At 36.9% G+C, this 72,089-nt stretch overlaps 2 protein-coding genes and 1 pseudogene across 6 annotated transcripts; all 3 read left to right on the top strand.

Moving 5' to 3' along the window:
• Positions 1-33,326: 33,326 nt before the first annotated feature.
• LOC149177792 (LEAF RUST 10 DISEASE-RESISTANCE LOCUS RECEPTOR-LIKE PROTEIN KINASE-like 1.1 pseudogene) lies at positions 33,327-36,055 on the top strand (annotated as a pseudogene).
• Positions 35,850-39,791, top strand: LOC149177791 (uncharacterized). The gene is given in 3 exon segments (XM_089420205.1): positions 35,850-38,192; positions 38,194-38,811; positions 39,028-39,791. Coding segments are annotated over 2 exon segments (2,958 nt in total). The 3' UTR covers positions 38,809-38,811; positions 39,028-39,791.
• On the top strand, positions 38,830-48,626 carry LOC149177790 (uncharacterized). 5 transcript variants are annotated; one of them, XM_089420210.1, is made up of 11 exons: positions 39,068-39,400; positions 40,451-40,624; positions 41,462-41,630; positions 41,992-42,053; positions 42,210-42,337; positions 45,398-45,587; positions 46,425-46,593; positions 46,955-47,016; positions 47,173-47,300; positions 47,959-48,029; positions 48,190-48,303. In XM_089420210.1, the coding sequence occupies exons 1-10, from the start codon at positions 39,374-39,376 to the stop codon at positions 47,960-47,962; spliced, it is 1,113 nt and encodes a 370-aa protein (XP_089276336.1). In that variant the 5' UTR covers positions 39,068-39,373; the 3' UTR covers positions 47,963-48,029; positions 48,190-48,303. The 5 variants fall into 5 exon arrangements, with proteins under 5 accessions (XP_089276334.1, XP_089276336.1, XP_089276335.1 ...); XM_089420208.1 differs by lacking the exon at positions 47,959-48,029 and having other exon boundaries at positions 38,830-39,146; XM_089420209.1 differs by lacking the exons at positions 47,959-48,029; positions 48,190-48,303 and adding an exon at positions 48,478-48,626.
• The last annotated feature ends 23,463 nt before the right edge of the window (positions 48,627-72,089 follow it).

Below are 72,089 nucleotides of genomic sequence, written 5' to 3'. Positions count from 1 at the left end.
CAACTCAAATTATGAAGCAAGTGCCTCACCTTCAGATCCTTCCCGAGATCCCTTCTTGGATTTCTTCTTTGGGCAATTAATAGCATAATGACCCAACTCATGACAACGAAAGCATCTCACCTTCGACTTGTCAACCTTCTTCCCATCATTAGAAGAACTGGATTCGGAAAGAGAACCCTTCTCCTTCCCCTTCTTCGCCTTACTCACCAAGGCACAGTTCTCCTCATCATGCATGCATGAAGAACTGTCTCTGGTGCACCGTCTAATCTCCTCTTGCACAAGATCTGACCAAAGTCTCTCCCATCCTGGAAATTTCTCCCTTCCATTCACCGAGTCCTGGTAGCTATGCCAACTCTTAGGAAGGCCAAGGAGTGCCAGACTCACCATATCCTCATCCTCAACAATTACCCCCACACTTCCCAGCTCATCCCGGCATTGGGTGAACTTCGTGAGATACTGGGGCATACTGTGTCCATTCTCACACCTAATGTCTCTGAGTTTATCCTTGAACGCCAACTTCCTCTGGTCGCTCTTTCTTTGGAATAATTATGTCAACATTTTCCACATCAAATATGGAGAAGCCTTTCCATGGAGGCTAGACACAATGTGATCCCTCACGCCCTCCAACAGAATCCTTCGACAGGTTGTTGTCTTCTTTTGCCAATCCCTGACTTGAGCAGCATCTGTAGGTTTTGGGACAACCACATCTATGAACTCCTTCAACCGATTATCATCTAACACCGCTTCCATCCTATCCTTCCATGCAATATAGTTCGAGCTGCCCTCAAGGGCCTACTCCAATCACAATCCGTTGAAAGACATTTCAACTTTGACACCAAGAAAACACTGCTGCAAATTCAAATTCCACCAGCTCAAAAAACTCAACCGTTTCTGATCTAACATTCTTGAGAACAAAGTATTTCTTGTACAGAGATTGACTGTATGGGCTTTTACCGGATATCTCACCTTCCAAAAGAAGGATGAATCTAGAGGCTACCTGGCCCGATTACAGACTCTGCCTGGAGAAATAGAATGTAAACACTTCCTGAATAGTAGATCTGATGATCACCAGCTCTGATACCATGTAGAAATTTTGAATAATAAACACATATTCAACAAAGATTATCTCGATTATACACTATTGCGGAATACATGCATAATACATAACCTCCTCTATGTTGATCATCAATTTAGCAACATCAAAAACAATGAAACATCAATCGCATGCACACATTAACACAGTATGTAACCTAGGGAAAGCTTACAGCTGAAAACCCCACACTATCTGTATATTAATGATTGAGAACATGTAACATTACATCGCACAATACTCCTCACAAGTATCCAGCACTATCTCCACCTATTACATACAATACAGCTCAGATCTGATCTCCAAATCTCCTCCGCTGCTTCGCGTGCCTCCACTGCACAATCCTGCAAGAAAATGAATGAGAATAACTTATCCAAAATCATTTTTTACCTTGTGAAAGTCACCCACACTGGGAATCACGTGAGCACAGGCTATATTTCACTTGGTATTGGCCCACACTACGTAGAGATCATTGGCATAACTCAATTCCATTCATGTGAAAAATCTCATGCACAACTATAGTCACAACTGATAGCAATCTCAACCTCTAACACCTGTCTCCACTGAACTGTACATGCACTGAGTTAACTGATGTATTCTTTAGTTGCATTTATGAGTTAATAATTAGTGAATTAATTAATAACTAATTCATACAACTGATCACTTAGTCTATTGATCAGTTAGACTAAATACAACTAGTTCAACTAAGTCAAACTGAACACAACTCCATTAACTGCTCATCCAACTCCACAGAACTCAACCACATGAGTTCTAACTGATGTCCTGCATGCAATAGCTCAACTAACTCATAAGAAAACATATTTCCTTCTATCAGCTGCATGTACCACATCTGTAGCTCAAACTGAAGTGCTCCAAGAGGATAAGATAAAGTTTATAGTCTAAATATTATTATGAGACAATAATATTTGACTTTTCTATTTTTGACTAGCAGTCTAAAAATAGACTCTGATCACTTCTGCTATGATCCAAAAATAGAAGTCCATCTATTCTTCCCAACATGACCAATCATCCATAAACAACAAACTGCAACTCATAGACCATGATCCATATGTCTAAACATAGACATAGTCTAAAAATAGACTTTGCGCCAAAACTTGCCGGTGGGACCACTTAGTGAAGGCGACTCCTTTCCACTAAGCTCCATCATCTTGTTGCATTCTCAACAAGCATTTCTTGTTGCACACTTTTCAACAGTAATGATTACAGAAAAACTCAAACGCACTTTTATTTGCAGTGAAATTACTTTCGTTAGAAGACTACTGTCCAAGTGAGACATTCTCACTATAGATTAGTTTATATTTACTGTTGAAAAATTCAGTTTTGGCAGTCTATAGATGCTGGAAGAATGGCAGATATGCTAATTGTAAAGAAAATAATTTTACAGTTCTATTAACAGCAGGAATAAAAAATAAGACTACGAAGGGAAAAACACGAATTAGGCCCACCTGGGCTAAAATTTACAAGTTCAGAGGAAATGTAGACTGTTATAATAATATAAGAAAATATAGAACTCTGTACAGACTTTTAACACCAAGACAAAAACGTAGAAGTTTTTCATGCATAACCATATAAAGAACTAACAGTAAACATCTTGATTATATGTAACCTAAAAATCATTTGCAGAAGAATTAAGTTCTGGAGTAGTCGCCAAGCCCAGAGTATGCACATAGTAGGGGTCGCTCAGGCCAGGATTCAAGGATATGAACCCTAGATGAACCCAGTCAATCCCTGAGTTCGGCTATCAACAACAAAACCCTCCTAGCTGTTAGAGAACCGTCGAGGGGTAAAACCCTTTCGGTAATGATTTCTAGAGCCAGTAAACATTAAAACGAATATACACAAGAATTTGGAATCCAGAGGAAAAACAAAATTACATTAAACCTTGCATGAGTAAGACTCTGTAATTTACAAATTAGGATCGTGCAACAACATGTGTAATGGCAGAAACCCCAAATGCGGATTTCCGAAATACTCTGTTTTCTGACACCCGAAAATTTACATCTTAAGAACAGATTAACATGCTGGTCCGAGGGGCCACATTCCAAGCAATGAAACCATAAATCCAACGTAAATGCTTCACGAAAATTGCATAGACTCTACATAGTATTCATACAAGAATATTGAATGACCAAACAAAGACGATATATATATATATATATATATATAGATATATATATATATATATATATATACGAGAAAAAGGAATTCGATTTATGAAGGCATTGTTCCAGCTATGAACCCAGGATAATCGTAATGAAATTAAGAAAATACCATACAGTTTTGTAAACCTTGAACTCCTATATATTTCTGAATAAACCAACAAGATCTTTAGACAGTCCAGTGCTGTAGAAAGTTCAGAACCCGTAGCAGGAGAAAAGCCCTCTATGTTCGAGACATATACATATGAAAATTCCAAAACCCCAAAGGGGAAACTCGCTTTACAAACTTACAGGAAACCCCATAAAACCCTAACTATACTATGACTGTAATGCTATCATCCAGAGGGAAAAGCTATAAAATTTGCAGAGAGCCGAGACCTAGACAACAGCTTAGGCAGTAAATCCCCAATTAGTGAGCACCAATCCGGGATGGATTCTTACCCGGAAGCCTTTGAAGACAGAAGCTGGAGAAGAGCCTCCCCACCGGGTATAACCGAGAGCCCCAAGGCTGGAATCAGGCTCCCTGCAAGGTAAATCAACCAAAAGAAAATCGATTAATGCGACTGGTACCATATTTTATGCAACAACTGAGACAAATAAAGGAATATGGTAAGAATTAGTCTGGAAATACTAAAAACTCACTCAATGAAGACTCACCCACTGCCAGGCCATGAAACTGAGACTGCAAAGCCTTCCGCATCGTGGTTTTGGGTGTCAAGCCGAGCAAAACTGCTAAAGGAAGAGCGGCATCAGAGCAGGCTCCAAGGAAAAGTTTCCTAACAAATGAACCCACCACCAACGCTAACCGGAGAAGAGTAAAACCCCAGGAGCAGCTCCACCATAGGATCGCGAGGAGGACTCTACACCGTCGATGAGGACAGGAGTTCCAAGAGGTGCAGCCGAGGCAGGACGGCCTGCCCGAGCCACGTACAGGATGGAGCAAAAGGATTAATGTCAACAACAACAAACGAGGCAAGCCATGTGATGGCAGTGAGCACGAAAAACCAATAGAAACTGGCTGGAAGCCGCGTGGCTCACTTGTCAATTAATAAATCCATTTCATTATTTACACAGTCAACTAAATAAGTATGGTATCAAACCTTTCAAACAGGAAATCGAAATCATGGGTATGGTGGTACCGAAAGCATTAAAAGTCAGGAGCAGAGCTTATCATCTCGAGATAGGAACAAATAATATGCTATGTATTAAATATTTTTTTTTTAATTTTGCTATTATTGTAAGTGTGATGTGGCAGAGACGTTACAAAGTACATGAATTGTTTAGGATACCACAATTTAGTCTTGGCAATTATTTTGTGTCTGAATTTAGTGTTTTTGTTTTTGGTCATTGGGTTAGTCTACCCAATGACCAAAATTTTTAGCCTTAAGGGTTAGCTCAAGCCAGACATTTTAATTATTAATTAATACTCTACCATTTCTACAGCATAGTAAGAATAAAGAGTGCACTCAAATCTACCTATTCTAAAAGGAAACATAGTACATAGTGTACTATGTTGATTCACTAAACATAGTACATAGTGTACTACACTGACTCACTAATGTATTTTGTATATAATAAAATTTACTCCCCATTTCTTAACACTGGTAATAAAATTTGCTTTTTCTTTTTTCAATTTTTAATATTGCCCATGTATAAATATTAAAAACAAAAAAATAAAAATAAAAATATTTAAAGATTAGAAAGGAAAATATATGATTAATCAAATTAATTATAATTTATTAATGAGAAGAAAATTATATAGATGATAAAATTTATGTAATCATAATTTTGTTTAATTATTATTTTTCAATGTTTAGTTATTTTTTTTTCCATTCGGTAAGAAATCTAGTTGACAACATAGTACATAGTGTACAATATTGATTCACTAAACACTATGTTGTTTCACTAAACATAGTATATAGTGTACTATATTAATTCATTAATGTATTTTTGTATATAATAAAATTTATTCCCTCTTTCTTAAAGCTGTAATAAAATTTGTTAGGGATAAATATTAAAAATAGAAAAAATAAAAATATTTGAAGATTATAAAGGAAAATACATGATTAATCAAATTAATTATCTAGTTGGAATTTTTGAGAAGAATAAGTTTGAACTTTGTAACCTACACCATTCAAATACGTGAAGAAAATTAAAAATACCTGAGTTGTTTAGGGAGACCAATACGTGAAGAAAATTAAAAATACCTGAGTTGTTTAGGGAGACCACAATTTCGTGTTGGGAATTATTTTGTGTCCGAATTTAGTGTTTTTGTTTTCCAAAAATTTGTCGGTGAGGGTGAGAGTGTTTGAATTGTTTTGCTTTTAATGTAGAATCAAGACCATAAAAAAAACCGCTGAGACATTCAAAATCCATCCTAAAAACTCAAATTACCAAAATCTTCCCAAAATTTAACCAATTGCATGTGCGTCCACTTCGAATTCCAATGGATGAATGGTATCGACTTAATAAATGTTTCGGGATCTGCCTTTTACGGTTACCGGCTTTTCCCTCTCTTCCCGTGGAATCGAACCCTTGGAGCTATAAATCCGCTTCAACCCCTCCACATTCTATGCGCTCATATCTCTGGCTTGTTGCTGCGGCTGCTTTGTTTTTCTATTTGCCATCCATTTCTGAGATGGAGAATCGCGGGAGCTCTGCGGGAGGCGGGTGGCGGGTGGTGGCTCTATTTCCTCTTTAGAAATGGTTGCAGTCGTTTCTCGTTAGACTCTGACGATGTTTGTGGGTGGCGTTAGTGGCATGTTTATATTGCACTGCTTATTGCTGCTGTATCTGCTGTTTTGGCCTCTTGGTTGATCCCGGGAGGCTGTGTGTGGGCGCGGAGACGCAGGAGGTCGGGCGGCGTACCCATTCCTGGTCCCAAAGGATGGCCATCATCGGACATGTCTAGCATCAGTCTTGCTCACCGCAAGATCGAATATCTGACTCATGGCGCCAATAAGCTTGTGGCCTTCAGCTTAGGCTCCACGCCCGCCGTTATTACATCGGATCCTGAAGTGGCCCGGGAGCTGCTCAACTCTCCTCATTTCGCCAACAGACCCCTCAAACAATGTGCGCAGCAGTTGTTCTTTGCGCGCGCCATTGGCTTTGCACCCAATGGAGACTACTGGAGGCTGCTCAGGAGAATTTCTTTTGCGCATCTTTCCGCTCCGCGCAGAATCGCTGCTCACTAGCCTGGTCGCCAGGTCGATGCTCTCCGAATGCTTCTTGATGTTCAGAAGGAATGTCAAGTCCAGCGGTGTTGGTAGGGTTCAACGACACCTGCAAGGAGCTGCGCTGAACAATATCATGGGCAGCGTCTTTGGAAGGAGGTTCGATATGTCATGTACTTGTACTTGTGAAGAAGCTGCGGGAGATGGTGGATGAGGGGTCCTTGCAGGGAGAAGATAAGGTGGATGAGGAGGATATGATCGCTGTTCTCTGGGTCCGTATTTTCACACTACTTTGATATCTGTATTTTACTTTACTTAACATGCAATCTGATCTCTGTATTGTATTTTACCTAACATGGAATCTCTGAAATTAATATTTATATGAATAATGAGGTGAGTTTGCCTTTGGGGAGGGGCATTAACTAAGTTTGGGTCTAATTTAATCTATGTTATGTATGCATGCAAGAGATGATTTTTCGTGGCACAGACACGAAGGCTCTGCTGACGGCCATGGCAGAACTGGTGCTGAATCCAGATGCCCAGAAGAAAGTTCTGTTAACCTCTGGGTGGCCAAGTTGCTCCATCATTTTGAATGGCTTCCTCATGGTGAACATCCGGTTGATCTGTCCGAGGTCCCGAAGCTGTCACGCGAAATGGCTCATCCTCTTCATTCTGTTCCCGTCATGCCGGTGCCTTCCGCTTTCATTAAATCCTCTGTCCCTGTCTCTGTCTAGTCAATTACACCTCACCTCACCTCATGTTCTGTTTGTCAGTATTACTAGGCTCTGTATTTCGATTGCAAGTGGTACACTCTCTGACCCATGCTTCGTCATAAGAAGAAGAGATTGAGATTGTGTGTTTTTGTGATGGATAGAACAACGATGGTGATTTTGATTTCGAATTATTGTAAGCTGTGTGTGTGTATGCTGCACATTAAGGTTAGGTTATCCGACGTGTGAGCATATTTCGACAATAAAGATGATGAGTTACCACCCATATCAATCTTGTCTTGCCGCTATTACTATGTTAAATAATTTCATACCTTTGTCCGATCCATGCAGAATTCTGTTAGCTTATTATTTTCTTTTCGTTTCGTTGGGTGAAAAGGTCCATCCAGATTGCAAAATCTAAGACGAGATCTATAAAATCTAAAACTACAATATAAGCATTGTAGCTACCCGGTTTCAGATGAAAATTATGCTTTAAAACCATGGAAAATACATACGCTTTGAATACCTTTTCCCAAGAATCATGCAGCTTCTTATAGCAGCACGCATTTCATTTTGAGTCGTTTTTCTTTGCCATATTTAGTTTCGGTGATTGCCCTTGTCCTTTCGGAGGATCTGTTGCAGTTCTTCGTCAATGAAAAAATAAGCAATAAACGAACGAACAGGTGGCGAAGCGTTTCTCGGGACCTTAAATATGAGCGGTATCAACACGTCTGCCAAGATCGATATGGCGGCGTCCACGGCTTCTTCTTTGACCCACATTCTCAACCGTATGAACAGACAGATACGGGCATGGGTCGGCCCGCTGCTAAAATATTGCTTCAGCCTGTTGAATCCCGAAGCAGCTAAAACCAAAGCGGCGCACCATGGTTTGTTGTTTCTCTATATTTTTGCTTCCACTACGCAAAGTTTAATTGTGGAGACTTACTGTGAGAAACTTGGTTCGTTTTCTCACCAGGGTCGGAGCGTTTTGCATAACATTCCTTGTTGAAGAGCCATTTTGTGCGAAGAATCTGTGTTGCCATTTTGTGTTTGACGAGGAGGAGTTTTTGCACATTTGCTAGTTCTGTATTCTGCATGAAGGAGAGACGTTGTGCCGCGTTGAAGTGGACCTGCGCAAGATGCAAAATTGTTGGACTTGCTTGAGGAGACATTTTTTATGCAGAGTAGAGCCTTTTCTATTTGGATGTAGAGTTGTTTTGCGTTGTCAAGGCCTGTTCTCTCCCCAACGAATGTAAGGAGAATAACAAATCTGTCTCTTTCCTGGTAAGTTGTTTCAAACTCATTCCATTGTGTGGCATCACATGAGCTCCATCCTAAAATAGGAAAGAGCACCTACGTTTACACCAAGAATAGCTCTAATTACCCTCGTGTCTCGATTGACACAAAACCCTCTTTCCATCATGATTGACTAGGCTTTCAGATAAAGTTGTTTGAATTTACTGCCGCTAGGTTCATTTTTGTGTGCTTCGTCATCTGTACAAGCTTATGATGTAAATCACTATAAATTTTGTCTAATGCACTAGTTTTTTTGTCTAATACAATAGATGCATCGCCATCAGTACCATGAAAAACCAGTGCGCCTTTGGCACTCCTACTGGACCTAGTTTATAAACCCCTCTTCCACTTTGGCCCATTTGATTCAGTGGTATCTGCGGCACTCGGTTCATTCTTCAGAGTTGCGTGGAGAACACAAATTTTCGTTTCAAATATTTTTATTCAAATAATTTTAAGGCTTCAAATGTCAATATAGATTTTATTACGATGAATTTTTGAATCTTGTTGTTTCTAGCTATGCATGGGAACCATATACAACTCTAAATTAATAAAATGACGTGAAGATGCTGAATTTCAACGGAGCAAATCAATGCTGGCACTCTAGTGCAGTTAGCTGTTTTTTTTTTTTTGGGGGTCTTATGTTGTTATTTTTATAGGAGTTGGGTACAGAGTCAGAGGAGAAAAAGTTCATAGCTTGAAAATGGTTGACATAAAGACTGTGTGACTATTGGCATTGTAGAATGGTGCTTATGTGCATAAACGAGCAGAGTATGAAGGTTGGTTGGATTCCATTATGATGGTCAAAACTCATATCACGGACGCAAGGCTTGTAGGTTTTCTCTTGGAGTGGTAAGAGAGATTTTTTTTCTCTGATAATAAAGTTGAATACTGAATGTCGTGTGTGTATAGTATGATGAAAATGAAAATTTTTGTTGTTAGTTATGCCGAGAATGTTAATTTTATTTTCATATTTACATGAAGAAGAGGACTTCTAAAGAATGCCCCAATGCTTGTAAAAGATGATTAAAGTGGTTTTCTATTAAAATATATAAAAGAGGTTGTTTTGGTTGGAAAATTTAACCATATAAATTTAATGGTTGAGAAAGTTAATTGGATATTACTTCTATAAACAACATTTTTGTCTAGAACTTTGGGAGGACAATTGATTGAAAGGATGAAGGTGTTACAAAGGTGTCTATGATTTTTCTTTTGGGATAATGGCATTTAATGGAGAAAAGGTATGTATCTGTCATAGGAAATGTTGTAGTATTTTGAAGGCTTGAATGCTAGTCATGTCTGTTGGAGGTTTCTGATTTTCTATATTTTTTTTCTCATATTTGACTACAAATTTTTAACATTGAGGTGCCATCTATATCATCTATATTTTATTTGCTAAATTGTATTGCAAGAGCGTGCACTTTCGGTTGAACCCGACACCCTTGATTTTTTTATTGTAAAATGGCCAAAATTGAGGGAGTATTAGAGTTACTAAATACTCTAATCTCCATTATTCATAACACATTCATGATACACCCTCTCTAGCATATGAACCTATTTACAAACTTTTCAAGACAAGATTGTGTTTTTGGAGCTTCAATCATAACTACAATGAAATGAACTACAAATTATGAACTGGTTCTTGTTTAGGTCAAATCCATGTTTGAGCCTGACTCCCATCAACAATCGAAGATTGATTAAAATAATGGAGTCATTTCAGGAGCAGATTTGCAAGTAGATGTAAAGGTTTAACTTGTACTTCCCAAGACCTTCATCACACCTTGGGAAGAAGTTGTGAACAACAAGAATAGAACTGGTCTCGGATATAAAAAGGATGGTCTTTTCATATTCCAGAATATTCCAAGCTCATCCAATTTTGCAGTGCTAGATTCCTTCAGGATGATCCATCTTCACATGCTCCTGTTGCACAACAACCACAGATTGTCAAATGCCAACATTGTGATCGAGTTGGCCATGTGAAAGATCAATGTTTTGATCTTCATCCTTGTGAGCATTGTGGTAAGCACACTCATCATTCAGACAGATGTTCTTGGCAAAAAAATCCTGCAAGAACAAAGATTCACCTTGGATGAATCACTTCTTGGTAATGGTGTTCAACGATCAAGAAGATATACCAATCATACCATAGAATTTTTTCTCAATTATTGACTAGTTTTGCAGCAATGGATTCATCGTCTTCTCAAAGGTATCTGACAAGGGGGAAATTGATGTTAAGTTGTCATCTTCAAAGGTTGATCATTCAAAGATTTATCAAGTGAGTCTGAGCCACAACCTGAACCATTTATCTCAGTGTACAACCACAGATAATCATAGCCATATTTAGAGTTGTATCCAGAGACACAACAATGCCCCATGAGCATTTTTTTTATTGATGGCATTCCTTAAACCATTACCTGTAGAAGATTTTGATTTATGCTACAGTTTTTGTTAGGGATCACTTCCACTAGCAGAAGACTTCGTCTTCTATCTAGATTAGGAATTGTTTTAGGAACTGTTTTGATAGTTCTAGAGTTTATGTATATCCTTTAACCACCATTGGTTGATACCTCGAGTTCTCTTACCTTTGGGTTTGTTTGTGGTTTTCTCTTAGATTCCACCATTTCAGAGAGCTTATTCAGCCATTTGTTGTCATGCATTTTTTCATTTTAGCTCTTTTTTTGTAACTCTCATACACACCCCTTCACATTAAGCGGGGGAAATGTTAGCCACCTAATACGCCACGATTCTAGTGGAAATTTAATGCATGTCCAAGAAACCTAGAAATTGAATCCAATAGTTTAATTATTGTATATATACGTACAATTTACAGCATTCTTAATACAGTTGAATTAATTTTCCAATATTGTGATTACAAAAAATTGAGACACCAAAAGAGGAGGACATCATCAACCCATAATTTAATTTTAAAATGGTACACTAGCTCATATGTAAAAGCAACAACCTTAAATAAGTCCAAGAGAACCAATCATATGCCTTGGAAAGATCAATTTTGAGGATTTCCTTTTGTTTTGATCATGTGGATACCTTGTTGAGCATATCCAATTGCTTCATGAATTAACCTACCTTAGAAAACCAAATTGTTGTAGTAAAATCACCCTCGAGAGTAATGGTTTTGGTCTCGGAATGATCACCTTCACCTTGGTAATAATTTTGTAGAAAAGGTTACAAAAGGAGATTAGCCAAAAATCATTAAAATTGTTGGGATAATTTACCTTTGAGGTGAGGAAGATGAATTCAGAGTTAAAAATGCTAAGCATATGCCCAAGCTCCCAAATATGCTCCATGACTTGAAGTTTATCCTCCGTGACCACAAAAAAATTAGAAAAAAAAATTGCGGCCTAGTGGTCCCGTCTAGGATTTTCATTCTTTACAGAATGGATAACCCCAATAAGTTCATTTCTTTTCATATATTGAAATAAATCACTACTCTCCTCATAATCAAGTAGATTTCATAACAGGGCTAGAATCCAGACCATATCTCTAATATTTTCATGTTTTAGTTCCTCGAATAATTTTCCAAAATGGTAGACTTTATTCAAAATGGTTGACTCTAGTATCCCATGAAGAAATATAGAGTTAAAAATCACCATAATGTATAAGAGTCAATGACCATGGAAAATATAGTAAATACAGGTAAGATTCCTTCAATATTGGGCAAAATTTAATACATGAAGAAAGATATGTAGATTTAGAGATTTTAGGGGATGTTTTAGAGACATCAGCTAAGTCTATCTTTAAGACCTAGGAAAGGTAGAGAGCATATAAAGAATTAAATAAAGTGGGCAGAGAATGAGAAGCGTCATTCAAAACCTAAATGGCCACCTGAAACTAAAAAAAATAGCTATATAAAAATATATTAGATTACACCTTAAACTAAAAAAATAATTTATAAAAAAATATTATATGAAATATATAATAGTATTTATAAATGAATTAATGCGTGAAATGTTTTTGAAAAGTTACTAAAAGGTTTAAACATATTTAGCGTTTTTTTACTTATAATTAATTTATCTCTTTTTAAAGTTGATATGAAATTATATTGTGTCATATGCACAATAAAATATTTTATTTATTTGATGCAGGCCTATACTTTCAAAAAATTTAAATATGGCGGGCTAGGCCCAAAATGCCCCTTTAATGCCCGAGAGCCAGGCTAGAACCACTGCAGTCGAGCCTTTATCAATATGTAACATCCCTCATCAAAAATCCATGTAATAAAGTTAATAAAGGAAAAATAATAACCAAGGTCATGGGACATGTAATCCAAGCTGACTGTTGAGCAAAACATCATAGTGTGGGTGTTCATTTGGTTTATTATGTCTAGGGAAATTGGCGAAGGCAATGGCAAAGAATTTGGAAAGGAAAAGTAGCATTAATTTTCATTTTATTTAATAAAATAAGGGAAATTAGGAGAAAAGGAAAGTGAGAGGTCAAAATTTGCATGTGAGGAGGAAAATGAAGCAAAATAATGGAAAATGAAAAAAATAGATGTCTCATTGATAAAAAAGCTTCAGAGGATCAATTCACAACCTTTAATTAGTTTAGTATCTGAGATATATCTCTATTCTCTCTACTCTCTCATACTCTTGGATGTTGAAAATAGTAACAATAAATGCTAAAAATAACATTCAGTATATTCCAATTTTAGTTTGTCCTTGAATTAAAATTCAAACTTAGTCTCACCAGCTACATGGAAAATAATCAATTAATTCATCTTGAGTTAATTAGTTGGAAAAATTAAAGCTAGAAGTCTTTGTGAAGTCACGCAACAGTTATCCCTTCGATTGAGGAGATTATCCCTTAATTAAGGAGATAAGGATGAGTTGTATTTGAGTTGTAATTAGTTAGCTCCATTAATTGAGTTAAGTCCAGTTAGATTAATTCCAAATAGTTTGAGGAACTAATTGTGAGTTCAGTCAGTTAATGCATGCATGCATGCAACTAGTGTACTCCAGATAACTGAAGATTCTCTCATAAATAACTCATGCATGTCTATTCAGAGAAAGACCCAGTTGAGATTAAAGACAGGGACAATGTACTATCAGTTGGAGGAATTTTCCTATAAAGGAAACTCATCCATGTAGAAGGAATAAGGTTCCTTGAGGATTGCACAGTTTTACAGGGTGTGAGATAAGTGTGAGTGATCAATGTTACACTTGGTAATAGTAGGATCACCCAGGAGAAACTGCGCAAGGAAGTAGGAGGATTGGAGGGCTAAGGAGAAGGTTTACAAGAAGCCTTGTTAGCCTGTGAGCATTTAGGAGGATTGTATTGAGAGCTGGCTAGCTATGAGAGCTAAATCTTTGTGTGATCTTGATGTATTTCCACCATGTATGATAATACAGATAGTGAGGTTTTTAGTTGAGGCTTTCCCCTGAGTATTTTCTGGGTTTCATGTGTATTGATTCTTCTTCTCTATTATATGTGTTCAACTTTATCTTGCTCAAATCTATTAAGCTTCTGCAAGTTTGATTGTAGAAGTAGATTAAGTATTTTTCTTTAGTTATATTGCATTATCAGGTTAATCTACATTCAGAATTTCTACATGGTATCAGAGCAAAGGTTATCAAAGCATAAATCTGTATACAGAGAAGGGAAATTCGAAGTTTGAAGTTCGAGGTTGCAGGTACAAATTGAATTCATCTCATACTTCAGGTTGGTCAATGGCATTCTATGGCTTGAGACTCGAGTATGCCTTGGATGGCAGCTTGAATTACATATCATGGAAAGATCACATGGAGGCTGTACTAGAAGACAACGGCTTGAAAGATTTCATTGATCAAGAATCCCAACACCAGCTTCAACTAATGCACAAGAGTTGGCTGAATGGAAGAAGTGTGTGGCAAGGGCGAGACAGATCATCCTTGAGGGAGTTCGAGACCATATTGTCTCGAATCTCCATGGGAAGGATACTCCTTATTCAATGTGGAAGACATTGAAGGACCTCTACTAGAACAATAGTGACTAGAGGAATTTGGCACTCAAGGATAAGCTTCAGAGAATCAAGATGGAGAACGGCGATACTATTTCCACATATCTAAAAAAGCTCACCTCCTGTAGATATGAGCTTGGAAGTGTGGGAATAACTATTGCTGATGAAGATATGGTGAGCCTCTCTCTCCTAAACCTTCCAAAGAGCTGGAATAGCTACTAGGACTCTGTGAATGGAAGGGAGAAACTGTCGGATTTGGAACAACTGTGGTCAGATCTCGTGCAGGAGGAGATCAGGAGGGGCACACGAGATGGCTCTTCATCCAAGGATGATGAAGAAAATATGGCCTTAGCAAGTAAGGCAAGGAAAGGGAAGGGGAAGGCATCCCATTCTGAATCGAATTCTTCTCATGGAGGGAAGAAGGTTGAAAATTCTAAAGTGAGATGCTTTAATTGTCACAATATGGATCATTATGCAACTAATTTCCCATCGAAGAAGTTCAAGAAGGGATCCTTGGAAGGATATAAAGGTGAGGCATTGGCCTCTCAGTTCAAACTGGATTTTACCCTCATTGCATGCGTGGTTTCATCAATGATGGATAGTGGTTGGTTTCTTGAGAGTGGAGCCTCATTCCACATGACTGATGATAAAATTTTATTTAGTACCTTATAGGAGAAAGACCTCAAGTTGTGCATAGAGATGGGTGACGACGAAAGGTTTAGTGTTTTAGGAGTGGGCACAATTGCGTTTCAGAGGGAGCATTGAGCTTCTATCACCTTGACAGATGTGAAGTATGTGCCTGGACTAAAGAAGAACTTGGTATCGATCCCAATGTTGGAGGACAAAGGCTACGAGACTGCCTTTAGTAAGGGCAAGGTTTTCCTTAGACACATCACCATGGGACAGGTGAAGAAGATTGGTTCACGAGTCAAGAACTTGTATACTCTTGAGGTTCAAGATGCATGCAAAGCCTTTAGGAGCAAGGCAAATGTTAGAGACTTGGTGGTTGAGAGGGAGAGTAAATTACCTCTCAACATACAGCCCTAGAAGAAGTTTCAGACAATTGTGGAGGAGTCTGAATTGGAGATGCTGAGAGGAGACCAATGGAGGCATCCACTCATGTAGAGACCTCCAGTAAGGGAAATTTTGAGCCATGTGGGAAGATGGATCACATGCAGTCATACCTCCAGGTGTGAGGTGGGGCGATGTGAAGTGAGGAACTAATTGTGAGTTCAGTCAGTTAATGCATGCATGCATGCAACTAGTGTACTCCAGATAACTGAATATTCTCTCATAAATAACTCATGCATGTCTATTCAGAGAAAAACCCAGTTGAGATTAAAGATAGGGACAATGTACTATCAGTTGGAGGAATTTTCCTATAAAGGAAACTCATCCATGTAGAAGGAATAAGGTTCCTTGAGGATTGCACAGTTTTACAGGGTGTGAGATAAGTGTGAGTGATCAATGTTACACTTGGTAATAGTAGGATCACCCAGGAGAAACTGCACAAGGAAGTAGGAGGATTGGAGGCCTAAGGAGAAGGTTTACGAGAAGCCTTGTTAGACTATGAGTGTCCAGGAGGATTGTACTTAGAGCTGGCTAGCTATGAGAGCTAAATCTTTGTGTGATCTTGATGTATTTCCACCTTGTATTATAATACAAATAGTGGGGTTTTTAGCTGAGGCTTTCCCCTGAGTATTTTCTGGGTTTCATGTGTATTAATTCTTCTTCTCTTTTATATGTGTTCAGCTTGATCTTGCTCAAATCTATTAATCTTCTGCAAGTTTGATTACAAAAGTAGATTAAGTATTTTTCTTTAGTTATATTGCATTACCAGGTTAATCTACTGTTGGAATTTCTGCATGTTATCAGAGCAAAGGTTATCAAAGCAGTAATTTGTATACAGAGAAGGGAAATTTGAAGTTTGAAGTTCGGGGTTGCAGGTAGAAATTGAATTCATCTCATACTTCAGGTTGGTCAATGGCATTCTATGGCTTGAGACTCGAGTATGCCTTGGATGGTGGCTTGAATTACATATTATGGAAAGATCATATGGAGGCTGTATTAGAAGACAACGGCTTGAATGATTTGATTGATCAAGAAATCCCAACGCCAGCTTCAACTAATGCACAAGAGTTGGTTGAATGGAAGAAGTGTGTGGCAAGGGCGAGATGGATCATCCTTGAGGGAGTTCGAGACCATATTGTCTCGAATCTCCATGGGAAGGATACTCCATATTCAACGTGGAAGACATTGAAGGACCTCTACTAGAACAATAGCGACCAGAGGAAATTGGCACTCCAGGATAAGCTTCAGAGAATCAAGATGGAGAACGGAAATACTATTTCCACATATGTAAACAAGCTCACCTCTTGTAGATATGAGCTTGGAAGTGTGGGAATAACTATTGCTGATGAAGATATGGTGAGCCTCACTCTCCTAAACCTTACAAAGAGCTGGAATAGCTACCAGGACTTTGTGAATGGAAGGGAGAAACTATCGGATTTGGAATGACTATGGTCAGATCTCATGCAGGAGGAGATCAGGAGGAGCACACGAGATGGCTTTTTATCCAAGGATGATGAAGAAAATCTGGCCTTAGCAAGTAAGGCAAGGAAATGGAAGGGGAAGGCATCCCATTCCGAATCGAATTCTTCTTATGGAGGGAGGAAGGTTGACAATTCTAAAGTGAGATGCTTTAATTGTCACGAGATGGATCATTATGCAACTAATTTCCCATCGAAGAAGTTCAAGAAGGGATCCTTGTAAGGATCTAAAGGTGAGGCATTGGCCTCTCAGTTCGAATTGGCTTTGACCTTCATCGCATGCGTGGTTTCATCGATGATGGGTAATGGTTGGTTTCTTGACAGTGGAGCCTCACTCCACATGACCGACGATAAACGTTTATTTAGTATCTTAGAGGAGAAAGGCCTCAAGTTGTGCATAGAGATGGGTGACGACATAAGGTTTAGTGTTTTAGGAGTGGGCACAGTTGCGTTTCAGAGGGAGCATTGAGCTTCTATCACCTTGACAGATGTGAAGTATGTGCCTGGACTAAAGAAGAACTTGGTATCAATCCCGATGTTGGAGGAAAAAGACTATGACACTGAGTTTAGTAAGGGAAAGGTTTTCCTTAGACACATCACCACAGGATAGGTGAAGCAGATTGGTTCACAAGTCAAGAACTTGTATACTCTTGAGGTTCAAGATGCATGCAAAGCCTTTAGGAGCAAGGCAAATGTTAGAGACTTGGTGGTTGAGAGGGAGAGTAAATTACCTCTCAACATACAACCCCAGAAGAAGTTTCAGACAATTGTGGAGGAGCCACAATTGGAGATGCTAAGAGGAGACCAATGGAGGCATCCACTCATGCAGAGACCTCCAGTAGGGGAAATTTTGAGCCAAGTGGGCAGAGGGATCACATGCAGCCATACCTCTAGGTGTGAGGTGGGGTGATGTGAAGTGAGGAACTAATTGTGAGTTCAGTCAGTTAATGCATGCATGCATGCAACTAGTGTACTCCATATAATTGAATATTCTCTCATAAATAAATCATGCATGTCTATTCAGAGAAAGACCCAGTTGAGATTAAAGACAGGGACAATGTACTATCAGTTGGAGGAATTTTCCTATAAAGGAAACTCATCCATGTAGAAGGAATAAGGTTCCTTGAGGATTGGACAGTTTTACAGGGTGTGAGATAAGTGTGAGTGATAAATATTACACTTGGTAATAGTAGGATCACCTAGGATAAACTGCGCAAGGAAATAGGAAGATTGGAGGGCTAAGGAGAAGGTTTACAAGAAGCCTTGTTAGCTTGTGAGAATCCAGGAGGATTGTACTAAGAGCTGGCTAGCTATGAGAGCTAAATCTTTGTGTGATCTTGATGTATTTCCACCTTGTATGATAATACAGATAGTGGGGTTTTTAGCTGAGGCTTTCCCCTGAGTATTTTCTGGGTTTCATGTGTATTGATTCTTCTTCTTTGTATTATGTGTTCAGCTTGATCTTGCTCAAATCTATTAACCTTCTGCAAGTTTGATTGTAGAAGTAGATTAAGTATTTTGCTTTAGTTATATTGCATTATGAGGTTAATCCACAGCCGGAATTTCTACATTGGACACTTAGAACATTCTTGGAGCACTCTAGCATTGGAGGAAGGAAGGCAAAGGGAAGATAAAGAAGAAAAGGGAAGCAAAGATCAAGCAAGGAAGAGCGAGATTATTTGCAGGTATCGAGTCCCATGTATTGTTTTGTTGCTAGTTTTCACATGCATGGTACATGCATGTGTATTTTGGTTCTCTTTCTATATTTGGCATGGGTTTTTCCAGGTGCGATAGTGGTTTTCAACATTGCCTTTCCATTTTTGGATAGCAATGGTGTGATGGGGTTCTCTTGTTTTGGTTGAGCTGGATTACCCAATGGTTTTTGAAATATAGTGGGGTGGTCTTGAGGGAGAAACGCAAGGCCTAGGAATCCCAAGACCAGTGAAGGTGGGGTTATGGTAAAGCCTGATTGTGTATGACCCCGTTAGGCCTAGGAATCCTTGACTGGTGAATGGCGGGATATATGATAAATCCTATAGGGTGGAACCTCATTGGGCCTAAGAATCCTTGATTGATGAATGGCGAGAAATATGGTAAATCCTAGTGGTGGAGACAGATAAATTCTTAATGGTTTAGGTGGAGAGATCAGGAGGCATCCATGCTTGTTTATGGCCTAGTGATCCGGTGGGATTACGTTAAAGCCTAGTTGTATTGATGATGGTTTTGGGCCTAGGAATCCCTTGGTGGATATATGGTCAAGCTCGAGGAAGCCTTGATTGGTTATGTTGTCAGTCCCACATTCATGCTTGGAATATTTCATGGGGTGATCAGTTGAAAGAAATGTTTGGTTCATCCCAATCTATGGTGAGGTGTTCTTGGAAGTTCCTGACTTGGTTGGATTATGCATACATTAATAAGAACTCATTTTCCTTTGGTATTTCATGTGTAAATGTACTTGTTAATATGTGGTTTTAATAATTATTGTATCATTGCTATTTTTATGGTTATAGGCATGATTTTATGACAGATCTTAGTCATGACTTTCATTGTGTTTTGATTAGTAAATGAATGGATAATGAATGTATGACCTAAAAGATGATAATGCAGCTATTGAGATAAGGCATAAATTCTTCTTGACGATTCTTAGATAAGTATGAGACCCATATGCTCAGATCTGTGGTTATGACCCATAGATTACATGTTTGTGATATGTTTGACGAAATGTTTTTCATGGCTAGTAGGGGTTAGGTCAAGTCCTTGTACCAATGTTTGCATTAGTAACTTTAATTAATTATTATGTATAATTTTTTGAAGTTTCATGAAGTTCTAAGCAGAGGCTTGAGACTTGACCATGAAAAAGTGGCACAAAATCTAGGGTCGTTGGCTCAGAATTTCCTGAAGAAGGTCACAGTTACATGCATACCTTATTGTGCAAATGACTAGAGGCTTTCAGTTGCATGCATGGGTTGTCATGGGAGAGACAAGGGGTCTAGCTCAACAAAATGACAAGTTGTCTTAGGGGTTGGGCACCTAGAAGGGTTGGTTGTATCCTTAATATTTTGTAGCTTCTGAGAAAGGTCAGATTGCTTTTGTTTTGTCGGTTCCACTTCCTTAAATGTACATGGGGAGTTGAATCACATCATAGTAACTCTTTGACACATGTTTACCCCAGTGGACCAGTTAGCTTGGGTAAATGTGGGAGGAGGGTGTTACAGAGTGGTATCAGAGCCAGGTTCACCCCTTGGATTGGATGGGCAGAATTTGTTGGTCATGCATACATGTCAGTTGCATATGTGTTCTTTATTCTTGTGGTTTATGTACTTGTTGTGTAGGAATGGTTGCAGTTGTGTCGCCATGTGAAAGTATATGGTGTTGTTGTTAGATGTATTTTTTGTGAGTTCTTGTCAATTATGCACTTGTTATGCATGTCAGTGTCTATACGTCATTATGCATACATTGACATGGTTATAGTTTTCGTGCATGAGGTCATGGCATGTGGTTGGTATAGTCATGCATGGTAATTGGATGATGGTTGAGATGATCTTTATATAATTCTATGATTATATTTATACATGCATTGTCCTAATCTAGTTGATCTTGTAGATCAGATATCCTCCCCTGAACTATACTGAGGTATGTTGATTATGTTATGTTTTGGTTTAAGATGACATGGTATACTTGAAGGAAGAAAATCAAAGAGTACTAGAAAGATGGTAGACTATAATTCACGAGACTCTCCCTATGTATCATATGAGTAGCATGGTGGTGGGGATCCTTCTAACCTAGCAAACACATTAAGAATTTTGAAAGCAAAAATAAAAATTTGCAAATAAAACAATGACAGAATCATTCATGCACGTCCCTCAAAACATTTCATACTTGTAGAGACACGGACCACTTAGGATCATTCATGGATATGGGGACATGATTAATGGAGCCTATGGTAGCAGGCCTCATGTTGGGCACATCTCAGACAGAGATGACACGGTGAGAGATGTCAGGTTCTTGGATACACCTGATAGGAAATGCAGTGGAAATAGGCTTTACTCTAGTTCGGGTTCAGACAAGTATCATAGTCATCATCACTATCATCCTTACAGGAGGGGTGATAAGGGATATTTACATGATGATTTCAAGAAAGAAAAGCAACCTACCTTTAATGGGGATTTGAAGAAGCCGGAGGATGCAAAGGCATGGCTACTTAGGATGAAGAAGTTCTTTGAGTTGCATGATTACAAGGAGAACGTGAAGGCCATAATAGCTATATTTAGCCTCAAAGGGAAACCAAACATGTGGTGGGAAGATGTGAAAAGGGTTAGAGACATCAGGACAAAAGAGTTGAGTTGACATGAGTTCAAGAGACTTTTCGGGAAGAAATACTTGTCACGAGAGGTACTATGACAAAAAATCCAAGGAATTAGGTGAGCTAAAGATGGGATCAATGACAAATGAGGAGTATACGACTAAGTTCCCAGAGTTATTGAGGTATGTATCGTATCTTAAAGATGAAAAAGCCAAAGTTCAAAGATTTGTTAGTGGATTGCCATTAGCGTTTAAAGATCCGATTGAGTATGATGAGCCTTAGTCACTTGGAGAAGTCATTGGGAAACTGAAGCACTGTTATGAGCAATAAAAGCGCAAGAAAGAGTCTCATCAAGGTTGGAAAGGGAAAGAGAAAGCTAAAGGTAAATGGAAGCCAAAGAAAACAAGACCTTGAGATGCAAGAGAGAAAGAAAATGTTGCACATTAGAGGAAGTTTAATGGACCTCAGCCTAGAGAACATCAGAATAAATGTGATGGTAAGAGAAGGTTGCAGTGTTGGACATGTGGTAAGGATCATCTCAAGAGAGATTATCCATAGAATCAGGGTGGTAGGCCTCGTATTCATAGTGAACAAGATGCACAGACAGTAGGTAGAGCATTTCACGGATTTATGCAGTGATGTATAACAGGTAGGTGAATCACCATTTATCTGTTATTGAGATGGACGGTAGGCTCTGTGATCAAGTTGTTTCTATTTTTATTGACGCTGGATCTACTTATAGTTATGTAAGTCCCAAACTGGTGGATAATCAAGGTTTGAATAAAGAAATGCATGCAAAATCTTTGTTAGTGCAGTTGGATGCAATTACAAAGAAGAGACTTCATCATTTGGTAAGAGCTTGTACATTCGAGTTGAATGGTATGCCTACCTCAACACCTTTGAATGTACTATTGTTGGGATCATATAGTATTATTTTGGGTATGGACTCGTTGTATCTTCATAGGACTAAGGTGGAATGCTATGATAAAAGCTATTGAATTCTTGAAGGATAATGAAGAAGAAAGAATCTTGTAGGGTAGGAAGAAAGCTACATTAGTTAGAATGGTGACAGTTATCACTACAACAAAACCAGCGATTAACGTCCCTTTTTACTTCTTTTTTTGCATCTAGAGCCCATTTTTGGTGCTATTTGCATCCATTTATCAAATATGGTGCAAAACTTGACCCAAAATTTGCATCAAGTTTTGCACCAAATCTTACACCAAGTTTAGCACCAGGTATTGCAATAGGTTTTGCACCACGTTTTGCACCAAATTTTATGCCAAGTTTTGTGTCATCCTTTACACCAGGTTTTGTTCCAGGTTTTGCATCAAGTTTGGCACCTAATTTTGTTTGACATACTTTTGCATCCTCATTTGCATTCACTTTTTGCACCTACACTTGCATCAACTTTTGCATCGACTTTTGCATCCTTTTTTGCATCCTTTTTTAAATCATTTTTTGCATCCATTTTTTCATCCATTTGTGCATCCCTTTTGCGCCAAGTTTTACATCGAGTTTTGTGTCTAGTTTTGCATAAAATTTTGCATCTACTTTTGTTGCATCCACTTTTCCCTCTTGTTTGGCATCCATATTTACATCCTCTTTTGCATCTATTATTGTACCCACTATTGCATCTAATATTTTTGTGCCACAATTAGCGCCTAGTTTGGCACCTCCTTTTGCACCCACTTTTGATTATAATTTTGCATCCACGTTTGCATCCTCATTTGCGTCTAGGTTTTCATCAACTACTACATCTATTTTTGCATCCCTTTTTGTATCCAATTTTGGACCGGGATTTGCATCGGGTTTTGTATCTCGTTTTGCATCTACTTTTGCATCGACTTCTATTGCATCCACTTTTGCACACAATTTTACATCCACTGTTGCACCCATTTTAAATTTCACTTTTTGCATCCCTTTTTACATCTTCATTTGCATCATACTTTGATTCTTTTTTTGCATCTATCATTACATCCACTTTTGTTATGCCACAATTTGCACCATGTTTTGCACTCACTGTTGTATCCACGTTTGCTTCCAATTTTGCATCCATGTTCACATCCTCTTTTGCATCAAATATTGCATCTATTTTTGCATCCACTTTTATATCAGGTTTATGCATTGGGTTTTGCATCTCATTTTGTATCTACTTTTGCATCTACTTACATTATATCCATTTTTTGCATCCAATTTTGTTTTGCCTGTTGCATCAATGTCTGCTTCCACTTTTACATCCATTTTTGCATCTTATTTTGCATATTTTTTGTCTATTGTTACATCCACTTTTGTTTCACCATATCTTACGCCTACCATTGCAACCACATTTGCTTCCACGTTTGCATCCACTTTTGTTTCATCCATTTTTGCATATACTTTTGTTTCCGTTGTTGCATCCACATTTGTTTCACCACAATTTGTGCCAAGTTTTACACCTACCATTGGACCCATGTTCACTTCCACTTTTGCCTTCATGGTTGCATCCAAGTTTGCATTGACAACTGCATCTACTTTTGCATCCACTTTTGTGTCAGGTTTTTCATGTTGTTGTGCATCTACTTATGTTGTATCCACTTTTCATCCAATTTTACTTCTATTGTTGCCCCCATTTCTATGTTCGCTTTTGCATCCCTTTTCCAACACTCATCATATTTTCTGCATTGATGATATTCCTTATGGCATTGACAATTATGAACAATTGATGACAATGTCAATAATATTGACAATGATGAAAATGAAGATGATGGCGATGACATGAATTGTGATTATGATGATAAAGACGATAGTGGTTACAATGACAATGATGATGATGGCAATGATTATGATGATGACGATGCTAATGACGTTGGCGAATCTTCCCAATTTTAGATGTTGTCATTGTCATAATCATAAGCATTATCTTTGGTGCATGATCATCATTTTCATCTAGGTCATCATCAAAAACAATAATGGCATGAATGATGATGATGCATGATTACAACAATGTCGATAGAAATTACATTAATGATGATGATGGGGATGATAAAAATGACAATGACGATGATAATGGTGGTGATGATGATCATCATCGATCATCTGTCAAAAATAGAGTTGTTATTTCTCTTACGTATATCAATGTGTCCTAAACAACCCTTTTCTAGCACTGATCACATTTTTTGGGTTGATGATATTTCTTACAACATCTACAATTATGAACAATTGCAAACAATGTCCATAATGATGATGATGATGGCATGAATGGTGATTATGATGATAATGTAATGATGGCAATAACAATGACAAGGATGATGGTGATGATGATGACAATGATTATGATAATGAGAATGACCTTACAATCTTATGGATTCGAGAACAATTACTAGTTTGAATACCATCTTCTGGATACGTATTACTATCATTCTTCATGCATTACACTTCCATCGACATCTCTACTCTGAGTAGTGGATGGCATGTCATCAATGTATGCTAATTTCATCAATTCCTCAAATTTTTCACGTGGTAGTGCTCTCTTCAATGCTTCTCTTCTTCTCCTAGTATGGTTTAAAGGATGAATTGGATCATCTCGTTGAATTCTTAATGGTCTAGTTGGATCTTGATCATTAATAGGTGTATCATCAACATCGTTTACCTATAATTAAATGCAACCATTATTTAATGTTAGATAGCAATTACTGTATAGAACATGGATCCATTTCAAAGATATACACAATAAATTACTCAACAAAACAACATTATACATGTATACAATAAATTAAAAATATTATTTTTGAACACATTATTTAAAAAACAAGCCACATTAATTTCATATTCTTAGATTTTCTACCTTAGGAACATCCAAAAACAACAATTGTCTCAAATTATTCATCTATGCATGTAGTATCATCATGACAAACCTCTTGTTCATTGTGTTGATTTTCTATTTCATTTACAAACTCCATTGTCATATCCTCTTCCAACCATTTCTTTTTGCGTGATTTAATTGTACGGCATAGGCCACGTCCATATGCAGGTATTTGTATTGGTCTATCAAAATGATTAAACTCCTCATTTGTTCTGATTCCATTGCCAACCTAAAATAATTGATACATGCATTATTTTTTCCAAGGTTAGAGATTAGACTATATGATGTACTTATATCGTCCATTAATTTATAACTGAACTTATTTATAACACCCACAAAGTATAACAATTGTATCAAAGTATTCATTCCATGTATTATCATCATGACTAACCTCTTGTTCATTCCCAACTTTGGTTGAAGATTAAGATGTCATCTAAATACACCACCACAAATGCATTCGTGAAGGGTCACAAGATGTCATCCATCAACTTCATGAAGGTTGCAGTAACATTCGTCAACTTGAAAGGCATGACCAACCATTCGAAAAGTCCCTCCTTGGATTTGAAGGCAGTCTTCCACACATCAGAATTAACCAAACTTCAATTTAATATTGCTGGAATATTTGGCCCCCTTGAGCTGGTCCAGAAGGTCATCAATCCATGGGATTGGGTACCTATTATAGACAATGATTTTGTTTGGCACCCGATAGTCAATATAGAGTCTCCAGGTCCCATCCTTCTTATGTACCAATACAATCAGACTCCCACAGGGTGATGAGCTTTTCCTAATGTGCCCTTTCTGCAACAACTCCTGAATTTGCCTCTTGATCTCATTCTTCTCCAGAACACAACGTCGATATATTGATCCATTGGGAATGACGCGCTTGGGGTCAGATCGATGGAGTGCTTGACCTGACAATGGAGAGGTACCCCCGCAGGTGAGGTGAAAATGTCCTTGTACTCCTCCATGACCTTGTCCATCTGCTACTACTGTGCGGAGGAGCCATGTTTGGAATTTGTGGCCACAATCTTCTTCTTGTCCTGAGGGTGAATCATAAGGAAAACAAATTTCCTAGTCTGTGAAATGATCTTACTACATTTCTTTGCAGAGATCAAATAGATGGTGGTAGGCGGGGCTACTCGAGCTAAAGGAGTTGGAGACTTTTGGCTAGTCTAGAGAATATCACAAAACAACTCCTAAACTTCAATGCACTCGCTTTCCAACACATACTAAGAAAGGGCAACAAGTTGGTAAACATGCTTGCCAATGAAGGGCTCAACTTCACTTTAGAGGTCATGGAATCTCTATGGGAACAAATTTTTGTTGCTCAATGGAAGCATGAATGTCAGGACATTGTTGAACAAGACAAAGTTCCCTAAGGTGGGTGCACAACATTAATTTTCCTGATTGACCATGATCTGTAGTAATCATATGAGAGGGAGGCAAGATGCCCACACCTAGCGACCTGCATGGCATATCTGCCACCACCATCACAATTCTCAGTAGAGGATGATATTTATGGTATTAGAGGCATTTGTACGAAAGGAGGTGGGCTACTATCATTTCGTAGATCTCACACTCTTCGAATCGAGCACACATTCATGGTTTTGTGTAGGTGAGTACACCACTGTCATTTAAAGAAGCAAAGCATATCATGTTGGATCATTAAGAGAAAAATACAGCCAATTCTCGAAGCCTTTAAAATAGGGCATATGGTCATGGGGTCCTGCAACACTCTATCAATGACTCTAGCTTGCAAGCGCCATGTAATCCCCGACGTTTGCACTTGCAATCAACCCCTTAGGATCTCCACTTTCGGTTATCATCCATGCCTCTACTTTACAAGGATCTCTATCAATCAAGTTTGGTCTTCTCCTTTACTCCCCTTGCAACTCACTTCAAGATTGGTTCTTTTCCACAACCTCTCTTCTTGCTCCGATTTGGAATTTCGGATCTTGTCTCTCTGTCCCCATGCTTGGCTTTATTTTTGTTGCAGGTTTCCTCACCTGAGCCTCCTCACAATTTTAACCCCCCCCCACTTTCAGTTAGAAAGGTTAACCTCTATCTAGTTTATTTTTACCCACCATCGACTTGTTCCTCCTTTCAATCGACTTTCTGCCGCCCCTACCTCTCACTCAGTCATGGTTCGATGTTGCACCACCATCTCCACAGAGGCAGAACATAGGGGCAGATCGAGTCAACTCCCCTCTCCTACTCCTCCCTCCCTGCATGCCTCCCATGCTCAGGATTCCACCGGAGCCATCGTGGACCATTATCAACGTCTCGTTCTTGAGGTCATGTAGTGAGCTATCGCTTACATCAAAGGGCAAGTTCGCTAGGCTAGAAGATACGTGCCAAATCATCACGTGGAGCGAGAAACACAAGATTATATTCATGATAACAGAAACTCCACCAGGGCGAGGGCCTCTGCTTAAGAATATTAACCTGTAATGGCATACTGAGACACTCATGGGCCGGGTACTTACTGACAGGGTTGACACCTAACAAGAGCTCCTTATTTGATGTTAGAACTCCTGGACATAATGAACAACATGGAGAACATGCTGAATGACATGGATGACAACCTCAACCAAATTCTATCTACTACCCAGCCTCCATCAACCACAGGAGATGACTCTCACCCTCGAGCTCATACTTAACACCCTGTAGAATGACAACTCAAGTGCAACTCTAGGAAAAATGATAACTCTCTCTATACCGTCTCTATTCTTCTACTTGTTTCAGAATGTATTTTGGTCTCTTAGTTTATGTAATTTTGTCTATGTATATCCTTGTTTTTGGTTTAAATTCCCAGACTCTCAGGTCAGAAAGAATGCGAGCAATATGAAAATTTTGTTTATGTGCTATTGCTTTGACCTCCCTAACGATAGACCAAACCAATCCATCTATGTTATAATCACGTTTTTTCTCGCAGTAATATAATCTAAATCCTCTAATCTTACAGAAATATGTCATTATTAGCTCAAGGCTGAACTCTTATGGGATTAATACCCTTACTTACCGGATTTTATTTTAAAATACTCGTTTATCTAACTTACTTGCTACATTAACCCAACTACCTTGTTATTTACTGCGCTAAGCGCATGAAATAACTCCATTCTTTCAAACAATTCTATCTCTTTATTTATCCTGTAAACTATTTATAACAACATTCTTTAACCCTACCTTATACCTTTATAAAAAGATTTAATTATCATTATAAATCTCCATCAACAATTATATTTTTATAATATCTTTCCTCAATGATCTTATTACCTTGAAATAAAAATTAAAAACTATCCTAATCCCTAAATATAAACCTTTCCCTTTCCCTAGAATGGAAAATGGTCCTTCGCACTCTTATAACCCCTAAAAACATATTCTTTTAAAATATATAGCTATCTCAATTATCACTCCCTTTTAAAAAACACCCTAACATCATATTCACCACTTTTAAAGATTCTCTGCAAAGATTCACCACTTTCGAGGATTCCTTGGGATTGGACTATTCGACATACATAACAAACAACTAAAATGGTCCAATATCAATCAAAATATCCACAATATGACATATTCCATAAATAACTAACACCCCTGAAAAAAAAAAAAAAACACTTTCCTTTTAAACACACCGAGATTTGCAATGTTTAAATACATTGTAAACTAGTCTGACCCCTAACCAGAGTTTGATAAAAATCTCCTAATATTATTAAATTTATTTAAAAAAATAAAATAAAAAATATCTCTATTTTATAATAACTTAATTAACATTTGACCAACTGAAAATTTCGATCACATGATGTTCCATTCCCGAACCTCGTCCCCCCAAAAGAGGGATTTCTATCACGAGCTGTCTGATTGTCAATAACTAGCATTTGCACCACATGTTGCAAAGGAAACGCCGTAAGGCAATGGCATAATAAATAATTGCGTAGAAGAAAAAGTCAAAATTTTATGCAATTTTGTTTCTTTATTAGTTTTTATTTTTATGTTATGTTTTAAGGGGACCTGGGATTTAAGGTTTGATTCATGAGCCTATTTAATGTAGAACTTCATTTCTCTGTATGTATGTATATATGTATATGCTAATACTCTTCTGATAAGGTAAAAGGTGAAGCAAATATATCATACATTTTCTCCATTTATTATAGAGCTCTTGAGCTTATATTTGGAGCCACTGAGTATACTTCTGCTATTGATATTTGGTCCATGGGTTGAGTTGTGTCTTGGTTGAGCTACTTCTTGGTCAGGTAAGTGGGTTTTCAGCTTCAGAGTACAGTCTTACCTCTGCATATCATGCATGAATACCGAATTTGCAGTTTGTAATATTCTCAATGACATCATTCTTACATATATTTGAAGAAATTTTACCAAATTTGTACCAAAAGACGGTGTAGCATGCTGATCATTCTCACCACGCAGAAAACTTGCAATCGTGTTTGTGTGTTATATCAAGTAAGGTATTATAGGCACACACAGATTTCTGATTTTCCTTTTCCCTTTACAGGCTCTCTTAAGCTCCCACCACGATCAGATTTCATCCTTAGCTATCACTACCCAGTCTGTGGGGTGGCCCAAAAGGTCTTTTGATCATTAGTGTGAAAGCTACATACAGTTTGACAAAGATACGTAAATTACTGTTATCAAACTCTGGGAATTTAGGATTTTATTTTTTATGCAGTTGGAAAGGTTTCTTTGTGAATGTTCAGTAATATGGTTAAACTATTAATAGTCATACTTCAAAAAATCACTTCTGAACGGTCCAAGTAGTGACCTACTAAATCAGGAATAAAAGGCCCAATTCAACTTCAATTCAACATCAATGCATGAATAACTACACTGTTGCAGTAAGTTATGTAAGCCCAAATCTAAACCAATTATTTTCCCTGTATGTGTTATGCATAGAGCAATGCTTATTTCTCAGAAATGTCCAACGCTGTTGCAGTAAGTTATGTAAGCCCAATTGTAAATGAATTATTTTCCTTGTATGCGTTATGCATAGAGAAATGCTTATTTCTCATGTCCAGTGAAAGTTTTGGTAGCATTAAAATCTCAATATTTTTGACCTATAATTAGATGAAAAAGTTCATATTAAGTGTCACCATCAATTAAAAAAAAAATATAACTGATTTATGTCTGCCCCTTCATATTTAATTAAGAAATTATAAAAGCAACATTTATTTCTCTACCCTACTTCATTTCCCTTTCATGCCTTTCATTGAAGAAAAGCTAATAGAAAAAAAATTGTGAATTACATAAAAGTTCAGTCAAGTTTGCAATCTTGATTTCCTTTTCATACATTTAGATTGAACAAAAGCTGGATAAAATAATTGATAAAACTTTTGTGATCCTGCACTAAAGTTCAGTGAATAATGCAATCCAGAACAGAGTTATCACCATTTGGTTCCTTTTGTGACACCAGTGGAAGTGTCTCTACTTCATGCCAAAACTTCATGACAACAACTGTTTTTTCTTTGCTTCTAGTACAGGTCCTTTGTCCAAAAAAAGTTTCCATGACCTGTCCCTTAAGCTACCAACGACTTAATTCAAAAGCTACAGCGGTATTCCAAAGCCTTTCCTGCATAGAACAAAGGCAGACATATAAAGTAATATAACACAAACATAAATAATGTTGTTATTTGCACAACACTGTGAAGGTACTACATTTGGCTATAAACAAAGTCAAAAAATCAATAGAGAAAGCACAAAATCATTGCCATTGCATGAACCTGCATGAAATCATTAGCCATCCAAGACGTTTCCTCAAGAACAAAATCCCAATGAGATTTCCTTCGTGGAGGCTCCAGAAAAGGTTTTGAATTAGCAGATTCTGTGTTCTTTCTCAGTCTATAGCCTGCATGTCAGGCAAATTTGGCATTAAAACAATATTTCACGGCATAGCTAACAATGCTGAGATAGAGTAGTCTCCTATAGAACGAATATATTAAATATCTATTAAAAATTTTGAAAGCATTTAACCATAAACCTCTATAATACTTTGATCAATTTGGCCTCTTCCAAAATGATATCTTCATGTGCTCTTTTTGCTGCAGCCGATAAGTTTGAATTCTTCTCCATTTCCAAAGGAAGAGCAACTCCTGGGTATTTACTATTTACTACTCACAATACCAGATAAGATGGTAACTTTTGATTGTGGAAGCATAGACATTTTTTGGAAACTAGATATGCCACCCGCTTGACTCTCAACCTCCTTTTCTAGTACAAAAGAGGAATTTTCATTCCTTTTACATCCTGAATATTTGTGATCTTCGGTGCTAGCGGGTAATCCTTCTTCAGTCTTTATCTTAACATCAGTGACCCCTAAAAGTTTATCTTCATACATAGAATTGGCTCTGCTCCTCGTATGCAAATCCTTATAATTTGATGAAGATGTTTCCTTTGTATTGTCCAAACTTGTACTTTCTAGTAACCTCTCAGACATTGAATGTTTCTTACAGGCACATTCATTAAAGTCAGGTTTCTCATGTGTATGAGATGAATTAGTTCCTGATATGTTCAGTTTGCCAACATCAACTGCAGTTGTGGATGAACGATGTTGACTATTTTCCTGTTCAACATGTACATTCTCCTCATCTTCAATCAACCATCATACCTCCTATTCAGACTTGGTTCCAATACAATAGCATTCTGGACAAATTTATCTATACCCACTTTATCATTTTCTTGGCATGAAGTTTGATATGTCTCTTCACTAACCACCATCGATGCTGCAGCATTTCTTGGAACTGCGTCTTGAGCCACATTGACCTCTTTAGGATGCTGATGGCTTTGGATATTGTCAAAACTTATATCAACCTTAATGCCAATATGATTTCCTTCATTGTGGATACATGGTAGCATCCCTATGAGTGTCCTGCCTCTGTAGCCCACCTAAATCAGTTCCCAAATGGTTTTCATGCATAAGTGCTTCTCGCATTCCATTCTTATTGAAGGGCGTGGACTTTGAAATATTGGTTGATGAAATATTACAATTTTTGTCTGCATGTATCTCAACCTCTGTATCTTTGAATTCTCCAAGGCCTTTTAAACCAGTGGGAAAATTTAGAGATCTATCACTAATAATGACTTTAACATTATCCTTTATTGAGGAGTGTCCAGTATAACGATTTGATTTATGCCTATTTCTTCTTGCATATAGCCTTTAGCTCCCATGCGTACACCCCCCCCCCCCCCTAAGTATTTTGATTCTTTTAAATGTGTTTGAATCCGACTTCCATCCAGCTGTGATGTCTGCTTTCCTGTGCAACATGTCCTTTCCCATCACAACATGATGTGATTCTTTCATCATCCACGACTTCTGTATCACCAACAAAATTGCCTGCTGCGTTTAATTAGTTGCCAAGAAAAGTCCCAGGTCTTCTATTGCTTTCGGCAAAATCTCCAATTGGTAAGGCATTCAAAGAAAAGCTACCTTTTGATTCACTGCAAAGTATCATTGAATGATTTATTGGCTACCATAAGAGTTTATGTAAGTAAGTATTGGTTGTGCTCCATCACAAAAGCAGAGATTTTGCAAATTCGTAGAGACAATAAAAACAAAGCTAAGCAGGTGATAAGCCTGAAGAAAACCTTGTTAGGTACTACTCAGCCAGTGGATCCATCGGTGATGGAGACAGAAAACCAATAGAGTTTGTCTCTCCAAATTTGAAATCCGAAACCAATAGAGTTTGTCTCTCCAAATTTGAAATCCGAAAATTTTCCTCTTGAAAAGAATAAAACAAGATGTAAGCTACAGCAAAGCAAATAACCCTCACTAAGCATGGACTGTAAATTCAAGGGAAATGAATAAGAGATGAGACCTTCTCTAGTGATTCCATCTCCCGCCTCCGTTCTTCACGAACAAAAAACTCCTACCTGATTTCATGGTAATCATTTCTCTAGTGGATCAGTGAATAGAACAACACCGTTAAAAGAAAGCTTTGGGACCATAAAAATGGTATACAAGCAAAATTACTGCTCACGAAGGGAAACCGAAGCTGTGGCGCTTGTATGAACAGTGGCGGGAGATGTGGTTATAACATTTCAGAACCAACTAAAACGTTTATTTGCTATTGTCCCGATGGCACCTCGCATACAGAGATATGCCCACCCATAGCATTGCTACTTTTCCTGAACCCCTTCTCCCAATTCGATTACGAGACCCAATGCTTAAATTATCACAATCTATAAAAATGTTTTAAATGTTCCCTCCATTCTGCACTCTTGAACCCATGGACATATGTGTATGTGTTTCCCTATATTGTCAAGTATTTCCCCTCTTTGCAAAAACTATCGATTTTGCTTTTACTCATAATAGTTGTTATGACCGCGTTGCAGGTCATAAAAACAGGCCCGCCATTGTAATAGGTAAATATAATTCTTCCTAGTATTCGGTATCTCCACGGTGATTTAGTACTGAATTTGTATCTTTCTTTTCATTATTTTCTTCGGCGTTGGACAAAGGATCACATTCATATCTATCTGCTCGTGTCACCACAGGTTGCTCCACTGGAGGAATTGCTTTGGTAGCAATAGCGGTACTGTTATTAGGGTATTGTCTGAAAAAAAGAAAAAGTTCTAGGAATTTCTGCAAATATGAGAGAAAGGACATGGAAGCGTGTGTGTGCTTGGGCGCGAGACAGGCGATTTGCCAATATTCTCTTACGAAGCACTTCGCCAGTCAACAAATTGCTTCCACGAGGAGAACGAAATTGGGGTTGGAGGGCTCGGGTCGGTCTATCTGGGTAAGCTTAGCGACGGAAGAACTGTGGCGGTAAAGAGACTTTCTCATGATAACTCCAGGAGGGTCGATCAGTTCATCAATGAGGTTAAGATTTTTTCGACTTTGAATCATCCACACATTGTCCGGCTTTATGGCTGCACCCCTGCACACAGCCCACAGCTGCTGCTCGTATACGAATTTGCCCCAAACGGAACCCTAGCTGATCATCTTCATGGCGATCGCAAAGACCCCAAGGGATTACCATGGAATACTCGCTTTAATATTGCTGTTCAAACTGCGCAGGCCTTGGCTTTTCTTCACAGTGTTCATCCGCCTATATTGCACAGAGATGTGAAATCCTCAAACATTCTCTTGGGAGAAAATTTTATTGCCAAAGTGGCTGATTTTGGGCTTTGCAGACTTGTGCCTGTAGATGCCTCACATGTCACCACTTCTCCACAGGGCACACCAGGCTACCTTGATCCAGTGTATTATCAGTGCTATCAGCTGACAGAGAAATCCGATGTGTACAGCTTCGGGGTCGTTTTGGTGGAGATCATTTCTGCCAGATTAGCAGTGGACACCAATCGGAAGACCAGGGAAATCAACCTTGCTACCATGGCAATAGCTAAGATTCAAGAAGGGGCTTTGCATGAGCTTGTGGATCCGCAGCTCAATATCGAAAAGAACCATGAGGCGAAGGCCATGGTATGTGCCGTTTCCGAATTAGCGTTCAGATGCCTGGCGTCAGAAAGAGATGACAGACCACACATGGAGCAAGTTGTTACTGAGTTTGAGGAAATCAGACATTTGTGTGTTGGCAGTTCAAATGGTCCAGGTGAACAAGAGGAAGGATACCTTTCCAACATCAAACAGCTGAGCACAGCGCCAATATCTCCCACCTCTGTTGAAGACACGTGGCGCACCAGAAGCTTCACTCCCAAGCAGTGCATAATTTCTCCCTTGGAACTTCGTATGCATAGTGTTTAATTTGCAGTTTTCAGATTTGGCGCACCAGAAGCTTCACTCCCAAGCAGTGCATAATTTCTCCCTTGGAACTTCGTATGCATAGTGTTTAATTTGCAGTTTTCAGATTTGCTCCAGAATCTGGCTTTCTGACCTTAACCCAGGATGTAAAAAGACCACAGCTAATTAACATTCCCGGCTAGCTGGACTGTATAATGGCCGGGAGGCATAACCGCATGCTATTAAGGTAGGGCAGAGAATAATGAGATTTGAATAACTGGGTATATTAGAAATTGAACCAAACCTGTTTCATATTACATGCTGTTTGAGGAAATTTTTGTAGGAAAGAAATATGGAGCCTCCCAATGTTATAATATAAACAACATTTGTTTGTATTTACATAAAAGTTCGGTCAAGTTTGCAATCACTGCTACCTGAGCTCTGCTTGAGTCATGTATCTCAACCTCTGTATCTTTGACTTCTCCAAGGCCCTTTAAACCAGTGGGCAAAGACCATTTACGTTGGTGTCACCATCAATTAAAAAAAATTATAACTGATTTATGTCGCCCCTTTCATATTTAATTCATATTTAATTAAGAAATTATAAAAGAAACATTTATCACCATTTGGTTCCTTTTGTGACACTAGTGGACTACTACCCTGCTGCAAAGGAGACATCACCCCTGCATGAGAGTGTCTCTACTTCATGCCAAAACTTCATGAATTTTATTGAAGACAAATGAGGAGATACTGTGGCAGAAACAGAGAGGAAGGTTTTGAATATTTTATCAGATTAATGGGTGATGTAGTGCGCTGAAGGGTCATACTTGTTCTTGAATTAAAAAGGAAATTTAAGCTTCATAAACTACAATAATATCTGCACCTATTCAGAGAATACAGGACAAGCTATATATGCTAAGATTCAAGATGGGCATGGGGGCTGTGAAATTTCTTATGTGGAATTAGGCAAAATCGCTTTAGCAGAACATAAAATTGCTATTGGAGAAATTAGGAGGGCTTCAATTATAGCCAAGGTTCCTACAATACCACATATTCCTACAATACCATGCTAGAAATCCTCGGAAGAGCCCGCATGGTGAAGGAGATGGCACGCGTTTTAGATTTGATGCAAAAGCAACGCTGTAGGCTTAATTCCCAGACCTATTTAATAATTCTCCGCAACCTCGGAATAGCAGGTGGTTTGGAGCAAATTCCTTCAGCCCTGGAAAAGATGAAGAAATCTGGGCTTATGCTTAGTGACTTTGCTTACAATGGTCTTATAGGATTACTAATCAAATCAGGATTTCGGAAAGAAGCCGTGGTGGTGTACAGGAAGATGATTTCGGAAGGATTGTTGCCAAGCCTAAAATGTTATTCTGTACTAATGGGTGCCTGCGGAGAAATGGGAGATACAGGACAAGTGATGGGACTTCTGGCTGAAATGCGAAAATTTGGCTTGAGACCCAATGTGTACACCTTCACACTCTGCATAAAGATACACGGGAGAGCTGGCAAGGTCGATGAAGCATGGGGCCTGTGGAGACAAATGAAGGAGGAGGGCTGCAAACCGGATGTTGTGTTGTTCACCACATTAATGGATGCTCTCTGTAATGCAGGTAGATTGGATGAGGCGACAGCATTACTGAAAGAGATGAGAAGCAACAAATGTAGTCCTGATTCTATCACATACAATACTTTGATAGATAAATATGGGGATTGTGGCCTTGTCGATGCTGCATGGGAGCTTTGGAAGGAGATGATAGCTGATGGATGTGCTCCAACTGTAGTTACCTTTACTACTATTATCAACGCCCTATGCACAGGTGGAAATACTGATGAGGCACTTGCAGTGTTGGATGAAATGGTGGAGAGAGGGAGTTCTCCCAATCTGTATACTTACAATTCGTTGATTGGAGGTCTTCTTAAGAATAACAGGTTGGAGGATGCACAGAAGTTTTTTCAGGTTATGCACAATAAAGGGTGTGATCCAACATCTTTAACCTACAGCTTATTCATCGATTATCATGGAAAGAATGGTGAGGCTGATGAAGCATATGACGTGTTTCTGCAGATGAAGAAAAAAGGAATTTCTCCAAATGTTGTTTCCTTCAATGTTTGTATAGATAGCCTCGGGAGGGTAGGAAGGATTAAAGAAGTGAATGAACTTTTTGAAGAAATGAAACGGACAGGTCTGTCCCCTGATGTAATCACGTATAATATCATGATATGCTGCTATGCCAAGGCAGGAAAAGTGGATGAAGCTATTGGGATGACCTTGAAGATGATAGAAAGTGGGTGTGAACCAGACACTGTCACTAACAATACTTTGATTGATATTCTTTACAAGGAAGACAGAACAGATGAGGCATGGGAGATGTTTCACAAAATGCAGCAGGTGAATCTTCCCCCCACTGTTATAACATATAATATTCTGGTAGATGGGCTTGGCAAAGATGGCAAGGTTAAGGAAGCAATAGAGTTATTTCAACGAATGAGGGAAAAGGGATGCCCACCAAATGTTATTACACACAATTCAATGTTGAATGGTCTCTGTAAGAATAAAGAGGTAGATATGGCTTTCAAGATAATGCAAGAGATGACAGAAAATGGGTGTTACCCTGATGAGATAACTTACAACATACTAATTGATGGTTTCATAAAAACAAATAGAATTGATGAAGCTTGCCAGCTCTTTGAAGATATGAAAAACAAATTTTCTCCAAACCTTGTAACTATGGGTACTGTTTTGCCAGGGCTTGCAAAAGCTGGGCAAATGGATTATGCTTTGAGAGTGTTCAAGGAGTTCTATGATGTGATGGGACTGCTTCCCGATGATGTTGCTTGTGCAGCCCTAATTGATGGCCTGGGCAGAGTGGGCAGGTTGGATGAGGCAATCTTGACCTATGAAGAAATGTTGGCTAAGGGTGGTAGTCAATACATATATGTGGTACGCTCTCTCATCAAATCCCTATGCAAAGCAGGAAGAGTGTTTGACGCTCACAGAGTATTTGAAGAATCAAAAGATCGAGGCGTTGCTCTTGACACTATTGCTTACAATACTCTTATTGATTGGTTATGTAAAGCCGACCATATGCATATTGCCTGGGATCTTTTCAAACAGATGAAGAAGTCAGGTTGTAATCCAAATGTTTACACTTACAACGCCTTCTTTGATGCTCTTGGAAAGGCTGGAAAGATGGATGATGCTTTCAAGCTTCTTGATGAGATGCGTGCTAGAGGATGCAAGATGAATACAGTAAACTACAACACCCTCATATCAGGTCTTGTGATGGCCGGTAGAGTGGATGAAGCCATAGATTTGTATGGTCATATGGTGAAGAGGGGATATCTTCTCTCCCCATCTACTTATGGTCCTCTTATTGATGGACTTGGTAAGGCAGGAAGAGTATTCTGAGGCCAATCACTTCTTTCAAGAAATGATTGAAAACGGGTGCAGGCCTAATTGTGCAGTTTACAATATTCTCATGAACGCCTTTGGGAAGGTAGGGGATGTAGATGAAGCTTGTCAGCTTTTCGAGAGAATGGTAGCAGAGGGCATAAAACCTGATGTAAAATCATACACTATTCTCATAGGCAGTCTTTGTATGGTTGATAGGGTAGATGAGGCTTTTCATTTCTTTGTAGAACTGAAGTCTAGTGGCTTGAAGCCTGATACAATCGTGTATAATATCATCATTGATGGACTGGGCACAGCTGAAAAGTTGGAGGAAGCATTTAAAGTTTTTGAGGAAATGAAGAACAGTGGTTCTATCCCAAACTTGTTTGCTTACAATTCCTTGATAGGTCACCTTGGAAAGGTTGGTATGATGGAGGAAGCAGGTGAGGTATATGCAGAACTCCTTTCTAGGGGTTATGAACCAAATGTTGCTACCTACAATGCACTAATTCGCACGTTTAGCATAGCAGGCAGAGTGGATCGTGCATATGCAATCTTTGAAGAGATGATGGCCAGCGGTTGTGAGCCAAATCCATTAACATATTCCAATCTACCAAATGAGTTTTGAAAGGTGACGAGGATGTTTTTATTTTTTCTCACTTTGATGCATTCTGGGTTTCCATCTATAGAGAACAATATATGATTATCCTTAAGATTATTGGTCTTTTCTTCTACTGTGAAACAATTACATACCAAAATTGATTCTCAAAAGACTGGATCCTTTTATTTCTGGATCTCTCTGCTGTTTGCTGTTTTAACAGTTTCTTTCCTTGTTATCAAATTTCAGTGTTGGTGATGGTTTAACAGGATTATCAGTATGACTATCGTAAAAATGTTGGCAAATAGAGAAGGTTAAAGCCTTTCAAATAGTGTGGTGATGCAGCATGTATACTCCCTTGAAGAAGGGTAAGTGTATGCTTGATCAATGTATTCGTTCAGATGGGCTGGTAATCATTTTCCTCAAATCTAGACCAAGAGACATTCCTTCCCATACTGTTTACTGTTGCTAAACTCTCATTGCCATTAGAGATTATAGAGACACTACTGTTAATGTGACAGAAAATTGACCTCCAGATTTTTTTGTTGTTGGAGAATTGCTTCACATATTATTGCACAGAACAAAGAGTTACAGCATGCAAATATGGTTTATCTTTTTTCAGGTAATATGGACGGTAATAAACAAAAGGCTCTACCTTTTGAGATTGAATTTCATATAAATTTTGACTGGTAAATGTTATAATTTTGGCCTAGATTTACTTTTCTGACAGTGTAAAACTTGAAACATCACAAAGGGAAGTTAACAGTTCCATGTTCTCATAGTTGGAAACGCTGCATTAGGTGGTTGGAACTTTGCCATATTAAGTCATGTCAAGAATGCTGTCACAGTCCTATGTAAACCTGCAGGAAGCTTATTTCCATGAAGCCATCTAGTACAGTTGCTAACCTCATTGAAGAGCGGAGGACTCTGGGGCATGTGATACGTTGGAAAGGGTGTAGATAGAGGGCTCTTCATAATTTGCTAGTGTGACGACTTGTACAGAACAGCCAGCAGATGATGACAGTACCATGATGACACACAATAAGCACTGAAATAATTGAAATTCTGAACAAACAAAAGAGTAGAGGTGGAAGCCATGGCTGCCAAAGAATAAAGCTAGGGAGATGGTAAAATGTTTTGTTATAAGAATGTCCATTCTTTTGACGATGAAATCATGAAAGGCATTGATCTCTAATTGATCACCATATGGCTGACTAGATTCATCAACAGGGATCCTGTCATAAATTATTTGTTCTTTCTACCTGTGTCTTGTTTCTGCTGTGAATTAGCTTATGTTTTTACATTTTTATCTTCCTGCCACTTTGTATTCAAAACAAAGACTTATTGAAACGTGGGTTGGTATAGGTCTTCAATCTCCTACGAGCATAATCATTGCTTTTGGTGCTCTATCTCCTCGGTAAAAGCCAAAAGGTGGATTTTACTATAGAATACAAATAATCCTATTCTTGTTCACTATGAGGAGGACATACCATTGCTTGGGTCATGGAACAAGGATAACAAGTTTTACTTCTTTTGGAACTTTGCGATAATAATTTCTTTTCTTATTTTTTGGTCTACATATTTATCATTTAATTTGGTACTGCCATATTGATTTTATCATGCTTGTGTCACGACCTTGTCAGTAATTCACAGCAGTGTGACCTGGGTGCAGGTTGCAGGATATATGGGAGAGGAACAACTTGGCACGGCATTGGAGAATGCAGATGTTGTGATCATTCCTGCTGGTGTGCCTCGAAAACCTGGCATGACCCGTGATGATCTCTTCAACATCAATGCAGGGATTGTTAAATCTCTTTGCTCTGCAATTGCAAAATACTGCCCAGAGGTAAGTTGTCATGATTTATGATCTTCTTTGAAGTTTTTGTTTTCATGCGATTTTCTTATTGACTATTTCATAGGAATAAGCATGACGTTCATTGTAAGTTGCTTTGTCGAAGGCTTTGTATGTTTGAGATCTATAGAGATGGCAATATATACAAATACATATTTGCAAGAATCTTTAAGCAAGTTGTTGATCTAGATTTACATACTGTTCTTGTATATAATCAATTCTACTGGAGAGGTTAACGAAGCTTGAAGACTTCTTTGAGTCAAACGAATAGGTGATTGACTCATTATTGACTCTTTATTTAGACAAATTGCAGCTAACTTTTGCCCATAAGAAGGAAATACTAATTGAAATGAACTTAAGAGTAATTAGCTGTGTAGTCCAATGCAAGTTTGCAGCCACTGTTAAAGCCCTGTTATTCTTGTTTCTCCTCTTGTAGTTAGTAACTTAGCTTTTGGACTTTTGAGAAAATTGGCATATGAATATCAATATAAAAAATATCCTTGGTCTTCTATTTAACTGTGCACAAATCCACTTGATCACGAGGTATCCTCTATAACATTATATATTACATACAATCAGTATGTACTACCATTAGTGTGGCAAGTTAATAGATAAAGAAGTATGTTTCACAATTATTTGTTTTGTTCATGTACTGGTGTGTGTGTACAGTATGTATAGTATATTGTTACATATTATATAGATAGAGATATGGAGAGGGGGGAGAGTGTACTGGATAATGTTTTCCTTCTATCAGGAATGGTATATTTGGATTCAAGAAATCATCTAGAATTGGTTTTTATGGCATTGCTGAGGACTTGATATCCATGGCAGGCAATTGTAAATATGATCAGCAATCCTGTAAATTCTACTGTACCAATAGCTGCTGAGGTTTTTAAGAAGGCAGGGACCTATAATGAAAAGAAACTCTTTGGTGTTACTACTCTTGATGTTGTCCGCGCAAAGACGTTCTATGCTTCAAAAGCAGGAGTTCCTGTTGAAGGTATTTAAAATTCTGGCTTGTTATGCTTAGCTACTCTCAAATATTTAGTATTCTGTAAAATATTTTTACTTTTTATAATTTAATCATGAAATATGCATCCTGGGCAAACATGCCAGGCACTTCTCCTCATTTCAAGGATGGTATCATAGGGCTCAAGGCCATCAGAAATATAGTCAGCTCAAGATGTCACTTGAGGGAATTGAACCCGGGTGGGAAGGATAACAGTCTTTGCACACAACCATCTGGGCTAGACCCAATACATGATATGCTGCAGGATCTTACCAACATCATGCTTTTATTAACATTAGATACAATTCTCAGTTTTATGTTTGTTGTTGATGTCATCCTATGATGTCTGCAGAAGTTGATGTTCCTGTTGTAGGTGGACATGCGGGTGTTACAATTCTTCCACTTTTTTCACATGTATATGACTTTGTTGGATCCTCATCTTGAGTTTGTTCTTTACTCTTGGATATTAGAAGATTAATTTATCAAAGATAAAATGAGATCATAATTACCTACCCTTCAATACAGTTAAAAAGGGAACTAACACTTTTTTGTTTTGATAATTTTTTTTAGGCAACACCAAAGCCAAACTCTGTATTGTCTGAGGAGGACATTAAAGCCTTGACAAAGCGCACACAGGATGGAGGAACTGAAGTTGTTGAAGCAAAAGCAGGGAAAGGTTCAGCCACACTGTCTATGGCGTAAGTTTATGTTTTGGTCCTCTATAGTGGCTAATATGCATTCATATCTTTTGAATGTTTTTTTATTCTTATGTGACTGTCTAGAGTGCTGAATTTTTCATCTTGATGCAGTAGTTGGAGTCAGATAATCTTATCATGGTGTGTGCTTCATGATTTCATGCTTGGCATGCAACATGATTTCATGCTTGATAAGTACCTAATCTGAGATTCACTGTCAGTGAGAATATGGCATGAAGGAGCTTCTTTCTCTTTATCTGAATCTTGTACTTCATACATTTGCATGTCTCAAATCTTTTGCCTTAAGCTTAGGTACTTATCCTACATGAAATCATGTAGCATGCATGTCTCAAATCTTTTCCCTTAGGCTTTCTCATTTGTGTGAAACTCAGCGGGTGCTTTTAACCTGTGAGGTTTGACCGATGGATTGTTGCCTTTCATTTACCTTAGTTTGATTGAAATGTTCAGAGTTAATCTAGATTCTGCATGCAAAGATCCTTCCCTAAGAAAAGCCATGAGTCTCTTCAAGGATGTTATTCCTTCTTAAACATAAGATATGTCAAATGGATCCCGCAAAAGTTGTGTGCTTGATGATGGGTAAATCTGGGTATGAGATTTACAAATTTGCACTTACATGTATGCCTGTGGTTGCAATTCACAGATAGGCGCATAGCATCCATTCATTACCTCATCTTGAGCATTTGAGCATGGTTCATGCAAAAAACATTGCTGGTCAGTTAAATCCATTAGTTGAAAACATGGAAGTGAAGAGTAGTGTTGTAGTCTTCTCTATGTTGATGAATGCTTTTTGAGACTTCAAAATGTTTAGACATGCAATTCCTTTTTCATCTTGCTCCTGTGTTCTCAAATTTTTTTTTTCTACTGTTTTTTAAGGCCAAATATAAACCATGGGATATATATTTTTCCTACCGCGTTTTTTTCGTTCTCTGTATGCTGGATCTGTTCTCTCTGTGAACGATAGAGATGTTTTGATCTTAGTTTCAAGGGATCTCCATTGGGATCGATCGTACGACGACCCACTTGGTAGGATCTACTTTTCGTTAGTGTTTTACCTGTTATTAGTTCTTTGATTTTACGTTTCTGATATTGTCCATGGTCAGATAATTTATTTATTTTGGTAAGCGCCTATTTTTTTAAAGGAACCAGGCCTTATACCAGGCTTAGACTCCACTGCTATAACCTGTCAAGGTCTCTGGGATTCTTCGAATGTGGAATTTATTCTTTTGGCCACATTTTTGCAGGAAATATGCCTTCCGGGGCTTTTGAACGTGGGTTTGAGCCCTGAAAGCGCAATGATTTAATTTCTTAAACACAACCCAATTCACGTTAATGGTCAACTCAATTCACTTTCATGGTCAGTTTGTAAATGTGTTTGTGCATATTTTGATTGATGAAAAAAAGCACCTAGATATTTATTTCGTGGAAATCCATGGCTGCATCATGTGCACCTACTCGATTAGGGTTTTTAATTTTATGGATCTAGGTGACATTTGGCCCACAATCCATTGAAGCAACGCCCATCGCATTGTCATTCTAAAACGATTGTATTGTACACCGTGAATATTGGATTTGACTATACCTGACATTCTTTGGGCCATTTCAAAAGAGGCAGATATTGAGGGCTACATTATTATTATTTTTGATTGTTTTCTTGTTGGCAAATGTCTTTCTGTTAACATAGTGGGTTTTGCCCTTATTGTAGATGATACAAACATAGAATCTCTATTCCACCAATTTCATGCAGGATTTGCACCTGATCTTGTCTGTTGAATCTCAATATGGTAGTTAACTCCGATGGTGAGATAATGCCGCAACATACTTCTAAGAGGGCACTGAAAGTGCTATGATTTAACTACTTGACAATAATCTGCCTGACATTTATGGCTAGATTGAAATTTGGGCTGTGCTTATTATTATTATTAGCAGTAGTAGTATTTGCTATTGATAGGAGAAGGTTGAAATTGAGGTTGGGCTCACTATTATTGTTTTTGTTTGGTCAAGGCCTTTTGACTGGCGTGGGTGAAACACCTTAATTGCATCTATTCATCAAAGTCACGCATGACTTGCAGATGGGCTCATTTGTGCAAACCTCAATAGCACAGGGGTCATCATTAACAGCACCTCTGCATTATCATTGAACTGGTGTTTATCACGTTAACCCGACTTCATATTTTGGAATGACATGGGCAGCCGCATTATCATGGGAATATGCCTCCTGGGTTTTGAACCTGGGTCATCCTCATGACAAGCACCCTACAACTTGCCACTAAACCACAGCCCAATGGACGAGGTAGTTCATATTTTTTTGATGAAAAGTGCATCTATATTTTTAGCAGAATCCACGGCTGGATCATATGCCTCTGCTTAATAGGACTTTTTGATTTGATGGATCTAAGTCATACTTGGCCTAATGACTACTTAGAAGTTAGAATAGTCTCATTGCATTGTCAATTTGTTATTTTGTGAGGATTGAATTGATGACCCTCTGCATATTGGATTTGCCTCTATATCCAACCTTTTTGGGGTCGTTTAGATTTGCCTCTTTATCCATGAGTAGATTAAATCAAAATAGTCTTCGCAGCGTAAATTAAACTAAGGTTGAATAAACTCCCTAAAGTGGCTTGTGAAATGCTAATTATTTATCACAGCATCACTTTTATACCTGGATTGGATAAGACTATACCCTGATTGAAATGTCGTATACCTGGATTGGACAAGATTATACCCTGATTGAAACGTGGGTTGGTATAGGTCTTCAATCTCCTACGAGCATAATCATTGCTTTTGGTGCTCTATCTCCTCGGTAAAAGCCAAAAGGTGGATTTTACTATAGAATACAAATAATCCTATTCTTGTTCACTATGAGGAGGACATACCATTGCTTGGGTCATGGAACAAGGATAACAAGTTTTACTTCTTTTGGAACTTTGCGATAATAATTTCTTTTCTTATTTTTTGGTCTACATATTTATCATTTAATTTGGTACTGCCATATTGATTTTATCATGCTTGTGTCACGACCTTGTCAGTAATTCATAGCAGTGTGACCTGGGTGCAGGTTGCAGGATATATGGGAGAGGAACAACTTGGCACGGCATTGGAGAATGCAGATGTTGTGATCATTCCTGCTGGTGTGCCTCGAAAACCTGGCATGACCCGTGATGATCTCTTCAACATCAATGCAGGGATTGTTAAATCTCTTTGCTCTGCAATTGCAAAATACTGCCCAGAGGTAAGTTGTCATGATTTATGATCTTCTTTGAAGTTTTTGTTTTCATGCGATTTTCTTATTGACTATTTCATAGGAATAAGCATGACGTTCATTGTAAGTTGCTTTGTCGAAGGCTTTGTATGTTTGAGATCTATAGAGATGGCAATATATACAAATACATATTTGCAAGAATCTTTAAGCAAGTTGTTGATCTAGATTTACATACTGTTCTTGTATATAATCAATTCTACTGGAGAGGTTAACGAAGCTTGAAGACTTCTTTGAGTCAAACGAATAGGTGATTGACTCATTATTGACTCTTTATTTAGACAAATTGCAGCTAACTTTTGCCCATAAGAAGGAAATACTAATTGAAATGAACTTAAGAGTAATTAGCTGTGTAGTCCAATGCAAGTTTGCAGCCACTGTTAAAGCCCTGTTATTCTTGTTTCTCCTCTTGTAGTTAGTAACTTAGCTTTTGGACTTTTGAGAAAATTGGCATATGAATATCAATATAAAAAATATCCTTGGTCTTCTATTTAACCGTGCACAAATCCACTTGATCACGAGGTATCCTCTATAACATTATATAGTACATACAATCAGTATGTACTACCATTAGTGTGGCAAGTTAATAGATAAAGAAGTATGTTTCACAATTATTTGTTTTGTTCATGTACTGGTGTGTGTGTACAGTATGTATAGTATATTGTTACATATTATATAGATAGAGATATGGAGAGGGGGGAGAGTGTACTGGATAGTGTTTTCCTTCTATCAGGAATGGTATATTTGGATTCAAGAAATCATCTAGAATTGGTTTTTATGGCATTGCTGAGGACTTGATATCCATGGCAGGCAATTGTAAATATGATCAGCAATCCTGTAAATTCTACTGTACCAATAGCTGCTGAGGTTTTTAAGAAGGCAGGGACCTATAATGAAAAGAAACTCTTTGGTGTTACTACTCTTGATGTTGTCTGCGCAAAGACGTTCTATGCTTCAAAAGCAGGAGTTCCTGTTGAAGGTATTTAAAATTCTGGCTTGTTATGCTTAGCTACTCTCAAATATTTAGTATTCTGTAAAATATTTTTATTTTTTATAATTTAATCATGAAATATGCATCCTGGGCAAACATGCCAGGCACTTCTCCTCATTTCAAGGATGGTATCATAGGGCTCAAGGCCATCAGAAATATAGTCAGCTCAAGATGTCACTTGAGGGAATTGAACCCGGGTGGGAAGGATAACAGTCTTTGCACACAACCATCTGGGCTAGACCCAATACATGATATGCTGCAGGATCTTACCAACATCATGCTTTTTTTAACATTAGATACAATTCTCAGTTTTATGTTTGTTGTTGATGTCATCCTATGCTGTCTGCAGAAGTTGATGTTCCTGTTGTAGGTGGACATGCGGGTGTTACAATTCTTCCACTTTTTTCACATGTATATGACTTTGTTGGATCCTCATCTTGAGTTTGTTCTTTACTCTTGGATATTAGAAGATTAATTTATCAAAGATAAAATGAGATCATAATTACCTACCCTTCAATACAGTTAAAAAGGGAACATACACTTTTTTGTTTTGATAATTTTTTTTAGGCAACACCAAAGCCAAACTCTGTATTGTCTGAGGAGGACATTAAAGCCTTGACAAAGCGCACACAGGATGGAGGAACTGAAGTTGTTGAAGCAAAAGCAGGGAAAGGTTCAGCCACACTGTCTATGGCGTAAGTTTATGTTTTGGTCCTCTATAGTGGCTAATATGCATTCATATCTTTTGAATGTTTTTTTATTCTTATGTGACTGTCTAGAGTGCTGAATTTTTCATCTTGATGCAGTAGTTGGAGTCAGATAATCTTATCATGGTGTGTGCTTCATGATTTCATGCTTGGCATGCAACATGATTTCATGCTTGATAAGTACCTAATCTGAGATTCACTGTCAGTGAGAATATGGCATGAAGGAGCTTCTTTCTCTTTATCTGAATCTTGTACTTCATACATTTGCATGTCTCAAATCTTTTGCCTTAAGCTTAGGTACTTATCCTACATGAAATCATGTAGCATGCATGTCTCAAATCTTTTCCCTTAGGCTTTCTCATTTGTGTGAAACTCAGCGGGTGCTTTTAACCTGTGAGGTTTGACCGATGGATTGTTGCCTTTCATTTACCTTAGTTTGATTGAAATGTTCAGAGTTAATCTAGATTCTGGATGCAAAGATCCTTCCCTAAGAAAAGCCATGAGTCTCTTCAAGGATGTTATTCCTTCTTAAACATAAGATATGTCAAATGGATCCCGCAAAAGTTGTGTGCTTGATGATGGGTAAATCTGGGTATGAGATTTACAAATTTGCACTTACATGTATGCCTGTGGTTGCAATTCACAGATAGGCGCATAACATCCATTCATTACCTCATCTTGAGCATTTGAGCATGGTTCATGCAAAAAACATTGCTGGTCAGTTAAATCCATTAGTTGAAAACTTGGAAGTGAAGAGTAGTGTTGTAGTCTTCTCTATGTTGATGAATGCTTTTTGAGACTTCAAAATGTTTAGACATGCAATTCCTTTTTCATCTTGCTCCTGTGTTCTCATTTTTTTTTTCTACTGTTTTTTAAGGCCAAATATAAACCATGGGATATATATTTTTACCCTGAAGACCTCCAAATCATTTGGAAAAGGAGGTGCTGCAGCAAAAGAGATGGGTTGAATTTGTTGTTTGGATGGACTCTATGGTATGTAATCTTAGTTGGATTTCCAATATACTTTTAAACCATATTTTCATTTTATTTTTTAGTACTATTAGATATTATATCTTACCTCATTTTATGGTTAACATTGTATAACAAAAACATGCGTTGTGTTATGTAATTAATACTAACATGTAATATTGATTTTTTTTGTCAGAATGCTATAGGTAATGATTGCCAAGACGATGATCCAAATTATGTTCAACATATATCAGGAGATGATGAGGATGAGGATGAGGATGATGGTGGTGAAGGAGGAGATGATGATGATAGTTGCGGTGTTGGTGATGATGTGGATCAGAGTAATGAGGATGGTCAAGATGATCATGAGGATGATCTTGGTGGTGGTAGCTAGGCATGCACATGCATTGTTTTTTATGAAGAAATTATTGTGTAGAATGACATTGTTATGTTTAGATGGGTGTTGTGAATTTACCCTATATCAATGAGACATTTTGATTTTGTAATCATACGATGAGTTTGATTTATGTATGTTGTTAATTTATCGTAACGATATTCATGAAATATTTTGATTTGTTAATCATATTTGAATTTTAGTTGTTTTGATTAAAAATAATACTGATTTTATTATTATTATGTTGCTATTTTATACATGTTTTGAAAATTGTTAATGACACATTGTTATTTTTTTGGATGGATGTTGTCAATTTCTCTTAAATTTCTTTACAAATGATTTTGAATTGTGATATCTGCTTTAATGATATTTAGAAACTATCATATATTTCACTATGAATCTATAAAGGGGGTCATATATGTAAAGAAAAATATACTCTATATAAGAAGTCAAATGCGGATGTAACTATGGATGCAAAATTGAAAGTAAAATTGGATGTTAAACTAGGAATTAATACAAAATGCAAACAATTGACATACAAAGTGTTTTAAATTAGAAGTGAAAAATTGTGCAATAGTTGACACAAAGAAGGGAACAAAACATGGCATACAAAAGGATATCAAATTGGGCAAAAACAAGGACACATAAATGGGCACCAAATTAGATGCAAAAAAAGTCAACAACTAGATGTAAAATAAGATGCAAAGTTGAGCGTTAAAAAGAAACAAAAAACGTTACAAATTAATATGCCAAATGATGATGCAAATAATGGTGTAAATTTGGGATGCAAACTTGGGTGCAAAAAAGGAAAAAAAAAAAGATGTAAGAAAAGACATAAAACAAGATGCAAAATGGGGCTGAAAAAAGGTGAAACCAAGGATGCCATATTGGATGTAAAAAATGATTCCTAATCACATGCAAATTTAGGCTCGAACTCAGACACAAAATTATATGCAAATGTGGACACAAAATGAGGCAAAAAAAGATGCAAATTTGGATGGTGAAAACGATGTAAAACTAGACACCAAAAAAATGCAAAATTGGATGAAAAAGTCGGTGTAAATAATGGTGCAACATTGGACACAAGTAGATACAAAAAAATGGTGCAAAAAGGGGCATAAAATAGCTTAAAATTGGATGCAAAACTTGGTGCAAAAACAAATACAAAAGTAGACGTAAAAAATGGCTCTAAATTGAATGTACCATTAGACACAAAATAAGATGCAAAGGTGGACACAACACATGACTCAACATAAGATGCAAATATAAATGCAAATTTCGATGCTCAAAATGATGTAACATTAGATGCAAGAGATGATGTTAAAAATGCTGCAAAATTGGATGAAACAAATGACGCAAAATATGGTGCAAAATGAGATGGGAAAAATGGAGACAAATCAAACGTAAATGTGGATGTAAAAAATGGTCCAAAAAAAATGCAAAAATGGGCACAAAAATGGATGCAAAATTTGGTGCTAAATCAAATTCAACACATGGTGCAAAGATAGGCACCAAAGCTGGTGCAAAAATAGAAGCAAAAACTAGTGTAAGACTAGATACAAAACCTGGCGTACGACTAGATGCAAAAACTGACACAAAATGGATGCATAAAAAGACGTTAAATTGGATTCAAAATACAGTGTAAACTTGATGCAAATGATGGTGCAAAAATGGAAGCAAAGAATGACACAAAATAGGAAGCAAAAGAGAATGAAAAATAGATGCAAAAAATGACACAAAACTAGAAGCAAAACCTGTCATAAAATAAGATGCAAATCTTGGTTCAAAATTTGACGCAAAAAATGATGCATAGTTTGGTGTAAAAAATGATGCAAAATCTAGCGTGAAAAGGGATGCAAAATCAGGTGCAAAAAAAGACGCTTTAAAAATTGTACAATAGAGCCAGATTTAGCGCCAGGTTGCTCATCACAATTACAAAAAAAATGCACTAAAATCTGGCACTAAATCTGGCGCAAATCGCTGGTTTTGTTGTAGTGTATGTAGGAAAATCGAAGTTGCAAAAACGGGTGTGTGTTATTTGCAGTGCATATTTTTAGTGATAAAGGTAAGGATGTTGAGAATGCAGAAGTTATGAAGAGGTACCCGATCTTGCATTAGTTTCAGGATGTGTTTCTAGCAGAGATTTCATGGATGTCACCTCATAGAGGAGTGGAGTTCTATATTGAGTTGGTACCATGGGAAGCACCAACATCAAAGGGAGCATACAGCATGAGCACACTAGAGTTATTATAATTGAAGTTGTAGTTGAAGGAAATGCTTGACAAAGGATACATCAGGCCAAGTGTATCACCTTGGGGTACGACATTGTTGTTTTTTAATAAGAAAGATGATACTCTCGAGCTATGCATTGACTACATGAAGTTGAACAAGGTGACCATCAATAACATGTATCAGTTGTTGAGGATTCATGAATTGTTCGACCAATTGAAAGGAGCAACAGTGTTCTCGAAGATTGACTTGATATCCAGATATCATCACTTACGCATTAAAGAAGAAGACATCTACAAGACTGATTTATGTACCAGGTATGGTCATTGTGAGCTTTTTGTAGTTACTTTTGGTTCGAGTAATGCTCTAGCTACTTTCATGTTCTTGATGAATAGTGTGTTTCACCCTTATCTGGAAAAGTTTGTCATTGTGTTCATTGATGATATATTGATATGTTCTAAGAATGAGGAAGAGCATGTCAAACAGTTAGCAACAGTGTTAGGATTGCTAAGAGAGAATCAATTGTATGCCAAGATTAGAAAATGCAGTTTCTTTCAAACAGAGGTTGACTACTCGGGGCTTGTTTTTTCCAATGATGACATAACAGTGGATTTGGAAATATAAGAGTGATGATGGAGTGGTCGCCAATTTGTTATGCAGAATCTATGACTGCTGGCATAAGTATTTTCCCTAGGCCTAGTGGACTAACCTAGAACAACAGAAAGACAAAGGGACTAATTTTTTCCTTAAATTAAATAGATAACGAGATGAATCCTACTTGGAATTTGTCATATGCTTCTATCATTCCTTGTCTTGAATGCTCCAATCCTAACTTCAATTGTTATTATTAGAACTTACATAGTCAGATAACACAAGCCATCAATCCATGGAATATATGTAGCATTGTATAATCACTTTATTCAATAGATCAACATGGTACTGAAATATATGAGACCATAACATCATATATAGGAAAACAAAGAACTCTTTGCATTAATAGAAATGGAGTGAGTTACAAAAATAAAAAAGGTGTTGATCCTGTAAAAGAGCTCCTCCAAGTTGACTTGTCATTTCCTTGTCACAAAGTGCACCTCTAATCACCCTAATGAATGTAAAGGTATCTCCCACATCATCAACATAAGGGTAGAATCACTCCCCAAAATCGAACAACAACCAACCAAATCCTTGTGGAATGAGGTAAATATATAGGAAGGAGAGGTAGCTCATGAATTCTTATCCACTTACCAATCTAGGCTTGAGATCAAAATGTGATGGGAGGATAGCTCAAGGGATAAGATGGTGATTTCTCCAAGGTGGAATCAGATAGGATTCGAATGTTTATCCAAGGTAAATGGTTGAAACAACCTCTAGAAGCTTCTAGAAGACGAAGCTTCAGATTTTTTTTTATTTTTTTTCTCGAATTTCTAGAATCAACGCACCCCCACAGTTATGCAGGGTGCACTGCATAACACCTTGAGAGAAGGAGAGACTGCACTGCAACACAGTTATGCAAGGTTCCCTGGTCCTTAAAATCACTGAAATGAAGGAGTTAAGGGCAAAAACTCAGGGATTAGGGAGATTCATGCTTAGGGCTTTGTGAAAGGATGATGACAATATGTTGAAGGATGTGAATTGATCCTGTTTGAAGGCATATTGAACATAAATGACAAAATGGCCTATAACTCTAGGTATGGGCATTTTGAGATTGTTGTAGTTGTATTTGGTTTGACTAATACTCCAACGATGTTCATGTGCTTGGTGAATAGTGCGTTTCATCCTTAGCTGGCGAAGTTTATCATTGTGTTCATTGATGATATATTGATATATTCTAAGAATGAAGAAGAGCATGTTGAACACTTAGCAACGGTGTTGAAATTTCTAAGAGAGCATCAATTGTATGCCAAGCTTAGTAAATACAGTTTATTTCATACCAAAGTACATTGGTTGGGACATGTTGTTTCGAAGGCAAGGTGAGAAATTTGAATGGACCGAGGAATGTGCAGCAAGTTTTGAGCAATTAAAGCAGTTGTTGACAAACATTCCAATTCTAAAGATTGAAAATCCAGATAAGGAGTTTGTAGTGTGTACGGATGCTTGCAAGAGAGGACTTGGTGGAGTCTTAATGTAGGAAGGAAAGGTAGTGTGATATGAGTCACAAAAGTTGAATGAGAATAAGCTTAATTATTTGACACATGATCTTGAGTTGGTAGCGATTAGCCATGCATTGAAGATGTGGAGGCACTATCTTCCTGCCAGGAGGTTTGTATTAATGAGCGATCATAGTGGAGTGCGGTATCTGTTTGACCAACTGAATCTGAATTTCAGGCAAGCTAGATGCTTGGCCATGATTAATGAGTGTGAATTTAAGATCCGATACATTAAGGGATAGGAAAACAAGGTTGCAGATGCTCTTAGTAGGAGAGTGTAGGTGAACCATATAGCAACTATAGGTTATTGTGGGACAGATTTATAGGATCAGATCTCATAGGTTGACAGGTATGTGGATCTTAGGCACAAGTTACAACAGGGTACAGGTAATTAGGATGTTGACTATCTTTTCACAGCGGGTGGTTTGGTCAGATTTAGGGACATGATCTATGTTCTAAATGATAGTGAGCTCAAGAATACTATCTTGCGAGAATTCCATGCAAAACCCTATGCAGGGCACCCAGGATACCTGAAGACTTTGACAACAGTGAAAAAGTTCTATTATTGGTTGAATCTAAAGAAGGAAGTGGAAGAGTTTGTGGCTAGATGCTTGGATTGTCAACAGGTAAAAGCAGAATGTAAGCACCCAGGTGGATTACTATAGTCGATTCCAATTCTAGAGTGGAAATGGGAGGTCATTTCCATGGATTTCATCCCATGTTTTCCAAGGAAATATAAACAACATTATTCTATCATGGTCGTGGTGGATAGGTTCAAAATTATAATTAACTTTTACAAATTTACATTTAGATGAAGCTTATGAAAAACTACCCTATTTATCATAGAGGAGTTTTCTTCACGCTGAAAATGAAATTATAAAAACTTTATATGAATTTGTTATTTTAAGAGAGAGAACTAACTTGGAGGGAAAATAACAATAACAATAATATTTTATAGTTTATAGTTTTGACTATATTTTGTATATATTTTAATTTAATGTAATATATAAATTTATATCATAAAACACTTATTTATAAAAACTCAAATTATAAAAACTTTATATTAATTCATAAATACAATTAACTTGGAAGGAAAATAACAATAACATATATATATATATATATATATATATATATATATATATATATATATATATATATATATAAAATGTAATATCGAAATTTATATCATAAAATATTTATTTATTAATAATAGGTTGGAAAAGTAAAAAATATAATTCTTAAAATTAGTATTTGATATAAATTTTAGTTTTTATCTTTAATTATTAATAAGAATATTTTATAGATAATTATTAACAATTAAATTAAAATTTTCATTTTTTTATTTTGAAACAAAAATATCTCTCCATATAAATATTATTAATTATTACTAAATAAAATCCATTTTAATATTTAAAAAACAATTAAAAGTAGAACATGCTCTTAATAATATTAAAATATTGTTTGCACTTAATATTTATATAATTAAAATAATTTATTAAAATAATTTATCAATTTAATATATTTATAAATATGATTACATTGATTGAATTGAGGCTTCTGTCATCCATAATAGTTGAAAGAATAACTTCGGGGTTGTCGACGGGTTTCGAACCAACAAGTGTGGTTCATCGTCAGGACAAGTGTGGCTCATCGTCAGGACAACTTGTCCTGACGATGAACCACACTTGTTGGTTCGAAACGCGTAGACAAATGTTTGTCTACATGTGATTTACACCGAAGTTATTCTTTCAATGATTACATTGATTTGATAATACATTTTTTAATATAATAATATTTACTCTACCATTTTTCCTCCTTAGTAAAAATAAAGAGAGTGCACTCCAATTTGCCTATTTTAAATGGAATCATAGTACACATTGTACTAGGTTGATTCACTAAGCATAGTACATAGTGTACTATATTGATTTACTGATGTATTTTTGTATATAAAAGAATTTACTCTCAACACTGTAATAAAATTTGCTATTTCTTTATTTAATTTTTAATATTACCTATCTATGCATATTAAAGATAGAAAAAGATAAAAATATTTAAAGATTAGAAATCAAAATATACGATTAATCAAATTAATTATAATTTAGTAATGAAAAGAAAATTATATAGATGATAATATTTAGTTGATCTTAATTTCGTTTAGTTATTATTTTTCAACATTTAGTTTTTTTCATTCTGTCAGAAATCTAGTTGGCAACATAGTACATAGTGTACTATGTTGATTCACTAAACATAGTACATAGTGTACTATATTGATTCACTAATGTATTTTTGTATATAATAAAATTTACTCCCCATTTCTTAAAGCTGTAATAAAATTTGCACTTTCTTTTTTCAATTTTTAATATTACCCATGTATACATATTAAAAATAGAAAAGATAAAAATATTTAAAGATTAGAAAAGAAAATATATGATTAATCAAATTAATTATAATTTATTAATGAAAAGAAAATTATATAGATGATAAAATTTATTTAATCATAATTTTGTTTAATTATTATTTTTCAATGTTTAGTTCTTTTCATTCGGCCACAAATCTAGTTGGCATTTCTGGGAAGAATAAAATTTAAACTTTGTAATCTACTCAATTCAAATACCCAAAAAAATTAAAAGTACATGAGTTGTTTAGGGAGGCCACAATTTTGCCTTGACAATTATTTTGTGTTGAATTTAGAGTTTTTGTTTTTCAAAATTTTGAGAATGAGAGTGCTTGAATTGTTTTCTTTTTTAATCGTAGCAATAGAGTCAAGACCATAAAAACAAACTACTGAAAATATATGATTAGTCAAATTAATTATAATTTATTAGTGAAAATAAAATTATATAGATGATAAAATTTATTTAATCATAATTTTGTTTAATTATTATTTTTAACATTTAGTTTTTTTCATTCTGTCAGAAATCTAGTTGACAACATAGTACATAGTGTACTATGTTGATTCACTAAACATAGTACATAGTGTACTATATTGATTCACTAATTTATTTTTGTACAAAATAAAATTTACTCCCCATTTCTTAACAGAGTAATAAAATTTTCTCTTTCTTTTTTCAATTTTTAATATCACCCATGTATACATATTAAAAATAGAAAAGATAAAACTAATTAAAGATTAGAAAGGAAAATATATGATTAATCAAATTAATTATAATTTATTAATGAAAAGAAAATTATATAGATGATAAAATTTATTTAATCATAATTTTGTTTAATTATTACTTTTTAACGTATAGTTTTTTTTCATTGTGTTAGAAATCTAGTTGGCATTTCTGGGAAGAATAAGTTTGAACTTTGTAATCTACCCAATTCAAATACCCCAAAAATTTAAAAGTACTTGTTTAGGCATAACACAATTTAGTCTTCGCAATTATTTTGTGTCTGAATTTAGTGTTTAACCCAATGACTAAAATTTGTATCCTTAAGGGTTAGCTCGAGCCAGATATTTTAATTATTAATTAATACTCTACCATTTCTATAGCTTAGTAAGAATAAAGAGTGCACTCAAATCTACCTATTCTAAAAGGAAACATAATACATAGTGTACTTTGTTTATTAAACATAGTACATAGTGTATTACACTGATTCACTAATGTATTTTTGTATATAATAAAATTTATTCCCCATTTCTTAACACTAGTAATAAAATTTACTCTTTTTTTTTTCAATTTTTAATATTACCCATATATAAAAACAGAAAAAATGAAAATATTTAAAAATTAGAAAGGAAAATATATGATTAATCAAATTAATTATAATTTATTAATAAAAAGAAAATTATATAGATGATAAAATTTATTTAATCATAATTTTGTTTAATTATTATTTTTCAATATTTTTGAACGTTTAATTATTTTTTTTTCATTCGGTGAGAAATCTAGTTGGCAACATAGTACATAGTGTACTCTATTACACTGCTTATGGCTGCTGTTTCTTTTCACTAAACACTATGTTGATTTGTTGATTCACTAAACATAGTACATAGTTTTTGTATATAATAAAATTTACTCCCTGTTTCTTTAAGGCTGTAATAAAATTTTCTCTTTCTTTTTTCGATTTTTAATATCTTCCTAAAATTTAACCAATTGCATGTGCGTCCACTTCGAATTCCAACCGATGAATGGGATCGACTTAATAAATGTTTGGGCGATCGGCCTTTTTACATAGTACATAGTGTACATATTAATTCATTAGTGTACTATATTTCGGGCGATCTGCCTTTTCACGGTTACCGGCTTTTCCCTCTCTTCCCATGGAATCGAACCCTTGGAGCTATTAATCCGCTTCAACCCCCTCCCCATTCTATGCGCTCACATCTCCGGCTTGTTGCTACCTTTGCTTAGTTTTTCTATTTGCCATCCATTTCTGAGATGGAGAATTGCGGGAGCTCTGCGGGAGGCGGGTTGTCACGCCCCCAATCTTTTTTTCTTTTATTGGCGGGGTGCGGCACCACCAACGCTCGCTTTTAACAAGATTACGTTGTGGACTACGCCTTAACCAAGATAACTAACCATAAACCGATATAAACTTCTTCTTAACCGATATGCATTAACTATTATCTTATCCACATAAATCTTTTAATCTTCGTTTCTCAACATAAACATTCAGAACAGCTTCATGTATAATGTATACCGAAACAATAATAACAACATACATATGAAACGGGAGGGGCAACTCCCAAGTGAGTCTACCCGCAATATTATTATGATAACAATTTTTAAAGATACAATGCAAGTGTGCCGGGCAAATCCACGGCCAGCACTTGAATCCTTTCAACTAGGCGTAAGAGCCTTTTAATATACACGTCCTTGCACCTTTATATGTGAACGTGTGCCCAACCGAACCACCTAGACGTCCACATAAATCTGCATCCAACTGTGTATATACCGAGACCATAAATCTGCGTTCATCACTGTACGCTCATACATCAACCCGTGAGCAACTTCCGCCAAAGCCTGCGTAATTTTCTCACTCCTCGAGTGTATGACCGACTGCACAAACCGCCTTATTCACGGCCTCCAACCGAGACAACTTCTGCCGGATATATATAATCCTCTGCGCTATTCCTGAACGTACCAAACGCTGATATAAATCTGCGCATTAACATATATCCGTCCTACTGTCTGAATCCATTAAACCAAAACCCGGCATGCATACAACTTCTGCGTTATTGGCTAAGCGTCCCAACACTTATACAAACCTGCACAGTTATATCGTATGCCTCTGTCCACGTGTTAATCTCCGGTAGTCCTGCCCCAGCTCATGGTCCCACTGAGGGAGAGGTGAGATCAGAGGTGCTTGATAGCCTTTTTCTGAAGATCTTCTCTGTTATTAACCTATCAAATCAGTCTGAACATGAAAATCCTTTTTAATCATCAAAAGCAACCTAAATAACAAAACAAGATTTAAATCTAAATAGCAGATTTTCTTCTAAGAATGCGGCAAAAACACATAAAAGTAAACAAAGGAGGTAATGGGCACTTTGGTTGGGCCCAACCCCAACAGCTACAGCCTCCTAAGAGAGATTATAGCTGGTGCAAAGCTGGATTCATCTTTATTGATCAAAAGAATAGTTACATTCCAAAAACTATCCACAAGGAAAAGCTTGAAAATGTGCTGAAATGCAGAGCTAACCTACTGCCAAAAAAATGACTAAAAATGACTAAAATCGAACTAAAAACTAGCTAACTTCTGCCAACCGAAATGAGGCCCTAAGCCCTCTTATTTATACAAATTGAGGACCCCAATAGTGCTCCTAAACTTTAGGAACTCGGCTGCCAAAACTTGTAGTTAACAACAACTTTACTAGCCCTTGCTCGGCTGCCCTTGTGATAATCGATTTGGTGGCCCTTGAACTCCAAGCTGATGGTGGAGAATTCGAGGTAAGGGCCCATAAATGGAGGGGACACCTTCCTACAATCATATCCTTGTTCTTCCACGAATTTGGCTGCCAAGTGCTCATTAAAACCTGTGATTTTGTCTCAAAATTGACCAAAAAACTGCACAAACCACCCATTAGACTTGTTGGCATAATGACTAACCCAATTCACTTTATTAGCATAAATATAATAAAAACATGCAATAAACTAATGAGAATGGTGGATTAAGTCGAATTCGGAGGCTGAATGAGCCCATATAATTATCCATTTTTGGGGCTTATCACTAAGCACACTCGTCATTCACATAGATGTTCTTGGCAAAAAACTCCTGCAAGAACGAAGATTCACCTTGGATGAATCACTTCTTGGTAATGGTGTTCAACAGTCAAGAAGATATACCAACCATACCATATAATTTCTTCTCAATTATTGACTAGTTTTATAGCAAAGGTTTCATCATCTTTTCAAAGGTATTTGACAAGGGGGAAATTGATGCTAAGTTAGCATCTTCGAAGGTTGATTATTCAAATATTTATCAAGTGAGTCTGAGCCACAACCTGAACCATTTATCTCAGCGTACAACCACAGATAACCATAGCCATATTTAAAGTTGTATCCAGAGACACATCAATGCTCCATGAGCATGTTTTTTTTATTAGTGGCATTCCTTAAACCATTACCTGTAGAAGATTTTGGTTAATGCTACAATTTTCGATAGGGATCACTTCCACTAGTAGAAGACTTCATCTTCTATCTAGATTAGGAATTGTTTTAGGAACTGCTTTGATAGTTCTAGAGTTTATGTATATCCTTTAACCACCACTGGTTGAGACCTCGAGTTCTCTTACCTTTGGGTTTGTTTGTGGTTTTCTCTTAGAATCCACCATTTCAGAGAGCTTATTCAACCATTTTTCTGTCATGCTTTTTTGCATTTTAGTTCTCTTCTTTAACTCTCATATACACCCCTTGACATTAAACAGGGGCAACGTTATCCACCTAATACGCCACGGTTCTAGTAAAAATTTAATACATGTCCAAGAAACCTGGAAACTGAATGAAATAGTTTCATTGTTGTATTTGTACAACAATTTACATCATTCTTAATATAGTTGAATTAATTTTCCAATATTGTGAGTACAAAAATTGAGACACCAAAAGAGGAGGACATCATCAACCCATAATTTAGTTTTAAAATGGTACATTAGCTCATATGTAGAAGAAACAACCTTAAATAAGCCCAAGAGAACCAATCATATGCCTTCGAAAGATCAATTTTGAGGATTGCCATTTGTTTTGATCATGTGGATACCTTGTTGAGCATATCCAATTGTTTCATGAATTAACCTACCTTAGAAAACCAAATTGTTGCAATATGCCTTCGAAAGATCAATTTTGAGGATTGCCATTTGTTTTGATCATGTGGATACCTTGTTGAGCATATGCAATTTCTTCATGAATTAACCTACCTTAGAAAACCAAATTGTTGGAGTAAAATCACCCTTGAGAGTAATGGTTTTAGTCTCAGAATGATCACCTACACCTTCGTAATAATTTTGTATAAACTGTTACAAAAGGGGATTAGCTAAAAGCCATTAAAATTGTTGGGATAATTTACCTTTGAGGTGAGGGAGATGAATTCAGAGTTAAAAATGCTAGGAATATGCCCAAGCTCACAAATATGCTCCACGACTTGAAGTTTATCCTCTGTGACCATAAAAAAATTAGAAAAAATTTTGTGGCCTAGTAGTTTTGTCTAGGATTTTCATTCTTTGCATAATGAGTAACCCAATAAGTTCATTTGTTTTCATATATTGAAATAGATCATTACTCTCCTCATAATCAAGTAGATTTCATAATAGGGCTAGAATCGAGACCATATCTCTAATATTTTCGTATTTTAGTTCGTCGAATAATTTTCCAAAATGGTAGACTTTATTCAAAATGGTTGACTCTAGTATCCCATGAAGAAATATAGAGTTAAAAATCACCATAATGTATAAGAATGAGTGACAATGGAAAATATAGTAAATATAGGTAAGATTCCTTCAATATTGAGTAAAATTTAATACATGGATAAAGATCTGTAGATTTAGAGATTTTAGTGAACGTTTTAGAGACATCAGCTACGCCTATCTTTAAGACCTAGGAATGGTAGAGAGCATATAAAGAATTAAAAACATCATCCAAAACCTAAATGGCCAACTGAAACTAAAAAAAATAATTTATATAAAAATATATTATATTACACCTTAAACTAAAAAAATAATTTATAAAAAACTATTATATGAAATATATAATAGTATTTATAAATGAATTAATACGTGAATAAATTAGTAAAATATAAACTATATATTATTAGATCTATAGAACTTAATATTACTATATAATACAATGATTATATATATAATAAACCTATAGTGTTTTCTAGGTTATGTTATAGTATATTAATAATATAATATATACTAATAGATATATTTTATATAAAAAAATATTGATATCTGAGTAGAAATTTAATATTATGCTAGTATATTAATTATATTATACATTAGATATTAGCAATAGGCATTGTTAAAAATATTATTTGGTGAAAACCTCTTTTAGAATGAAAAATTTGAAAAAAAATAAATATAAATCTCATCTATTTATAGATCTGAATGAATCTGTAATAGTTTTCTCTCTATATACACGTACACAATGTGTAATTTTTACACACAATGTATATTTCAACAATATTTACATTTTAATTTTTAATATTATATATAGGGCATAACTTAAAATTGTAAGTCCAAAAATTCTTTGTTGGATTTTAGGGAAAATTGACAAAAGAAATTACACTTAAAAAAGAACCAAAACATAAAATAATGAGATTTTTTTTAAATGATATGTTATATATGAATATTTGACATTAACATATTTTAAATAGTGTGTGCATTGAGATATTTTATGTGTGGACTACATTGTTGATATCAAAATGGTTTTTTGTTATTAATATATTTTTAGGTATATTTCAATATTGCTTAATCTTGTATATTAAAGTATTTATTGATAGGCCATATGAAATTTAATATTAATATGAACACTTTTAGATCTAATATATTAATTTTATATTAATAAGGGAATGAATTACACATATCTCTCTCATTGGAATTACGTGATATTTTTTATTTTACTTTTAACTTTGAGTTGTTTTATTTTTTATTTTATGTTTTTGACATTGAATATTTTACTATATACAATATTAAAATATTACATATACATACATACATACACACACACACACACACATATATATATATCCTATTTTGAAATGTTTTTGAAAAGTTACTAAAAGGTTTAAACATCTTACTCGCAATTTTATTTTTTTTACTTATAATTACTTTATCTCTTTTTAAAGTTGATATGAAATTATATTATGTCATATGGACAATAAAATATTCTATTTATTTGGTGGCTTATACTTTCAAAAAAAATTATATTATGTCATATGGACAATAAAATATTCTATTTATTTGGTGCAGGCTTATACTTTCAAAAAAATTAAATATGGAGGGCTAGGCTCAAAATTCCCCTTTAATGTCCTAGAGCCAAGCTAGAACCACTGCATTCTAGCCCTTATCAATATGTAACATCCCTCATCAAAAATTCATGTAATAAAGTTAATAAAGGAAAAATAATAACCAAGGTCATGGGACATGTAATCCAAGTTGAAGGTTGAGAAAAACATCATAGTGTGGGTGCTCATTTGGTTTATTATGGCTAGGGAAATTGGCAAAGGCAATGACAAAGGATTTGGAAAGGAAAAGTGGCATTAATTTTCATTTTATTTAATAAAATAAGGGAAATTAAGAGAAAAGGAAGGTGAGAGGTGAAAAGTTGCATGTGAGGAGGAAAATGAAGGAAAATAGTGGAAAAAGAAAAAAATAGAAGTCTCATTGATAAAAAAGCTTCGGAGGATCAATTCACAACCTTTAATTAGTTTAGTATCTGAGATATCTCTCTATTCTCTCTACACTCTCATACTCTCGGACACTTAGAACATTCTTGGAGCACTCTAGCATTGGAGGAAAGAAGGCAAAGGAAAGACAAGAAAGAAAAGGGAAGCAAAGATCAAGCAAGGAAGAGCGAGATTACTTGCAAGTATCGAGTTCCATGTATTGTTTCCTTGCTAGTTTTCACATGCATGGTACATGCATGTGTATTATGGTTCTCTTTCTATATTTGGCATGGGTTTTTTTAGGTGTGATAGTGGTTTTCAACATTGCCTTTCCATTTCTGGATAGCAATGGTGTAATTGGGTTCTCTTGTTTTGGTTGAGCTAGATTGCCCAATGGTTTTTGAAACTGAGTGGGGTGGCCTTGAGGGAGAAACACAAGGCCTAGGAATCCCTAGACCGGTGAAGGTGGGGTTATGATAAAGCCTGATTGTGTATGACCCTATTAGGTGTAGGAATCTTCAACTGGTGAATGGCGAGATATAAAATAAATCCTAGAGGGTGGAACCTCATTAGGCCTAGGAATCCTTGATTGGTGAATGGTGAGAAATATGGTAAATCCTAGCGGTGCAGACAAACAAATTCCTCATGGTTTAGGTGGAGAGATCAGGAGGCACCCATGCTTGTTTATGGTCTAGTGATCCAGTGGGATTGCATTAAAGCCTAGTTGTATTGACGATGGTTTTGGGCCTAGGAATCCCTTGGTGGATATACGGTAAAGGTCGATGAAGCCTTGATTGGTTATGTTGTTAGTCCCACATTCATGCTTGGAATATGGCATGGGGGTGATCAGTTGAAAGAAATATTTGGTTGTAAGAGCCCTCCCTTGTGTACTACGTTATTGTAAACCTAAGCTAAGTTAAAGCTAGGTATGATATTCTCCCTTGTGTGTTAAAGGTTGTAGACCTAAGCTGAGGAAATCTAGGTTTGATACCCTCCTTTGTGGGTTAAACTATTTTACACCTAAGTTGAGGAAAGCTAGGTGATATGTAATAAGCAAATGTATTATTAATTAATAAAATAAATCACTTGGAGGGTGGAGCACCAAGAGAGAGGAGATGCTTGCCAAATCCCATGAGGAATGGGATAGAGATGAATATTTCATGATAAGCTTCTAGATGTGATTCTAGATAAGCTTGGATGGATTGGATATCCATCAGATGGATGGGAGATAAAGATCCATTGAACATAAAAGCTTTGTGGGAGATAAAGGAAAGATTTTATGTGGAAAAGTGTCGTGGGAGGTAAAGACGAGATTTTCCGGATAAGACCTAGGAAAATGGAAAAATCCATAAAGCGGGATGTCGCTAATGGTAGCTAAATCATGAAAGAGGGTATTAAATACCCCGTGCATTGGTCAATTGAGGATAGTTGATCCTTGGCAAGATCTTTGACTTAGGGGGAATCAGAGGTGATTCATGGATGGGTGGTGGTGCTCCTCCCTCTAAGTGAGATTTAGTTTTTCATTTATATGGAATGCTCGTATGTTGATTCTTACTCTCTCTGTGGTATTCATTCAATTGTTTTTATGAGAAGAGTTCTTACATTTCCTCTTCATGAGAATGTTTGATGAAAATTGTATGCTTATGACAATCTGATGTGATTCCCTTGGTTGATATGTGTTCCTTACCTGTTATGCGATAAAATCATTTAGAAAAGATATGAGAATGGTTAAAACTTATCTCTTCTATGAGAAGGATGGTTGTATTCTAGTGTAAAGATAGTTGTTACATTAACATCAAGTGGTAACTCTAGCACATAGTGGTCGCTGCATGCAGATAAGATGGAAAAGTGCCTTTAATGGAATAGTCTATGATGGTTAAAGGATTTATGGTATGAATACTCAGTAAGGTTGATCTTCATTACTTCTATTGTTTAAGAGTAATCCTTATGATGAAAATGATGGATTCTTATCATGCATACGTATTATGATGTAGCAATAGAACCTATTAAGTGGATCAAAATGTAATTAGTTGATTGAATTATAAATTCTGACAACTGGATCTAAATGCCCTTATTATGGTCTTGCTTAGGGATGGTGTAGGTATTTTTGCATGTGCATAATAGGTAAGACAATAGTAGCTTTGATTATGCCTGAAGTAAGATGCATATCCATGCTATTGAATATAGATGTAGGGAAATGTTTTACGCAACGTTGCATAGAATAATGCATTAAAGTAGTTGTAAGGGTTGCATATCAGGAGCATGTGATATTACATCCAGGGTATAAGGTTCTCTACCTTGATATTACACTGTGGTTATGATTCTTGGTTTAATGGACTCGTGATGATTGTGAAATCTTAATGGCAATCACCACAAAAATTTCAAATTTATAAGGCCTAGATGCTATTTTCCAGGTCGGCAAAAGAGGTACGTTACGAATGGTATTGGAGCGTCAAGTTCAAACCTTTTTCCCTGGAAGCCAATCCGCGTCCGCAGAATATGACAAAATAAAGGTAATAATTGTTACCATACAAATCTTATTAAAGGGTTATAATTGCATGTCCATTAGTATAATGGGTCAAAACAATATGCACGTAACATTCCATTTGGATTTGTATTAATAGTCGTGGAAAGAATGTTTGAAACTAGGACCTCATTGAAACCCCAACCAATGATAGCATATCGTATTTAACCATTGATTTTAATTACTATTGACTTTGGCAAACAATGTTATGGGGAAAGAATCTCAAAATGATTATTAAAGTCATGGCTTCAATCATATCTTGAAGTTTATGGAGGACTACGACTAGATAGTGTACAAGACAAGAAGAATTACAACAAGCTCATAAAGGATTTGTACCACCCGGTTAGTCATATTTCTATTGCAGGGATGCTTCATTTTTTTCCTATAGAGCTCATCCTGAATGCAAAGGGAGTCAGAAGTTTCTACAATAATTATGAAGACTGCCAGATGGTGGATCTGGGAGTTTGAATGAGATAGAACCATCACAGAGTTGTTGTAATAAAACAAAGCATACATACAATCGTTAAAAGCTCATACACCTGCATCAGTTCAGCCAAGCCTTAACACACAATCATCGAATGTTCGTGAGGCCACTGAAATGGCTTTTACGAAATGACAGTTGTATGTTTAGATAACAATAAGGTGGAATTTGTTCAGGCACCAATCAAGTGACCGGGCACATGATGTGTTGACTGTGCTTCTTATCCCTCTTGCGGTGCTGGAGAAGGCAACGTATTCTTTTTCAAATTTGATTGGAAGGTTACTCAAATAACATGCATTCCGGCTTGGTGGTGTAGACCCATTTTTTATGGGTAAAGAAACAATGCATGCCAAATAAAAGAAGAAAGAAAGTCACAACTACGTTTTTGTTTTTTTAATGTCTACTTTATCACGAAAAGAGAGGCGCGATTTTAAATAGATCCTGTTGTGCAAACATTGAATCAGGATACTTATAAGATCGACGATGAATAGATTGACTTTAGAAATGTTTTAAAAGCACACAGATAGAGAAAAAGCCCCTTTAAAGCACAAAATTTCGTAAATAAGAAAAGCCAATGTGTTCCTTACCTTCTCCGATCATGATTGATCACTACACTACAGGTGGATATGGATACAAATTACTTATATAACGTGCATAAGGTCATGCGTGATGTATTGGTAAAAGAATTCATGCCACAATGTTTCTAAATAAAGAGAGGGATAGGATGTGGACCTAGATAAGATCAGTGAGTGTTTAAAATCTTGTTGAATAGAAATTTTAAGCGCTTTTCTGATTAGATCATGCAACTGATTATCCTCTCCAATCGCATTGATTTGCTACCTGTAATAGATGATCATGCATGCCTAGATAAGGTTTAAGTGGCATTAGTGGTTGACGGTCAATGGCAATCTACCATTTTTTTTGGTCATGACAACTAATGAATTACGGACAGGATGCTGAGAGCAACATTGTTGCTATAATATCCACACCTTTAAAATTTCGTCTTCGGCTTCGCCTATTATAACTTTTAGAAACATCATCGGAAAGGCTTGTTTTTTTTTCTGAATTTATGATACTGGCTCCGTGTATGCTTTATGACAAAGAGGAAATATGTCAAATAACCAAACAAACGATAAGGTTTTTAGGAGAAGTGGTGATGTTGTTCCATGATTGATTGGAGGAATTTATCTGCTAGGTGAGGAAAACAGGTTGAGAGGATTATTATCATCATTGTCGTTTTCATTCAAATCCATTAATGCTTTTATGGTTAAAACAATGGTGGATCGAATTGTATTTTTATTTAATTTTCTACAAATTAAGTTGTGGATAAGTTTGAAAATGAGCAATGACTCGAGATCTAGAGTTTGAGGTATTGTCAATAACGAATCCTCAAACCCTCCATTGCTTTGTCATGTCAAGCAGGTCAATCACTCATTCATCATGTTTGTTCAATTGTCTGTATATATTCCTATGCCTTTCCCCGTCGACTTTGTGAAGGTTAAAGTACAGGGACTTCAAAGGCCTTGCATGCTATGACGAAGGCATGTAGCATAGAGACAGCTTATGCCCCAATAATGTGGAAAACAAAAACAGAGTTGTGAACCCATTCTGTACTAAATACATCACTAATGATGTAGGCCAGAGAGGCACGGGGAGTGTAAGGCCTCCGAGCTGCGGTGCGACGGGCGCCGGGCGGGCGATCGTGCACGAGGGCGCGGGCGGGCACACGGGCGCGCGGGCAAACGGAAGTGCGACGAGCTGCGACGTTGGTGCGACGATCATACGCGTTAAGTGTGACAAAATGCGACGAAAGGGAAAAAACACTTAAAATGGTTAAGTGTTGAAACCTCTTTCATAATGCGACTAAGTATTATTAAGTATTATGTACGCACATATTATATAACATGGAGGTTATATATACGTATGGAATTATAAAACATATGAAGTTTATATGTGGAATAATAAAATATAATATAACCAAGCCACATGTAAAGGGGATATGTGAACATACGACAAAAGAATAATGGAGCACATAAGACAAAAAACCTATGTAATACGAAAGATAATGGAGTGGACATAATAATATAATATTATTATGTGAAAAGGACTTCATGACATAAGTCAACTTTAAAGGAGATTAAAAGCATGGTATGGAGAGTATATATACGTGAGCATGAGAGCTCATTAAGACAAGGAACTTCGCTTGAAAAACCTTCACATAAAGGGGTAAAAAGGGACGCAGTCTTAGGGAAGTAAATGCGCATATCTCATGCGCATTAGGCTTGAAGGAGTGCGCAATTTATCTTGGGTGAGGGTTGGCAAAGAGTGCCATTACAGGTGGAGTTTGTACATGGTCTTATGCAGGTTTTGTAAGGAAGTTGGGTGGCTCGGGTGAGCACTCTCTCTTATACAAGAATGCATGATATGTTGTAAAAGACAGGTGGCCTGTCTTTTGTAAAAATCGGTTAAGTGTGAGAATTGGTTCAGCCAAGACACACTTGTTGAAAAATCTGATATAATATTATTATTGGGCAGACTTTACCGGGAGTTGCCCCTCCTTTTATACTTGTGTATTGTTCTCGGTTTATTGTTCATGGTTGATGATTGAGAATGTTCTTGGTTAAAGTATAAAGGATGATAAGAACACAAATTAACTAAGTTTATGTTGGAATAGGCGTAGTCCATAAACGTTAGTATCGTTAAAGAGAAAGCGTTCGGTGGTGCCGCACCTCGCCGGCACGGTTGAAAGACTACCGTAGGCTTGGGGGCGTGACAGTTGGTATCAGAGCTCGGTCGGAGCTGGTGAGCAAAGGTTGTTCATGACATGGCAGATATGGAACTCAAGGAACTTGATGATCTTCAAGAGCTCTTTGATGAAAGAGCCCGGTTGAAAGCAAAAATCAAGCAAGTTGAGGAAGAGATAAAGAAGAAGCTTCTTGGTAAGAAGGTTGAGCTTCTTCAACCCGGTTGGACAATGGAGCAAGGTGAAGTTGCAGATTGTGCCATCAAGGAAGAGGAAGCCGTGATGATTGAGGATGTTGCAGACATGACTACGATGAAGGATGAGCTTGAGGCTGATCAAGTTGAACCAGGATCGTGCAGTTTGTCAACATGTATGGATGAGGTCACTCACATGGAGGAGCCTCATGATGATGAAGTAAGTGGTGATACTTGTGTTTCATTTAGGCATTTGGTAGGTGGACCGTGTGCAGTGAAGGGCAAAGTCAGTTTGCCAAGGCGAGAGGACATCTTACCATGGATGACTATGATGGAACCTTGTATGGAAGAGCAAGGATTGTTAGTTGTTGGGAAGCTTGTTGGGGTTACTTGTGACCTTATGATGAAAGGTGCAAGGACCCGGGACAAGGGTGGGACTTGATGATCGTTGTGGAAGAATGAGTCATGCTTAGACATATCGAGAATTGGCTAAGTGCCCGGCATGACTCATGGACAGGTTGAGGAGGGCACACACTTGTGATGTTTTGGGTGGACTTCTCATGGCCGAGACCAAGAGCAAGTCTTGGTGGACACTTTGGTGGAGGAGCTATGGTGAAGGGACTCATGACGTGAGGATGAGATGGTTGGGTGACCGAGTTCACTAAACCGAATATAGCAGCTTGAGTGAGGATGACCGATTGTTGTGGTAGGTCTACTTGGTTGGACTACCTGGACAACATAGTCATGGACATCAGGTTGGAGACTTGAAAGACATGGAGACTTGAGGATGGCACATTGCAGATGATAAAGAGGGCTTCATGAACCTGAATGGGGCACATCGAGAGTTGATTACTTGGATGGATTTGTGAGCAGCTATGGAGCATTCCTACTACATGAGGAGCTGAGGCATATTGTATGCTTGCTGTGGGGAGCTGAGGCATATTGTATGCTTGCTGTGGTGTGGTTGGGAGATGGCTTATGGAGCTCATGAAGACATGAAATTGTTGTGACTTCTAGGGACTTCATGGACGGTGGACTTAGAAGATCTGATGCATTGAGGAACTAAAGTTAGATGACTTTGATGCAGTATGGAATGCATACTTTCAAAGTACCTGTATGGGCATGGCTTGGAGGAGTGACTTGATGTGGAGGATCGATGAGGCACTTTGGAGTGATAGAGTTACAATGATGATGCTTTGACATGGATGGTGAGCTTGGTGGCAGTGGTCACTAGGCCGAGACATAGTGGAGAAAGAGTCTCTACATATGTTGCAAGGATGTTTGCCTTGTGTAGAAAGGTCGACATCCTGAATGATGACGATCTTGGTGGAGAGCTACCGAGATGGTATGTTGTCGAGGACGACAACGATTTTAGGTGGAGGAGAATGTAAGGCCTCCGAGCTGCGGTGCGACGGGCGCCGGGCGGGCGGGCACACGGGCGCGCTGGCAAACGGGAGTGTGACGAGCTGCGACGTTGGTGCGACGATCATACGCGTTAAGTGTGACGAAATGCGAAGAAAGGGAAAAAACACTTAAAATGGTTAAGTGTTGAAACCTCTTTCATAATGCGACTAAGTATTATGTACGCACATATTATATAACATGGAGGTTATATATACGTATGGAATTATAAAACATATGAAGTTTATATGTGGAATAATAAAATATAATATAGCCAAGCCACATGTAAAGGGGATATGTGAACATACGACAAAAGAATAATGGAGCACATAAGACAAAAAACCTATGTAATACGAAAGATAATGGAGTGGACATAATAATATAATATTATTATGTGAAAAGGACTTCATGACATAAGTCAGCTTTAAAGGAGATTAAAAGCATGGTATGGAGAGTATATATACGTGAGCATGAGAGCTCATTAAGACAAGGAACTTCGCTTGAAAAACCTTCGCATAAAGGGGTAAAAAGGGACGCAGTCTTAGGGAAGTAAATGCGCATTTCTCATGCGCATTAGGCTTGAAGGAGTGCGCAATTTATCTTGGGTGAGGGTTGGCAAAGAGTGCCATTACAGGTGGAGTTTGTACACGGTCTTATGCAGGTTTTGTAAGGAAGTTGGGTGGCTCGGGTGAGCACTCTCTCTTGTACAAGAATGCATGATATGTTGTAAAAGGCAGGTGGCCTGTCTTTTGTAAAAACCGGTTAAGTGTGAGACTTGGTTCAGCCAAGACACACTTGTTGTAAAATCTGATATAATATTATTATTGGGCAGACTTTACCGGGAGTTGCCCCTCCCTTTATACTTGTGTATTGTTCTCGGTTTATTGTTCATGGTTGATGATTGAGAATGTTCTTGGTTAAAGTATAAAGGATGATAAGAACACAAATTAACTAAGTTTATGTTGGAATAGGCGTAGTCCATAAACGTTAGTATCGTTAAAGAGAAAGCGTTCGGTGGTGCCGCACCTCGCCGGCACGGATGAAAGACTATCGTAGGCTTGGGGGCGTGACAGGGAGCGTCGGAACACTCAGCATTGTGCAACCATTCTGCAACAAGTTTGATACAAATATATGTACGGATAGTGCATTGTAAAAAAAAAAAAATTGTTCTCAAATCATTTTTCTTTTATGGAGATTGCAAGCATCTGCTGTGGCAGATTTGGCATCTGCAAACACTTTACAGCAGAAAAAAATTCAGACCACGTGCTTAATGAACAAACTTGGAATGCAAGTTAGTTGGAAAATTGCATGTCGTTCTCTAAAATGTGAGTTTTGTTGCCATATGTTGAGCATGTTTTATGTGACACAAATTTGGGTGCCCTGAGAGAATGATTAAATCACTGAGCACGTTCCTTTGTTGTGCCAAAATCATTGTGTGCATGGGTCTAAACACCACCGTTGGCGAGAAGGTGTCAAAGTAAATATCCGGAAGAAAAGGTAAATTATTTGGCTTTCGAAGGGATTGAATGCCTTTGAAATATATTAACTAGTGTTGATAGGAGAAATGGAGGATCTGGTCATTTTAATATGCCTTCTCCATGCATACTCTCACGTTCCTCAGAAGGGGATAGGTAGTGCTACAATAATCACTGTAAGTTGTTTTCTATTCAATTTGTATCGCACCAAAATTATGTATTGAAGCAACACATATATGCTTTCAAGTAAGTAATGAGCTCTTAGAACTGTATAATTTTATTTCGACGATAACTTGGGTATTGGTAAGGTTTTTGGGGCATGTAACACTTCATTAAACACACTCACCTCCTTTAGTTTATAATCCTCTGTTCCCAAGATGAAACGTTGT

Source organism: Pinus tabuliformis, chromosome 4_1 (genome assembly GCF_031772625.1).
Source record: "Pinus tabuliformis cultivar Carrire ecotype Pingquan chromosome 4_1, CPIR1, whole genome shotgun sequence".
NCBI lineage: Eukaryota > Viridiplantae > Streptophyta > Pinopsida > Pinales > Pinaceae > Pinus > Pinus tabuliformis.
The sequence above is the reverse complement of the archived record's forward strand: the minus strand, read 5'-3'. Positions and strand labels throughout refer to the sequence as shown.

What these genes read in the sequence shown, in the direction of transcription:
- LOC149177790 (XM_089420206.1), top strand. Translation starts at nt 39,374, where the DNA reads ATGCAAATATGGTTTATCTTTTTTCAG. An exon ending in TCAGCCACACTGTCTATGGC is followed by an intron (nt 42,338 to 45,397) that starts GTAAGTTTATGT and finishes AATTCATAGCAG; the next exon opens with TGTGACCTGGGTGCAGGTTG. An exon ending in TTCTTCCACTTTTTTCACAT is followed by an intron (nt 47,017 to 47,172) that starts GTATATGACTTT and finishes AATTTTTTTTAG; the next exon opens with GCAACACCAAAGCCAAACTC.